This window comes from Vigna angularis, chromosome 1, assembly GCF_016808095.1.
Source record: "Vigna angularis cultivar LongXiaoDou No.4 chromosome 1, ASM1680809v1, whole genome shotgun sequence".
NCBI lineage: Eukaryota > Viridiplantae > Streptophyta > Magnoliopsida > Fabales > Fabaceae > Vigna > Vigna angularis.
In genome coordinates, this window is record NC_068970.1 from 8,588,171 (window position 1) to 8,649,118 (window position 60,948).

The 60,948-nt window shown below is 31.6% G+C and overlaps 7 protein-coding genes across 8 annotated transcripts; 5 read left to right on the forward strand and 2 right to left on the reverse strand.

Annotated features, from left to right (window-relative positions):
* The first annotated feature begins 12,549 nt into the window (after positions 1-12,549).
* LOC108336235 (flavonoid 3'-monooxygenase) lies at positions 12,550-14,501 on the forward strand. Its single transcript, XM_017572605.2, has 3 exons — positions 12,550-13,069; positions 13,226-13,669; positions 13,756-14,501. Exons 1-3 carry the CDS (start codon positions 12,626-12,628, stop codon positions 14,404-14,406), a joined length of 1,539 nt encoding a protein of 512 aa, XP_017428094.1. The 5' UTR covers positions 12,550-12,625; the 3' UTR covers positions 14,407-14,501.
* Positions 14,502-18,959: 4,458 nt separating this feature from the next.
* LOC108333966 (protein CANDIDATE G-PROTEIN COUPLED RECEPTOR 2) lies at positions 18,960-23,420 on the forward strand. The gene is made up of 6 exons (XM_017569503.1): positions 18,960-19,360; positions 20,531-20,722; positions 22,432-22,594; positions 22,805-22,907; positions 23,011-23,092; positions 23,171-23,420. The coding sequence occupies exons 1-6, from the start codon at positions 19,079-19,081 to the stop codon at positions 23,246-23,248; spliced, it is 900 nt and encodes a 299-aa protein (XP_017424992.1). The 5' UTR covers positions 18,960-19,078; the 3' UTR covers positions 23,249-23,420.
* Positions 23,421-25,149: 1,729 nt separating this feature from the next.
* Positions 25,150-28,726, forward strand: LOC108321246 (PLASMODESMATA CALLOSE-BINDING PROTEIN 3). The gene is made up of 4 exons (XM_017552945.2): positions 25,150-25,434; positions 25,851-26,087; positions 26,202-26,235; positions 28,270-28,726. The coding sequence occupies exons 1-4, from the start codon at positions 25,383-25,385 to the stop codon at positions 28,553-28,555; spliced, it is 609 nt and encodes a 202-aa protein (XP_017408434.1). The 5' UTR covers positions 25,150-25,382; the 3' UTR covers positions 28,556-28,726.
* Positions 28,727-32,703: 3,977 nt separating this feature from the next.
* On the forward strand, positions 32,704-38,211 carry LOC108326652 (histone deacetylase 5). Its single transcript, XM_017560293.2, has 14 exons — positions 32,704-32,982; positions 33,067-33,268; positions 33,669-33,815; positions 33,921-34,033; positions 34,297-34,508; positions 34,724-34,788; positions 35,089-35,259; positions 35,439-35,522; positions 35,966-36,089; positions 36,344-36,465; positions 37,122-37,315; positions 37,454-37,583; positions 37,689-37,753; positions 37,837-38,211. The coding sequence occupies exons 1-14, from the start codon at positions 32,807-32,809 to the stop codon at positions 37,997-37,999; spliced, it is 1,968 nt and encodes a 655-aa protein (XP_017415782.1). The 5' UTR covers positions 32,704-32,806; the 3' UTR covers positions 38,000-38,211.
* Positions 38,212-41,385: 3,174 nt separating this feature from the next.
* Positions 41,386-44,949, reverse strand: LOC108318762 (DNAJ protein JJJ1 homolog). The gene is made up of 3 exons (XM_017556330.2): positions 43,046-44,949; positions 41,909-41,967; positions 41,386-41,800 (listed from the first exon to the last, which is right to left on the reverse strand). Exons 1-3 carry the CDS (start codon positions 44,876-44,878, stop codon positions 41,740-41,742), a joined length of 1,953 nt encoding a protein of 650 aa, XP_017411819.1. The 5' UTR covers positions 44,879-44,949; the 3' UTR covers positions 41,386-41,739.
* A 3,536-nt stretch (positions 44,950-48,485) lies between these two features.
* On the forward strand, positions 48,486-49,702 carry LOC108323821 (uncharacterized). The gene is made up of 2 exons (XM_017556588.2): positions 48,486-49,062; positions 49,344-49,702. Exons 1-2 carry the CDS (start codon positions 48,625-48,627, stop codon positions 49,515-49,517), a joined length of 612 nt encoding a protein of 203 aa, XP_017412077.1. The 5' UTR covers positions 48,486-48,624; the 3' UTR covers positions 49,518-49,702.
* A 127-nt stretch (positions 49,703-49,829) lies between these two features.
* Positions 49,830-56,938, reverse strand: LOC108323820 (respiratory burst oxidase homolog protein A). 2 transcript variants are annotated; one of them, XM_017556587.2, is made up of 14 exons: positions 55,910-56,932; positions 55,290-55,446; positions 55,153-55,201; positions 54,833-54,946; positions 54,311-54,739; positions 53,239-53,625; positions 52,431-52,526; positions 52,139-52,254; positions 51,670-51,772; positions 51,416-51,598; positions 51,157-51,288; positions 50,899-51,027; positions 50,465-50,543; positions 49,830-50,271 (listed from the first exon to the last, which is right to left on the reverse strand). In XM_017556587.2, exons 1-14 carry the CDS (start codon positions 56,310-56,312, stop codon positions 50,162-50,164), a joined length of 2,487 nt encoding a protein of 828 aa, XP_017412076.1. In that variant the 5' UTR covers positions 56,313-56,932; the 3' UTR covers positions 49,830-50,161. The 2 variants fall into 2 exon arrangements, 1 of the variants encoding a protein (XP_017412076.1); XR_001831733.2 differs by lacking the exons at positions 49,830-50,271; positions 50,465-50,543 and having other exon boundaries at positions 51,157-51,277; positions 55,910-56,938.
* Between the last annotated feature and the right edge of the window lie 4,010 nt (positions 56,939-60,948).

Consider the following 60,948-nt stretch of genomic DNA (forward strand, 5'->3'; position numbering starts at 1 on the left):
ACGAATGTCTAATAGAAATTGTGATATGATGGTATGAGGGTATATGACATAATTATTATATGATGTTAGTATCAAAGCAATTATGTATGTTTTATAAATGATTTGTTGCATGTTAGCTCACCCTACTTGTTTGTGTTTGGGTATGTAGATGATCGTATAATTCGTTTTACGGGAGTAGATGAAGGAATGTCGTCTGATCCAATACCAGTGAAGAAAGAGATCGAAAAATAAGTTAGAAGAATTTGAATCATATTTATGAGTTTATAGTTGAAATCTAAGTTTAAAACATGTATAGACATATATCAACTAGGAATTTTTAAGTGTGAGATTACGGGATGTTACCGTAAATGTAATGTTACAATATATAAATTATGAATTATCCAGTGTGAGATATTGGGATGTTACAATAATAATAGTTATATTAAAAAAAATAAAAATAAAAATAATAATAAAATTAAAAAATAAAAAAATGAAATAATAATAATAGTAGTAATAATAATATAAAATTTGATTTAATATATTAAAATATATTAAAATATTAAAATAAATTAAATACTTATTAAATTTTAAATAGAAACAAAAATTTTAAATATGCTAACAGTTTTGTTTTATATTTAAAATTTAATAAATATTTCATTTAAATGAAAATTATATTATTATTTATTATATTTTTATATTTCAATAATTATTAAAATATAATTTATATTTTTATAATAGTTTTATTAAAATAAAAAACAATATTTAAAATCATATTTAATATATTTAAATATGTTAAATTATATTAAATTATATTAAATTAAATTAAATCATTATTATAATTAAATAAAAAACAAAATTTTAAAAAGATTTTTAATCGAATATCATATCCGTTTCATGTACTATCGGATTTCTATATCCGATTAATAAAATTTTAATTTGTTTTTTATTTAAATTTTAATAATTTTTTAATTTAATTTAATATTTTGATATAATATAATATATTCAAAAAGATTTTAAATACTATTTTTATTTTCATTATTATTACTATTAGTTTAGTCATTTTATTTTCCTTTTTTAATAAAATTATTATAAAATATAAATTATATCTTAATAAATATTAAAGTATAAAAATGTAATAAATAAATTATTACTTTTAATTAAATTAAATATTTATTAAATTTTAAATAAAAAATTATTAGCATTATATTTTACGATATCCAATAAACAAATTTTTTAAAATTTTTGTTTTTATTTAAAATTTAATAACTGTTAATTTATTGTAATATTTTAATTTAATTTAATATATTTGAATATATTAAATCAAATTTTATATTATTGTTATTATTATTATTTTTTTCTATCATTGTTACTTTTATTTTAGTTATTTGATTTTTATTTTTTTAATATAACTATTATTATAATATAAATCATATTTTAATAATTATTAAAATATAAAATTATATTAAATAATATTTAAATTTTAAATCAAATTAGAATATTATTAAGGTGGTGCAGATTGACTTTAATAAGAAAGAGAAAAAAATGAAAAGATATTTATTAAAGTGCCTTTAATAAGAGAGAAGAAAATAAAAATATATTTATTAAAAAATAAAATTTTTAGAAAAGTTGGAGGAGTAGGTTGAGATGTTAGAAGGTTAAAAATGGAATTTTTGAAGGTACATGATGAGATGTTAGAGGTGTAGGATGAAACACTCTTATCACAACTCATAATTGTGTATTGAGAGCTTCTCCATGCACCTCACTAACGTCATCCTGTATCACCCTTCTTTTTTATTTACAACTCTATCTTTCTAAGAAAGAATATTTTACTTTAAAAAAACTGACCCATTTAATGATTAAATTGAAGGAGCAGCCCTACAAATATTCACCTTAATAAATAGTAACAATTTTATTACTAGTAGTAATAGATTTTTTTATGAATGGAAAATATAATTAATAAGCTTATATAAATAAAACGTGATATGTTAATCAAAAATTTACAGTAGCTCGGATGGTAAACACATTGTAACACTTGGGACATGTGTTCAAATCTAGTATATATACATATATATATATATATATCTAACATTTTTAAGTTTTTATATTATGATTTAATATTGTTTTATTACTATTCATGTCTTGAAATTCTGTATGAATATTGTTAATGAAAAACATTGTGATACAGGGGGCAAGAGGTCCTAGTCTATGTGCTGGTTTTTGGACATAGTGTTGAGGACTAACCTAAAGTGTATTTGTAAGAAGAAGTAGAGGTAATCACAAGTGCATAACCTCCTGACCGCTCATGAACGTATCATCCAGATGAGTGTTTATGGGTAAGTGTGGTATGAAGGGGTGAGTGTCTATTGGAGATTGTGGTATAATGGGATGAGTGTCTGTGGTGTGATTGTTGTATGATGGTATGAGGGTGTCTGACATAATTATTATATGATGTTTGTTGAGTGTATCAAAGTAATTATGCATGTTTTATAAATGATTTGTTTCATGTTAACTCACCCTACTTGTTTGTGTTTGTGTTTGTGCGATGATCGTATAACTCGTTATACAGGAGCAGATAATTCAATTCAGTACCAATGAAGAAAGAGATAGAAGAATAAATTAGAAGAGTTCGACTTATATTTAAGAACGTGAAGTTGAAATCTGAGTTTTAAAAAAATGTATTAGGGTGAAATCTGTATATTATCGAGTGGTTGAATGTAGAAATGTTACAATATTTATAATATCTATTAAATGTTGAGTGGGAGAATCTGGGATGTTACACCCTACACCTCACCTCTTCCTCCCTCACTTCTCTTTGCTTTTGCCTCTCTTTGCCGTGCCGCATTTCATTTAAAGCTCATATTTTTTTTCCTCCCACACTCCTCCCTTCATCGCTCATCACCAACTTCATTTGTTTTTAAGTTCTTCTGGCGGAGTGGTCTTCACTTCATCCCTTACTATTTGATTTGGTGGTTGTGTGGCTGTGTGATGTTTAGTCAACAATGTAGATTTTCTTCTTCTTAGAGTTAACTTCTCAAAAGTGTATTTTATTTTTTTAAAATTTATAAATTATATTTCCTTATATTATTTATTATTTAGTATTTTTGATATTTATTTATAGTATTAAATTTGTTTAAAAAATGCATGTATGAAATATTATGTTAGTATATTTAATTTTTTTGGTTAATATTTTATATTTTTTTGTTAATATTTTATATTTATATATTCTGTAAATTTTATTTTTATGTTATATTTTATGATTAAATAATATTTAATATGTTTTTGGAATATCTTTTCATTTTTGATTTATTTGTTATTTTATTTTAAAGTCAAAAACTAAGAAGAGAGAAGGGGTGCATGGACAAGATGAGATTTAGGGTTGCTGGTAGTTACGAAATCATTAACTCATCGTTAATTTTTGTTTGACTTTAATAAATGAAAAACAAATGTATAAAATGGAAGGTGTAGGAGAAAAGAGGTGAGATGTAGGGAGTATTGCTCTTATGTATTTCACATAAAATTTAAAAGAATCAAATTAAATAAAACATTATTATTATTTGTAAAATTAAACGAAAATATCAAATTTATGATAAATTTGAGTACATGTAAAATTAAAAAAAATTAACGGTGAATACGATGAAAAAAAAGATATTATCTTCTATGGTGGAAAAGAAAGAAATATCATTTTAAACAATTTGTATATCAATTTCTATAATAATATGTTTTAGGTTTCTTAATATATATCGTATTGATAAAAATATAAATTAATTAAATCAACGTAGATAACTATTCCATTAAAATTTAATATTTAATTTGAAAATAGTATTTAAAAAATAGTGTTTGGAAAAAAAGTCAGAATAGTGTAAATAAATTTCACGATTACCCGATAGCAACTTTTAGAAGCGTCATAATATACGTAAATTCAGAAAGTCAGCAAATATATAAAAATACATATAATGATTTAATTTATAATATATTATTTCGAAATGTATCTATATGTCCTTTCCTCTCTCTTTTTTTTAAAAAAAAAAAATCTTTTATTTGGCAGTGGAATTTGGTTTAGGTGAATTTTTATTTTTCTGTTAAAGGGAAAATAAAGTCAGTCAAACCCTCCTTGTCATATAAAGTTGAGTGATAGCATGTATCTTGTATATTATAATGTTTTTTAAATATATAAAATGTTAAATTTAGGTAAAAATATTGCAATACTTATTTTTATGTGGGTGATAATTTCTTGAATTTTTTTTCTCAGAAAATATCAATATATACATATCTAAATAGTTTTTTTTTTCAGCAAAAAAAAAATATTTTCTATAATATATTTATAAAAATCAAAATAATATAAAACATCTATGAGCATAAAATTATTTAAATAATATAATCTATACACGCTTTAGCAAGAGATGTGAATCTTGAAAACAAAGAAATTGCATTATGCTCGATTTCCTTTTATTGTCATGTAAACTAAAATAATAACAATGTTGATTTATTTCAAGGTATTACTGTTCTTTTATTCATTTAATATCTTAAAACTCTGGTTTTAATTTGAAACATTTCCAACTTTTTATCAAATTAACTAAATCAATTTTTTATAATTTATGTACGAAAAAAAAAAGTGTTTCAACTTTAGAATTGCTTATATTGATAGTAAAGATCAGAACATTAATGTGCGCTCATACATGGTTGGTGTTATGAGTTATAATTTTTTTTAAAAGGTTGTAACCAAAACAAATTAGTAAATTGATGGGTTAAGATTTTTCTTTAATTTGTCTATTGAGTCATTCTCACTATATCCTATGATCTTTTTGGGCATGGTTATATCAATCTGTATATGTATATATGAGTGATTTTACATGGTATAATGATTTACAGTTTTTTTTTTTTTTAAATAAGGTGAAGTTAACAAATATTTTGGATTGAACTCAATTTATTGTTGAGTTTAGTTAAATTATTTTTCTTACTCATTTTGAATCTAAATCAATTTAGTTCAATTTAATTATAAGTTTGTGTATCGTACGGATCTCTGACCGTACGGTTGTCTCGCATTAACCGGATAGACGACGCTAAAAATTATGAAATAGTTAAACATTTATAGAACATCACTTAACCAAGGGGCAAAGCCGGACGAAAGAAAGTAAAAACATCAGTCATAGTCAGAAAGACTGATTTGGCTACAAGAATTAAGGTAATGAAAATTTGATATTGGACTTAGATTGGGCCACGATTAAGGCTTTGTTAATCTTAAGCCCATATCAAAAACTATAAATATAGGTTAAAGGTAAGAGGTAGGGGTTGACATTTATTACTGTTACATTAATATATCGTACGGACAATCGACTGACTTAAGCATGGGAAAACTTTTAACATGTACACCTCTGGGAAGTAGAGTGAAGCGAGACCGAGACTAAATGTTCCAATAGGAGAAATTGTGTAGGTGTTGGAGACTCGACCTCATACCCGAAACATTTTTAGAACCTTTGACAGGTATACCTCTGAATGGTAGAGTGAAAGCAGACCGAAAACCAAGACCGGACGTTCCAACAGGAGAAATTGTGTAAGTATTGAAGACTCGACCTCGTACCCAAAACAATTGATAAGGATAAAATTCATACTTCTTTATTTTGTTGCATAAATTAACGTAAAATTATATTTACTAAAAGTGTTTATTGAATAATGTTTATAAATAAGTTAACAACGTATTAAAATAAAACAAATAGTTCTAATGATAATATCTCATTATTTTTTTTTCAAGTTGGAGTATAAAGATTTTGAATTCTTAATTTACGGATAAGAGACTCAAATTATTGTGTTTTTCTTCGATATTTTTGTAAAAATTGTTTGTTAATTGTCGGTTGTTATTTCATATGAAGAATTTGATAATTAAATTTTACATATTTTATTCTTTAATGAAAATTTAAATTTTGAGTTATATATAATGATGACTAAGAAACATCGTTATTTCAAACAACTACATTGTTTATTTTATATATTCTTACTTTAAAAATAAGAGTTATAAAATCTCAAATGTGTGTTAACGATTTAAGAAAAAAGAGAGATAGAAAATTTGGAACAAAAGATTGAAAAAAACTTTAGTTTATAGTATGCCACTCTAATCAATAAGATAACGAGGAAAGTGAGGTTAAATTTTTTTTATGTTAATATTAATAAACATATGTGTGTTTTGTTAAACATTTATTTATTTTGAATTTTATATTATTTTAATTACTTTTGTTTAATTTATTTCTAATTGTTATCTTTTTTATTTGTTTATACTTATATCATTTATCTTCATAATATGTTTTTTTTACTTCATTTATTTATCTCTCGTTGCACACTAATTATGTTTCTTTGTTTAATTTAGTTATAAATACTTATTGATCTTGCTTATTTATTTTATTTAATTTATTTTTAGCTCTACATTCGTCATTTGTATTGATTTATATTTTGTTATCATATATTTTTTTATGTTTTTTATCGTATTTTTATTATTTTTTAAAGTTTTTGTTTTGATTCTTATTTTATTTTATTTGTGTGTTATTTTAAATACCAATCTAATACAATTTGAAGAAACATATATAAAATAATAAAAAATATATAAATAAATGTTTGATAAATATGGATAGAAAAAATTACTTATATGATTTATTGTTTTATTGTTCTCTTGTATTTTTTGTGGTTGTATAGACTGTGTATATATTTCCAATAAAGGAAAATGATATGTTTAGAAAGTTATCACATTTTTTAAATATTTGAAAATGTCCAAGAGTGTAGTTATTGTAATAAAACAATATTCATTTTGCAAAAGAGCAAGAGACCATTGAAAGTCAGCCAAAGAACAATTTGTAAGTGAACAACCCACCAAATATCGATCACACAAGCCTATAGTTTGAGTTTGCTATCATATCATAATAGAATACATTGCTTCAAATGTTTCTTAAAGGTACAAGGGTCGAGTGTTCATTTCAAGCAATTTCCTTCACGCCTCAACTTTTCTTCTTATTGTTTGTCTATTCCAACCGATCAGTTGTGTCAGTTAAAAATACTCTCATGTTTAAGTTAGTTCATTATCTAAATGGATTAGCAATTAATGCATTGCAAAAGTCCTAACAACCACATCTTTAACTTATTTTTATAGCTTTTTTATGGGGCTTAGGTTAGAGACAATTTAATCTCGATCGAGTTCTATTAAACCTTATTACGAACATGCTTAACTTGTTTGGATTATTAACTGAATGTGATCAGTCCCATCCCATTTTGAATAATTGGTTTGAGTAATTTAGTTAGTAAGAATATCAATTGGTTCAAAAGATGTTATCAATAGTCTTGTTGATAGGAATTGCATTGACAATAATACACTATATACTTTTTTTTCCTAAATAACTAACATCAAATGTATAGTAATATATAGGTTTAATACATCATTTGGTCCCTACTTTTAGGGGTTTGGTTCAAAGTAATCCTACCTTTTAAAAAAAGTTCAGTAAGACCCCATATTTCGTTAAAAAATGTTCAATCCGGTCCTTTCCGCTCACGCCGTTAAAAACATAACGGTGCAAATGTCATTGTGGCATCTCACAAGCACGTGGCACACGTTAATAGGTGGACTTAAATGATTTTTTATTTAATTTAAAAAAAGTTTAAATAAGTCCTTCCCACGTCATCATCATACAAATCCTAATTTCTCTCCAAGAAACCCTAGCCGCCGCACCATCCAGCGTCGTCACCGCCATCCTCGCTGGCAGCCGTCCTCTCCAACACATCACGCGCCACCACCAAAGTGTCTTCTACCTTTTGTTGCACGTCCATCACCTTCGCATTTCACCTTCGTTCTCGCGCCACCACCCAACGCGATCCCTTGCTATGCCGCGACCACCAATCTTCACCATTTTTACTCTCGCACCAGCCAAATTGCCGTCGCGCCAGCAACACTGTCGTCCAATCTCCACCACGGAATCATCCACCACTAACCACCAGCCAAATCAGCAGCTACTGCAGATCGCGAATCGCTACTCTTCTCCACCACTAACCGCGTCGCTGCTTGCCTTCACCTGCAACCACAATCAGACCTACAAGCAAACCGTGGAGACCTAGGGTTTCTCGCGTTCTCGCATAGCTTTGGTAGTGGCGTGTGATGCATTGGAGAGGACGGCTGCCGCGCGAGGATGGTGGTGACGGCGCTGGATGGTGCGACAGCTAGGGTTTATTGGAGAGAAATTAGGGTTTGTCTGGAGATGGTGATGATGATGTGGCAGGAACTTTTTTGAACTTTTTTTAAATTAAAAAATCATTTAAGTCCACATATTAACGTGTGTCACATGCTTATGAGATGCCACGGTGACATTTGCACTGTTATGTTTTTAACCGCGTGAGCAAAAAGGACTGTATTGAACATTTTTTAACGAAATATGGGGTCTTACTGAACTTTTTTAAAAGATAGGATTACTTTGAACCAAAACCCTAAAAGTAGAGACCAACTGATGTATTAAACCTAATATATACATGTATTTTTTAAATAAAATATCTGATAATACTATATTTTTATATGGTTTTTATTTTTATGAAAAATAATAAATTAATATTGGAATAGTATAAAAACATATATAAATACATTAATTTTTTTATTTTAAAATTAATAAAATTAAGTAGGAGATAATAAAACTTACTCATCCTCTCATCTCAAAATTCAATACGAGGACAATTTTTTTTGAAAAAAAATACGATTGAAAATTTAGACTAACTCCACAACGAATATATATATATATATATATATATATATATATATATATATATATATATATATATATATATATATATATATATATATAAATATATATATAACTTTTCTTAATTTTTTAAAAACAATAAATTAATCATTCTATAAAACAACAAAAATGGAAAAAGTAAAAAAAAAAAAACTCTAGAATTTATATTCTTGTTTTTAAATTAAAATAATTGAATGGAGAATACAATACAAAAAGAATAAACTCAATTGAGTAAATGTGAAAAATTTGTGCATCAAACAAGTAACATAGATAAACAACCTGCACTATGAGAATCTCACTTGAAAAATTATTATTACTATAAACATTCACTCGAACATATCAATTTGTCAAAAGTTTAGCTCAATCCGATTGTTATTGAAGTGAAAATTTCAATTTTTTTCATGATGATACAAACTAAAAAATGGAGTATCGCCCAACACCAACTAAGTGGTCCTGGACCATATGATAGTATAGCGCCTAATCTTATTAGAAAACTCAAATTTCTCATTTTAAGTTTGATTTATTTAATTTAACACTCTTTGAGTCAATACTCAATGTTTAAACATTTCAATGATCATAAATTTCATTTTTTTTAACAAGTGTATATTACCCAATTCAAACATCACAAAGACATTCTCAATAACCCATCAATCAATTTTAAGCTTTTTACAAATTCAATATATAATTATCATGATTATGCACATATTCACAAATAATACACAATTAACTTATTAATTTAACTTAAACAAACCATTCACCAACACATATTAAAAAAAATCAACATTTCACAAATTTAAAACACCAAAAATTCATACTTTTTTAGCAACAATAATTCAACATTCAAAAATCTAGGAATTAGTTTCTCCCACCTTTTTTGATGATAATATAATATATATATATATATATATATATATATATATATATATATTTCCTAAATAACTAATATCAAATGTATGATAACATATAGATGTATTTTTTAAATCAAATATTTGACAATATTATATTTTTATATGATTTTTGTTTTTATGAAAAATAATAAATGAATATTGAAACAGTATAAAACAGATATAAATATATAAATATATTAATTTTTTGTTTTAAAAATAAGTACGAGATAATAAAACTTATCTCACCCTCTCATCTCAAAAATCAATACGAGGACATTTTTTTTTTCGAAAAGAAAAACGATTAAAAATTTAGACTAACTGCACACCTATTAAATATATATATATATATATATATATATATATATATAACTTTTCTTAATTATTTATTTGAAAACAATAAATTAATCATTCTAGAAAAGAAATAGAAGATGGAGAAAGTCAAAGAAGATAAACACGCGAAGGAACACGAATAATTAAATTATGACTTTTTTTTAGTTCTGAAGACACGAAATTAATGATTCTAGATACACAAAGAAAAATATAGAAAGAATAATATTATTTTATAAGAATAATATTATATTAAATTATGAAGAAATACTTTTCAAAACTATATTTTTTTATAGGACGTAACATGACCTTCACCACACTAATTAAAAAGTAATTTCAGTGTTCTTACATCACAGGTTAATTGGACTGTAAAATGTTTAAAATTCCTCAATATAATAAATTTTGTTTTTTTATTAAAGTTTTGGTTTTATTTATTTACACAATATGTGAGTGTTTGAGAAGAGAGAACAGGAAATCCATATAAAGCATAGTGAATGAATATTAGTCAAAAGTATTTCAGATACAGGGGAACCGAAAAATAAATACAAAGAGGAAGAGGAAAAAAAAAACAGAATTAACAGAAATAATTTGTTTCTAAAACATAGTAATTGAACGGCTTTCAAATATTCACTGTTCGGTAATCTTCAGCCGTTTTGGTAGTCTTCAACCGTTCGACTATTATTCAGTTTTGTTGTCGTTCGGTAAGATCCTATCCATGGTTCGATAACAAAGAAGAAGAGATACGTGAAGATTCTATCACAATACGAATCTTGAGTTTAATTAATTCTTATTTTGTTATTTTTTTTTCAATTTTATTGTATTCTTTACATGTTATATATTCGAAGTATTTTTCTCTATTATGGATTATTAATCTTTACTTAAAATTCTACTTCTACTGCTTGCTTTTAAAAAGGGAAAAACATTTTGATTAATGGATTTGCTTTTATGTATGGTAATATAAAATTTAACTGATATTTTTTAGTGTAATAGACACCTGTCTAGATCCTACACAGTGCATTCATCCAATGGCTGAAAATAACGGCACCATCAAAATTCAATTTCCTCTCTTACGAGGTTGTGCTGCTCCTCTCTCTCTCTCTCTCTCTCTCTCTATTGATGTGTATGCAGTGTACTATTCTTTTGACGTTCTTTGACATACGAGATGCATGTATATCATGACTTTTCTAGTCAGATTCGACTCCTTCAGCTAAAACTCAATTCACAATTAAGATAAATTAGTTACTTTTGCAATGCTGTGATTACATTTTTAATTTAATTACTCTTTTTAAGTGCAGAAAAATTAAATTGTATAAGTTATTTCAGAATGAACAAAATATATAAAATATTTTTCTTATCACTTTAAGTGGAAGAAATTTATTTAATTGGATTTTTTCTTGAACTGTTTAATTTTATCTAGAATGTTTTCTATTCATGTAATGACCTTTGAGACTTATAAAACATTATTGTAACATCTATCCTATAAATTCTATTTCTTTCAAATTTAACTATAAAATTGTAACATATTTCATCTTCAAATTACTTTCCAAAAAGGAGTTTTACTATTTTTCTTCTTCTTCAATATCTTATCTGATGAACAGACTGGATTATGTATTTTGTATACATATATAAGTCTGAAGAAAATTAAAAATTAAATCTCATCACTTTCAAGCATTGAATAAATCTGCCATACTTAGGCTGATGTAACATATTTGAATACATTTAATATGTTTTGGAAAACGATTACATTTAATATGAGTAAACACCCGTTTTCATTATTGAAAATAAAACACTGTTGTAGCATCTAAATTTCTAAAATCTTTTACCATCGAGTGCTTGGATGCCACATTTTTTTTATTATACCTCTAATATATTAATCTTCTATACCAATCGAAGTATCTATTAATATATATAATGTATTATACAGTACGTGGAAAATTTTAGTTATATAAAAAATCTACAAATTAGTTAAGGCTAATTAATTGGACATATTGTGTTAAACGTTTGGCAGATTTAATCGATAAAACCCCGCACAATAATTAATAACACCAATCTAATTCTCGTGTGACGTTAGAGATAAAAGGAAATTTAGTGATACAATTAAACAAGAGTAATTAATTATTGGATAATTAGGCTTTTAAGTATATCACAGCTTACTTGGTTGATGAATACTTTTGGTACAGAAAATTTGGCGTCATTTATAAAATCTTATCTCATAATAATGGTCCTATGTTCAAAAGGATTTTTATTATGATAAATAGTAAAAACACTTGCGTATAGAAATAATAAATTTATAATCTTATTATAGATTTCTTTTTGTAAATAGTATTTTATTAAAATGATTAAATTAAAAAAAACACATAAAAAGTAAAATTAGTAAATAATTATTTATTAAAAAATTACAATTAAAAAAATGTCCAATCACAACCTTAATGGAGAATCCTTCTATGCAGCATTGGAGTCAAGTCAACACTGGCTGTTACGTAATTGTCTGACACTGAATAAAACTATTTTCCATTGAATAACACAAATAAAATAAATATTTTTTTTTATCCTTTCATTATTCAACTTTCCCAAAAAAATTCTTATAAACAAGCTGGGTTGTGCTGCTTTTGTGTGAGACACCATTGTTAAAAGCACGTTTCATACATACATACATAAACATAATCCATATCCATGTTACCTTGGCTTATAGCTTTTGCTACTGGCAGTGTAGCAGCTATCCTTATTTACCGTCTTTTCAAGCTCAAAACCGCGCATTCACCACTGCCACCAGGGCCAAGCCCATGGCCCATAGTGGGAAACTTGCCTCACATGGGCCATGCGCCACACCAAACCATTGCGGCCCTGGCCCATAAGTATGGCCCGCTCATGCACCTTCGGTTGGGGTTTGTCGACGTTGTGGTGGCGGCTTCCGCCTCCGTGGCGGAGCAGTTCTTGAAGGTTCACGATGCGAACTTTTCAAACCGGCCACGGAGCTTCGTGAACAAGTACATGAGTTATTACAAGGAAGATTTTGGGTTTGCTTCCTATGGCCCTCGGTGGCGGTTGTTGAGGAAAATAAGCTCAACTCACATTTTCTCTGGTAGGGCCATGGACGATTTTAGAGAAGTGCGTCAGGTGCGTCATTTCCATCTTCCACATTAATTTCCATTAATCATTTGACAATATTATCGTATTGTTTATCTAATTAAAATAGTTATAGATTTCGTTTCGTTAAAATTCTTGGTAAAATTTTTATTTTTGCATAAACTAACCAAAACAAAATATCTGCAGGAAGAGGTAGAAAGACTGACATGTGATTTGGCAAGTTCAGGCTCAAAAGCAGTGAAATTGGGACTGTTGTTGAACGTGTATGCCACCAACACATTGGCAAGGGTGATGATAGGACGAAGAGTTTTCAACGATGGAAACAGTGAGTGGGATCCAAAGGCAGATGAGTTTAAATCCATGGTGTTGGAGCTCATGAACTTCTTAGGAGTTTTCAATATTGGTGACTTCATTCCATTCTTGGATTGGCTAGACCTTCAAGGAGTAAAAGCCAAAGCAAAAAAACTACGCAAGGGCTTTGACGCATTTTTAACTAGCATTCTGGAGGAACATCAGGTTTCCATGAATGAGAAACACCAAAACACATACTTAACAACGTTGTTGTCACTCAAAGAAACTCCTCAAGATGGATATAATCTCTGTGAAGAGGAGATCAAAGCAATTCTTTTGGTAAGTAGATTCTCCAAAGACAACAATGACAATACCTTTTTTCACATCTTGTGCAGACAATCACATGTAGAATTGATCTTTTGCAGAACATGTTTGGAGCTGGAACAGACACCTCATCAAGCACAATTGAATGGGCAATGGCTGAAATAATTAGGAACCCAAGAATTATGGTCGAGGTGCAACAAGAAATAGACAGTGTTGTGGGTGAAAACAGACTTGTGACAGAACTTGACTTGCCCCAACTCCCTTACTTACAGGCTGTGGTGAAGGAAACATTGCGATTACACCCACCAACCCCTCTTTCTATTCCACGATTTGCTGAAAAGAGCTGTGAGATATTAGGTTACCACATTCCCAAAGGTGCAACTCTCATGGTGAATGTTTGGGCCATAGGACGTGACCCTGAGGAGTGGTCAGACCCATTGGAGTTCAAGCCCGAAAGGTTTCTCCTTGGTGGTGAGAAGGCTGATGTTGATGTTAAGGGCAACAACTTTGAGGCTATACCCTTTGGCGCTGGTCGTAGAATCTGTGCTGGTATGAGCTTAGCTCTGATGAAGGTTCAGCTGGTGACTGCTACCCTAGCCCATGCATTTGATTGGGAGTTAGAGAATGGGCTTGACCCAAAAAGTCTCAATATGGATGAAGCATATGGGCTCACCCTCCAAAGAGAAGTGCCTCTTTGTGTCCACCCTCGTCCTAGGCTCTCACGCCACTTGTATTCATCATCATCTCCATGATTTTCAACTTATCCTAACTCTTCTCACCTTTTCTCTTTCAGTGACATGGATGCAATAAATAAATGGTGGTTATATAATTGGTTACATTTTCTTTCAATTTGTCAGTGTTTTAATTGAATGTTTAAAGCAAGTTAGACAATAATGATGAATTGTGTAACTTGTTAATATTTAACTTATTAATATTTTTATTCTAAAATTAAAAAAAAATCAATAAATTTATGAAAGTAATTTTCTGTTTTAAAATCTGCTGAAGAAAAGTTGAAGAATCGAAATGTTAAAACGTGGTTACCCTGAACTTTTTATCATATATTTGCATAATAACAATTTGAAATTTGCCTATTAATTTATCAAATGAGTTTTTATTTTTACGTCTTTTATGTTTAATAAAATTTGAGAATTAAAGTGTTAAAATATAATAGGATGTTGACCATAAAAATCAAGAAATATTAGAAAGATAGCAAATATGTTACGTAACATCACCCAACAACATCTGGTTGAAAGGTATCATGAAATATATTTATTAGTATAAATATTTATATATTAAATTACAAATCTTCTTTGTCATCTTTCTTTTACCATCAAAAGTTATTCAAAATATTGAAAAACTATCATTGTATTATCATTATAACACTTTTACCTTAATATACTTGATTAAATATTTTCAAAGTAAATATTATATGATTCTTATTTTGGTATAATCTATATAACTTAACAGAATAATAATACTTTTACAGACATAAATTTTTTATATTTATTTTAAATTGTTTTTCTTATTTTTTAATAATATTTATTAGTTTTATGTAATATTATTATTGTATAATTACTTACTGAAACGAGAGATTTTCAACAAGAATTTTTACCTTTTAAATAGATCACTTTAAATTCTTATAGCATAAAATTTCTGAATATTATTATTTTATATTTTTAATTTTTAAAATTTTAAAATTACAAAAAATAATCATAAAATAAATTATTTCTAAAAAAGTAAAATTTCATTAAAAAATTTCGATATTTTTATAAATGTTTATAATTTCTTTACATAAAAATTCTTCCAGAAAATCTCAGTTGAAAATAATTCTAAAGTAGTGCAAGTCAAACTGAGAGAAGAAGCACTAAGTTCACCGACTTACTGCTTTCCTACGAGAACCGGCACTGCATTTCTCTGCATAAGATCATAAAATTCAATCTTAATTGACCTTTTCCACTCACTTACTGCCACGTTTTGCCGACGGCGATGTTCTAAATTCCAAAATTTGGTAGCATTGAACGAAAGAATGAGAAAAGAACCTTGTTTTACAGGAAAAGTATATCACAAAAGTTTTAGTTTGATTTCAACTCATGTCCTTTTCCACATATATGTCACTTCAAAACCTTAACATTATATTTTCTTATTATAACCATTGTTTCGAAAATAATTTAAAAATCTCCAACTAAAATCCCCTGTAATCCATCACCATCTTAAAATAACCTTTTTTTTTAATTTAACGTAACCTGTCAAGCATATTGACAATAACTGTGTGAAAGTAAAAATAATATATTTAAAATTTAGATATTTATATTATTGTCATTAATATAAAAGTAGTAAATAATTTGAATATTATTGTCATGTTTCAAAGGTCAAGAAATTGAATCCTTCGACTTTTCATTCACAAGTACTTTTCCTTTTATAATTTTTAAGAAATGAATCTATTTAAGAAAAAAATTTAAGAGTAAAAAAATCAGAGTCTAGTATTGGGAATGTAATTACTGAAAAAAATCAATGATATTCAAGCCACAATTAAAAATTAGTTACAAAAACATAACATAACTAATATTTTCTTTTATGTTTATAAAAAATTACTAAACAAAAAGACTTATAAGATAAAAAAATTATAAAATTAATATTTTAGTATTGAATGGAATAATAAAAAGTCTTTTTTTTTCCTTTGGAATGTAATATAACATGAAAAATAAAACAAAAATAATGAGTTTATGTTTAGTTTTTTTTTCATAAACAAGAAAAAACACGTAAAATAGCGAAAGATAAACAAAAATAATAAGTAAATCAAAAGATAAAGAAAGAAAAAGTAAAAGAATAATCTTAATAAAAAATGTATTTTTTATTATATTTAATTTTATACTTTACAATTTATTAATATTAAGTGATATACTTTATAAAAAAATAAATTTTATCTAATTTAATTTCACAAATTCTCATTATACAGGGAAGCCGTAACATCCTCTGTCTCAAACAAAAAATCTGTCCCTGAATGTAAACAATCCATAAATCTATAGTGTTAAAGTTTGTCAGAACAGTTAAGAGTTTTGTTTAAACTGCATGGGAATATAGTTTTCCACTTAAAGTTTGATTTCTTTAGATATTTAATTATAAGAACGAGTCAATAAAATAGTAAAAAAAAATTAATCTCACAAAATCATCTGAAATTGTTTTAACGCAAAATTCAATTTAGAATTAAAATAATTGTTTTTACTCCAAATCAATATACAAAAGATTTACCTAAACTTACATTAGCTAATATTTTGACACAATTTGAATAAATTAGATATACTTTTATTCTCTGAGTTTTGATCGCAAAAATTAAATTTGTAAATTCAAAACTTGAATACATATTAGTCTTTAAATTTTAAAAATGAATATATATATATATATATATATATATATATATATATATATTATTTTAATTCAGTTAATACGAATGTTTCTTTAAATATGTTTTAGGTTAATATCTGAATTATTTACATTGTTTAACATGTTATCGTTTCAATATTAATTGAAAAATACATCTGACACAAAAAAAAAACATTATTGAATTAAAATGACTATATTCATTTATTTCACAATATAAGGATTAAAATCTATCAATTATTTTAACATTAGATAAATTTCAATTTCGTGTTGAAATTCAAAAATTAAAAACATATTTAATCATGATTTAAAGAAACTAAGTAAACCAAATATATGCACTAACTCTAAAACCCAATAAGTGACAATTTTTTTGTTCTCAGTCTACTCATAACTATGAGTAATGCTCGTTTTAAAGAAGAATAACCTAAAGAAAAATTTACATCATTGGGTTAAACACAAGTGGTCCTTGACCATTTGATAGTAGTGTCCGATACTATTAGAAAACTCAAACTTCCCATTTTAAGTTTTATTTTTCTAATTTGACACTCTTTGAGTCAATTTTTAATGTTTAAACATTTCAATGATCATAAGTTTCATGTTTTTTTAGCTCAACCAATGTCATATTACTTAATTCAAATCTCACTAAGACATTCTCAACAACTCATCAATCAATTCTAAGCTTTCCACAAATTCAATACATGATAATCATGATTATGCACGTATTCACAAACAATACACAACTAACTTATCAATTTAACATCTTAGACATACTATTCATCATCGCATATTAAAAAAAATCAACATTTCACAATTTTAAAACACCAAAAATTCATGTTTTTTTAACAACAATAATTCAACATGCAAAAATCTATGAATTAGCTTTCATCACCTTGTTGTGATGGACAAATTCTACCCTTTCTCCCAAGAACTCTAACACCAAATATATTGGGAGGGTTTTAGAAACATTGAAAGAATATGGATTAGTGACCCAATTGATTCATTGGAATCATACTTAAGAGGAGATCTTCCTAAAAGATATAAAATGACACATGCAAAAAGAAAAGTGAATACTTATATACGAGAATTAAAATAGTGAATTGGAGAAAATAGATTATTGAGTGAAGCTTAGCAGTGAGAAGTAGAAGAATTTTGTTCTTTTTCAAACTTTATTGACAATGAAAAATTAGGAAGATGTGAAATATTAGACTTTAAAGATAATGAAAAACGAGTTCGAAGATGAGTGAAATTTTTAAAAAAATCACTTAAAATGATAAATTTGACAAAATAATTATTTTAACTTTAAAATTTTTTACTTAAAAAAATAAAATTAAAAAACAAATATGGATAAAAAAGGAAAAATTCTTTATATATTAGCATAGAGGAATGCAAAATTAAAATTTCTAATTACTAATTTAAACAAAACATAGTTATTATATAGCTGTGCCATCCTTTTTCTTATATACTAGCAAATACATGCTTTTATATTTATGAGTTTATTTTTTTATCATAAAAAATATCATAATAATTAATGAACTAATATTATTATTAAATTGTAAAATAATTATTTTAAAAGTAATTGCAAAAATAAATAATTGTGATAATATTATTACAAATGGTTACCTTTTGTATTAATGATTTTTTTGTTTGTAAATAATTATTTAAATTTTAAAAAACAACTATTTAAAATATAAAATCGAAAAAAGTTATGCACTAAAAAAAAATTCAAGAGAGGAATAGCTTTAATTAGTAATATAAGTATGTATGGATTTTGTTATTTTTTAACCTATTATATATGAATTTGTAACGAACAATTGTTCTTGAATTCAACTGTAATAACTTCTTATTATTATTTTTACAGGCCTAGTGCTAAATTATTAGGATATTAAAGCTGTTAAAAATGTAATAAAAAGTTGTAAATCATGATTGATATTATTACACGGAAACTTTCATCACAAGAGAAGAAAGATGGTAGTTAACTCCATCGTCAACTCAATTCCACGATCTTGTTCAAGAAAATCCACTTGAGCAGCGACCAAACAATGTCTCATGGTTCCCACAAATTCTTTTTCTTCTCAACAGATCTCAAACCCTGAAACCATGTCACTGAGTATCGAAAATGAAGCTTTGTCGCCACTTGGCAGCGATCTGAAGTACGATGGCTACGGCATCTTCCTTGTCGTTTCATCCGTCTTGTTCGCTCTGTATCTTGCGCTGCACGCCAAGAAGAACCTCAAAAGCCTTTGTCGTCGAGGCTCCTATGTTGTCGTTTCCTATTACGCCCTCCTTTGGCTCGTCACGCTTTTAAACCTCGCATGGTCTTCTCTTCAGGTACACCACATCGCATCTTTCCTTTTTTGTACATATTGTTTTGTCTTCTGCTTCGATGATGCTGATTTGAGAAGTCTCTGTGATTTACACTATCAATTAGTAAAAAAATCATGATACGCTTGATTTTAAGACCAGTATTGTTAGAATAAAAACAATAATCATACTCTGTCTGATGATTAAAATGGTTATTCCGGTGTCCATTTTCCTTTGGGTCTCACTTTTGAATACACGGCTTTATGACCCCCTTTCCAGTTCGTGGTGCATTTTTTTTATTGAATTTGTTGTGGAATGCGTATGGAACACATCCCTCGATTTTCTGGTTTGGCTATTTTATTTCTACTCCTTTAAAATTCAACAAACGGCCGTTCTCTGCAATACGAATATATGAGGGGATTTCCACATATTAATTAGTCTTTGGTGAGTGAATACTGGGAAGAGGGCCTGTGAAGTCCAACAGCATGTTAGGAAAAAAAACTAGCAATAAATGATAGCACATAGAAAAAGCACGAGACAACCAGTTTTATTTAAAGTGTTTAATTAACGAGAGTGTTTGCGAAGCTGTGATCTCAAGAGTGTGCACGAGAGTACCAACGTGCCGGTCATATAGGTGTTCATGGCTGGGGTCCAACCTCAAGGTTAGCGTTTACTTCAGAACAAAAGGAAAAATTGAAGAAGTGGAAAGTTTTATTTAAAATGTTTAATTTACTATGCTATTTACCCGTAATTCCCAATACCTATGGCTTTGAATATGTTATGGCTTCGAAATTGTGAATGAGTGTAGCATACCAATTACCAACTGGGTATTCTCCCACATACCATATATTATACATAATAGTATTGTATCATGAGGTAACTATGAATGTGACTTTCATTGCTTTTGTTACTATGTGGCTTCTGCACTGATGCTGAAGACTTGGTTCCTGCCATAGAACTTTACGAACTTTAAAAATCTGCATTTAAGTTTTTCAGCTACGGGCTCTGTTTGCTTTTGAGTCCAGTGGGTAAAAGTAATCTGTATGGGTGCAAAATCTACGGCACAGCTTTTCCATTTCTGTGTGTGCTCCTTTGTAAACTTTGACTGTGACTTTAATTTAGTCTCATTCAGTTGGCTGTAGGATTTCTACCTTCCCTTCTTTTAGCCTTTCAACTCTTTCGTTTTTGCTTAAGCAGGCATGGCAGTGCTCTCATGGAAAGGGGGTTGCATGGAATCTACTGTCATTATTTACAGCGTCTAGTATGCTGTGTCTAGAGATAAGCTTGATAGCTTTCTTACTGAATGATAACCATACGAATGGCATGGAAGCTCTTGCACATTCTTTCATTGCATCAGGAATTATTGTCTTTGTGGATACCCTTCTTAAGGTGAGTTGGATTTTCATTCACATTAGTTGTATACATGCATGTACTATCACTTAATATGTTTTGTAAAATATAAATGGATTTTTGCGACTGAACGGTGTCTCGACTTGGTTATTCTTTCTTGGTTTCATATAATGTTCCCCTTTATGAATAGCATTTACCGGTTTGTGTCTTGTTGTCAATGTAATTTTGTCTTAATCGACATCGCAATTGCAAATATAACAGCTCAATAAAGTAGTCAATTGCCGAACCATCATTCACTGATACCAGCTACATTGATCGCTACCAATAGTGCAACCTTCTTTGAAGAACTAACGGGTACCACAAACACAGCTCTTAAGAATGTTTTACAGCATGCAATATAAACAAAAATTGCCTTTGAAATGATAAGTGAACTAATTTTGGCTGTGATTTTACGTTTCTAGTACTTTTTCTTATGCTCATGGGGGACTACTTTCTGTAACAACTATTAATTAGTCTCCTTCTGCAGTGAATGTCCGTGATTCAAATTTCCAAATTCATGTTGAGTTATCCACTTCCCTTTTGAGAGTTTACTCAAAAATGTTTCTGAGGCTTTTCTTTTTGTCATACTGTTGAACTCAATTCCATCATTCTATGGAAAAAGTCATTTGTATTTTATGTAATGTCTTTAACACTAACAAAGTGGGAAAGGTGGTTGTTGTTTACTAAAAGAAGTTCATAAGCTCCCATTTTTTTACAGTATTCGTCCCTGCCAGTATTAGGCATCTATCAAATTTCTCTGATAGGAAGCTTGTGTATGGATTAATGTGGTCGCATCACCGTTTTTTACTCCCACATCCTAATTAATAGTGGTCTATCACTTCCATGTTAACTTTTGCCTTATGATCTGACAGATGTAGCTTATTCTCTCTTAATTGAATGCTCGCATGTATTATGGTATATTTTTTAAACTAATATATTTCTCTTTAATCACATGATATGTCAATGGGGTGCTTTTAACTGCGGGGAGTTCAATCTTTAATTTCAATTGGAAGCTTCCTTTTAGATCACTTGAAAACATTAGCTACGATTGTGACGCAAGATTGAGAGGGGGGATAGCATGCTATGCAACTCCTGTGGAAAAAGTTTTAGCACAATTCAAGACTGTTGCTAAAAGATGTCCTAGTGAGGGTTCAAATATGATATTTTAATAAATGAGGAAATATATTCTCGGATTGTAACCATAAGTAACTAATTATATATCTGCATAAATGTATTCAATGTAATTACATATCTTCAATACATTAAAGTACAACTGAAATTTTACTCGTTTCGCCCCTTAGATGTATGATGTATCAAATAGGAAATAGCAAATTGTTCCAGTTATATTAGGCACACCATTTTCTTGTTTTAGAAATTTACTTGTCATTTGATTTAGGTTCTATTCAATTGTGATTCTATGCTGTATCTGGTTTCTTTGAGGATGTATAATCCTTGATCTGTAACTTTGCCATTCTATTCTATATGAATTTCTATTTGCATTTTGTTTCCTAAACAAAAAATAAATATGGTGGCTTTAACCTAATGATTTTCTATTCATGTCTGTTTCTCGTTGCAAATGATACGAGGCACAGTGCCACAAGTGTTCATTGTTCTGTAGATGTTAATTACTCAAACTGCTTTTAACTGTCATCGCCTTTTATGCATTGTTTCGTGGTTTGTCTTCTGCTGATTAAGCATTTCCTTATCAGGCAATATATGTTTTTGGATTTGGGGTCCCATTGTTCAACCGCTATGTTGAAAGAGCTCATACAATCAAGTGGAGTTTATGGATAGTACACAAGTTATTGCTTGCTGCAGCTTATGGTTTCATTTTATTTGCACATTTCTCCAAATGGAGAGAGAAGCTTCCACGTGAGTATAACTTTTGACAGTGTGTTGATAGCTGCTTTGTGCACGTAGAATGGCATTCCCACTTTCCAAATGAGGAAACATAGAAGTGATATTAGTGTATCATTGAATAGAACGTCTGTTTAAATATACATTAGAGACAACTTTTTGCCAAACATACTAATTCTGTTACCAGTTATATTCCAAAAGATTTATTTTCGTTCATCTTTGCAGCAAGACCAGCTTTTTACAACTATGTTGCTGTAATGTTTGTCCTTAGTGTGATTAGCCTGTTATCTTGTGGACTAGCAGGAATTGGCATTGGACTCGGCAATTGGTAACGCTATATATTTTCTTTTCAATTAAAACTTAGAAGTGGCACTTAATTATAATCTCGATAGCCTAAACACTGAATAACAGATAATGCTTCCCATCTGCAGGTTGTATGATCTCACTGTGCTTTGTTATCACTCTTTGTATCTTCCATTTCTTTACATTACTTTCCTTGCAGATTTCTTCCAGGTAAACATTCTGTGTTATTTACTGTTTCTTTTTTGGTTTCTATAATATATGCATGAACATTCCTATTATTTGCTGCAGGAGGAGGATTTCCTTCTGGACACTGCATATTATTCCGAGATGAAAGATGCTGGATTCTTTGATGCCGACTGGGAATAATTCTTCAACAAATTATAAAAGGAACCGACAGGCATATTTTGTTTGTGCATTATTGTAAATATTAAACTCTGCTCCGTCAACATCTCGATGATATGTTGTATTGTATGATCCTGCTGCCCGTGAAATGCTTTTATAGGAACAGTGCTTTCATAATGCATCATATTTCTATTAACCAACATCCTAAGTAACGAGCTCGTTCATGAAAACCAAAATAAGCTCCAAAATCCACATAGCATTTAAATATCTTTCTGAAGAATAGGTAGTGCCTCAAGTTGTCATCAGCAACTTCATTTTGCAATTCTTAAAGACGTATTGAAAGTTCATAATTTTTGTAAAATCTGGTCAATGTCTCCATATCAAAGGCCCACATGATATACAAATAAACATAAATTGGCCTCTGCATTTTATATTTTGTCATTGCGTGGCTTTAGGTTTCGGAGAATGTTGGTTTGGATTCAAGGGTAGTAAAGAACTGTCGGGGAGTTATTTATTGACTGATTATTTTCTCCCAATGAATAAATATTTCATAAAGAATGCAAACTTGCTTTAGGTTGTTATTTTTTGTAGTTTTTATCATCTTCAATGCATTCAAGAACTACTTTTTAGCAAGACTCTCTAGTCAAAACCTTTAAATTTTTGAAATATCTTAAAATAGTGTGTATCAATAACAATATACTCCAGGGAAGGGATCATATTTCATATAGCGAACGCTGCTAATTTAAAAAGCAATCCTAGCAAAAAAGAAATATATAAATTGGTTAAAAGAAGTGCCATGTAGGAATTGGATTAATAGCTTTTTGGGGTCATTCAAAGCTAGTTTCACAGCGTTTTGGTGTTCAAAGTTAATTTAATTCTGTACCTTGTTGTGAGTCGTAGACCTCTTTGCTCTTCCACTAAACCTAACCCATGTGTCGATCGACTTGGTCCCGGCCCATACCCTAGTTCGGGTCGTGGTCTTATCCATTGGATGATGGCTCAGTGAGCCATGCTACACTTCCTCGAGACCTGAGACTTTCTCTACATAGCATTGGACGCTAGCGAAAAAAGTTAGCAAATATTTCATTTCTCGTTTAATCACTAATCACGTTCGCAAACGACATCTGTGCTGCGTAACTACTTTTTCTCACACACTATTTATTTTATTGGTTGTCTCTTTATTTTGAAAGGAAGAAAATTCTTGGACCGTTGGTGCAGCTTAGATATTCAATAAAGAGGAGAAGCAAGGGATAGTTCGGAGACCAGACTCCTGTCATTACTTCTGGCAACCCTCAAGTACAACTAGCGAAATAACATTGAATTACATGGGACCATGGTGCATCGAACATTACCATGTGATGTTTTACAATTCTAGCCTAGCCCAAAGAACCGTTAGCACTAGACGTGCAACAAAAAAAATCTTTTATTTCCATAGTTGAAATATTTATATTGTGAGGCTGAACTGAAAAAAGTTCTGCAGTGCAAATTTATTCTTTAAAAATTTCATTACTTTTTGTCAAATTGCTTCAAACTTTTCATCAATTTTGACCACTACTGTTTAATTCTTCCCGGTTATTCTACTTTAGCTGGACCTTGGCAAAAGACCAGGAAGTAAAGAAAATGTAAAAAGGAAAACTTTATTTCACCTCGTTCCTGCTCATTGGATGCCATTGTAGGATATAAATGACGAAAATTAATGGCAGAAGATAAACAGTGACACACTCCCATAGGTGCCTTCTTCAGTGACTGCTTAGGCCTCCTCACTCACTCACCCCTGTTAGGCTTTTACGAGTCCCTATGAAACTATTTCCCTCCCTTGATATAGGGTAAAGAAAAGAGGAGCGTGATTAGAAACACAACTATTATTTACATTATTTTTAACTACATTAAGTAGTAGTAGTAGTAGTGAGACTGAAATTGCAAAAGTACAAAAAGCATTCACAAGCCGACACGAAAAGAGGCCAACCATTATCCCACCGTTTACACATTACACAACTTTACCATCTCCTCTCTTCCCCTGTGTTATATTTTGTCCTCATATTCTCATCTCATCTCACACACTCTGTCACGCACCCACCATTCTCCTTCCTCTCTCTCTGCTCTACTACGTATAATCCCCTTCTCACCACACCATTGCTCTACCTCATCGTCCCCTAACATGGCTGCTCTAGCTCTTACACTGCTTCTTTTGGCTTTCACTGGCACTTCAAGTATGCTTCACACTCCTTTTTCTTCCTCTCTTCCTTCTCAACCTCAAGCTTCAAAGTTTCACTTTTTTTTCCAGTTTAAACACCCTTTCCGTATTTTAACCACTGGATCTATGTCTCTCCTTTCTATTTTCTCACAAAAATCTTCAAAGACCAAACTTTATCCTAGCTAGGGACTTGCTCAGTCATGCAAGAGTGTTCCATTTCCACATTTCTTAACACTTTTGATCTACTAAAATCTTACTTTGCTAGCGTAGATTTTTTGTTTTGACACTCCAAAATGACTCCTGTCATTTATACTTTTATTCCTCCAGACACTCATCACCAAGCATAAAAACATTTTCTCTCCTAAATCTAAACCTTTTCTTCTTCTTTCACACTCGTTGTCTATGCTCACTGATGTGTTCAAACTGTTACAGGTGCAACTTGGTGCGTTTGTAAGGATGGAGGCGACGCGATCCTGCAGAAAACATTGGACTATGCTTGTGGAGCTGGTGCTGACTGTAACCCTCTCCATCAAAACGGGCCTTGCTTCCAGCCCAACACTGTAAGGGCGCACTGCAACTACGCCGTGAATAGCTACTTCCAAAAGAAGGGTCAGGCTCAAGGGTCCTGTGAGTTTGCAGGAACAGCCACTGTTACTGCTACTGACCCCAGTAAATCCTCAATCTCTATTTTCTTTTTCTTTTCTTAGTATATTTTCCTTTCAAAAGAAACCACAGTAGCTGACCCTTTTACCTGTTTCTCCTTTTCTCCTTCTTGGTGAACAGGCACTGGCGGTTGTGCCTACCCTTCAAGTGTCAGGTATGTATTTCTTCCACTATTATGTTCTTCTTCATTCTCAAGCTCCCTATTTGTTGTTCCTTTGATTTAATACGCTTTTTTTTTTTTTACCTTTTCTGCTTTATGTTTTAACGTGGTTGTCTGATTTTGAAGGATGACGGTGTTAACGTTTGATATTGAACTTTCACTTTTTGTTTATCATAATAAAAGGGTTAGCGCACTTGCTTAGATTAGTATGGTATTTTATCTATAAAAGAGTCATTTGGGTTGCAATAGGCATATTCGCTGCGTGGTAGTGTACTAGTGTTTTTTTAAGGTTTCACACAATGCACTCTTGCCATGGGATGAGAGATTGATGAGGATATTTCGGTCCTAAATACCGTTTCAAAGACACCAATTAGGATGAATTTTTAAAATAAAGTGACATTTATTCTTAAATTAAGATCAGATTTATGTTGAAGGAAGGAATTTCATATTCGCTTTGAATGTTTTTTTACTGTTTTTTTATACTAAAGTAAAAGTACTACACACCCGTGCTCACTTTTTTATCGTAAAAAAGAGGAGAAAAGTTGAAATTCAAATATTGTCTTTTAATCAAGATAAAAGAAAATGTGAAAGTAGATAGAAAAAAAACATAAATAAAAGAAACATTACTCAGATTTTATTCAAGCAAACCCTACTTTTTGGAGTATATTTTTTTGTTAAAAATGAAAACTAAGGAGTGTAGTTGAAGGCAAAAAAAAAGATGGGAACTAAGGAAATAAATTATTGGGTACAAGCAGAATAGGGTTTATAATCTTCAATTCTGATTATATATTCCTAATTGAACGTTTGTTTTAATTTCTCCGTTCTATTAATGTCGCTTTGACATGTAGTTCTATCCAACGTGGACGAACTGCTTTTTATTCATTTGGTTTTGACATTATCGTAATTTGATAATCTGGTCTTCATCTCATTACCCATTTGTCGATTATTATAGCCGTTGAAGCGTGACATTTAACTTTTGAAGTTAAATGAAAGATGCTTCAATAATTGGGATCCGATGCTCCAGTAAAGTTTAAATCTTTTTGAAATAAAAAATCTTGGACATTATGATTATGAAATGACAAGTTTGTCCCAATTGGACGATCTTATCCTTAGCTTTTTCGCTTTAGCACTTTGGAAATAAAAGAAGCAAGGAGACAGAAATGCCCTTGTTTATGTGTATAGTAAAAAGTTAGTGGAAGACAGTGTTCGGGTGGTTAACAGTGAGCACTGAGCAGAGTGAGAGTGTTTTTGTTTCCATATTTCATGATCAAGTTTGAATTTTTGATGATGAATGATGACGGTGAAACAAACGCCACATGGACAACATCGTTTCGAGATCTGGGCCATCAAACTTTTAGAAAAGTCGACATGTTTGTTTTCTGTGTATGACCGTTCTTCCCACCCATCGCTTTCGATAGTTTAACCCTCGTCTGTTTCTTTTTTAACCTGGAAATTTGTGAAAAGCGAGCTTTTTTATTGCTCTAAACAATACCACTGACAATTTTATACCACAGTCAATTTGGATAACAGTCTTGGTACTTCCATTATTGTCTGTCAACTGAAGGGGAAAAAAGGACGATTGTTTTAAGAAGCAAATCTCACGGAAGATTTTATTCTTGAATGTTAACATTAAAAAACCATTATCGTTCATGCCGGAGTCATTATCAACTTAAAGAAAGTAGTTGGGAATTGAGAATGAGCATGAAAGGAGAATTTAATGGCCATAAAAAAACCGGTTTATTGAGGTGAAGAAAGGGTATGATTTTGAGTGTCTAGATTTGGAGTGCAAACTAATTGGTTGCTGGGATACATGTTCTGTTACCTATTTGTATGTGTATGTGTATGATTTCGTTTAGTTTTATTAACCCTTATAAATTGTAAAACTTGATTACTTATCATGTATAGACAAGATTAACCAAGATCATGAATATGTAATGGTCCTAGATCTTACTATTGTGTTTTTTTGTTTCTGTTGTTTTGAGACACAGCATGTGGGGTGAGCATTGATTCCTTTGTTTGTCTTATCAGTGCTGCAGGCACTGGTACAACTCCTGTCACAACTACACCAACCATGGGCACCACTCCCACCACTGGAACCCCATCAACCGGTACCGGTACCGGCACCGGCACTGGAACCACCACTGGTACTACTCCATACAGCACAACACCCGGAGTATTAGGAGGCATTGGCAGTGGCATGGGACCTTCAGGATCCGGCATGAATGATGAGAGTCACGGTGGCCTTAGACTAGTGCACTCTAGCTTCTTCTTCATCTCTCTCTTCTCTTCCTTCATGATCTTCTGCTGGGGCTGAGAATGTATGAGCAAAATGCTCAATGTCACTGTATTATTGTGAATGTTATTTTTCTAGGTGTTGAACTTGGGGACGTTGCATTTTGGGCTCTTGAAATATCTTTCTCCACCTTCCACTAGCTATTGGCTTTTTGATTTATTAATTATTGAATTTGGCAACACTTCACCTCTACTTTTTCTTTCTTAGCCTCCTCCTACTCTGTACCAAAAAGTACACAACGTAATCTGTGAAAGGGGTTTTCTGGTTTTTCAAAGAAGTGGAATGATATATAAGCCATGTCAATTAACCAAACAAAGCATGCTCTGTCCATTTCAATTTCAAACTTAGTTTTTGATTGACTATGGTCTTGTTGTAGTCAAACAGTGTGGTCCTTGTAATTGAAATGTTGAGCTGTATACTGCTGAAAGAGAAAGCACGACAACATATGGCAGCATTAGGGTAGTATTGAGCATGAAAAATCTATCACATGGAAAACCATTTTTGAATTGGTGTTATTTTTAAAACACAACGTATGGGCTGTTACCTGATTCACTTGATTGCTTAAATAATATGGTGTTTGTCTTCCCAATGTATTATTTATTTGTCCATTTTGTGCAAGGGTGTGTTTTTGATGGTTGTTGTGTTGTGCGTTCTGATTGTTTTTCTTGTATTCCCCACATGTCTGTTTATGGGCACATGGGTTGCTAAATTCACTTCTACCTTTCTTTTTCTTCATTCAATTTTTAATCACTTTGCCCAATCTTCCCTAGTCAGGGCACCATCCATATTGCTCACTGAATTTTCTGTCATTAACACATTCACAATGTAATATATTTAATATTCAATATTAATACACTAATTATGTTATTTTTACTTCTTTTATTCATTATTTTAACTTTCATATTTTATTTAAATAATTATATTTTACCTATTTCACCACGCACCTCCAAATTTACATATCTGCTTTTCATTTATTAAAGTCAAAAAATAATTAAAAATGACTTAATGATGTTCTAATTGCCAATCATCCTCTTAATCATCAACTTCTGTCCTGATTGTATAAACCCTAGTATGCATGCACCTTATTTATCTCTTGCAGTTTTTTCACTTGCATGAGACTAGCATTTTCAGTGTTTGATTTTTTCCTGGGTTGAGAGTTGAAAGGTTATAAAGTGTAGTGGTTGTGTTGCGTGTTGGTGGTGCTGTGGATATTGGACGAGAAGAAGGTGGTCACAAAAAGCTCGAAGAAGGTGGTCACAGAAAGCTCTTGAAGAGGTTGGTTTAATATTTAAACACCATAACCGCACTTCGAACTGTGGTTCATTGGTGGCGCACTTCAATTTTGCGGTTTCATTGTGCATTTTAAAAACCTTAACCACACTTCGAAGTGTGGTTCAATGGTGGCGCACTTCGAACTGCGGTTCACTGTATTTTTACACTTTGAACTGGTTTATGGGTGCTCGTTTTCATTTACTGTCCATAGTTTTTTTAACCTCCCTATGTATTTGAGATGCTTTATGATTAATGGATGTTCTCTGCAGAGATTATTCAATCTCCCCATTTTGTACTAAATCTTGATGTTCTGTGCATAGTTCTCCTTTTTGTTGTCCCTTGCTGCTAGTGTTATTGTGATAGAATGAATGGTTGTGGTGGGGAAATCTTTTACTTATAGAATTTGGATTTGCATTCATAATAAACTTTATCTAAGCCTCTCTAAACTGAGAGTGATATTTGAGGAGTATATGTTGATAGGATTTCAAAGTTGAGAAGGCAGGAGGGGAGCAAGGGTGATAATGACATATTTTACCATGATTTCAGTGTCGAATTGAGAGAAAATATTAACTCTTTTTTAGCATTTTGCCTTGTAAATCCTAGTTTTCTATTAGTTTCTTAAGTGGTTGCATCTTAAACTTTAATGATTCAATTTCATCACTAATCCCCATTGTTTAGTATGTTTTGGTCATTTACATCCAAGCTTGTATGCCAAATTGAAGAACCATATAAGCAAGAATGGAGGTAAAAGAGGAAGTTTTGAGAGCACAGATAAATGCTGAAGCTGAGGTGCAGCTGGGGTGCAGCTGAGCGCTAGCTCTCTGGAATGCTGCCGCTAGGGTGCAACTGGCGTGCAGCTGAGCGCCAGATCTCTAGAATGCTACCGCTGGGGTGCAGCTGAGTGGTGGCGACGCTGATGTGGCAAATTTGGTCTATTTAGGGCTGAAACGCAAGGGGATCTAGATCTTTTGCTGCCCAAACACGATTTCTCTTATTTGGAGCTCTTGGAGGCGAGCTAGGAGCTGTGGGAACAGTCCTTCTTCACCCTTGGGTCTTCTTCCTTCTTCCATTTCCACAATTGTTGTAAGCTTGAGCTTTCCATTCATGGAGGGCTAGTTTTATTGTTGTTGGGGATTGATGTAGCTACTGAACTCTTATGTAAACTACTGTGTTTTGAATGAATATATGCCTCTTTCATTGATTATTAGTGTTTAATTCTTTTTCTTAATGCTTGTTGTGAAGTTGCTACCCGTGACATGATTTTAGGGTTTGCTTGATATTGGGAAATGTTGAGTAAATCTGGACCTGGATTAAACACCTAAAGGAAATAATATATAGGGATAGAACTAGGACCTTTGGTTGTCTTAGATCTCAATTCTTAATGCGGAAATAATTGTTAGGTCTTCCAAGGGATTGAAGCCTAATAAGGAAGTCTAGGCTCTCTCTACCAAGGGATTGGGTTTGAGTAATTTAGTAGATTGACATTGGCATATTAATGAAGATGAAGTGATTTTCTATACATAAGAGTGAAGTAGGTGAAATCATACCCCCAACAATACCATTCCATATCATTTCTAATCTTTCCATTTCCAAGTGTTTGAGTATCTAAGATCACTTTTATCATTTATGTTTCATGTTTACTTTAATTGCACTAAAACCCAAATTATGAAGCATTCTTTAGTCTAAGTTAGTTGGAAAGTATACGATTGTTTGGTGACATGAGTCTTTTGGGAAACGATATCCGATCTTACCGATTTTATTACTTGAAACGATTTGATATACTTGTCAATGTCCCAACAAAGGAAGGAGCGCAAAAGAGTCTAGAAGGGGTGTAAGGTTTCAAAGTTGAGATGCGACAGAGGAAGGTTTCTCTTTGTAGTGGGTGGGTCAGCTTTTTACAAAATCAAAATATTCCCACTAACAGGGGTACAATTAGAATTAAAAAAGAATTGAGAAATGCAGGGTGAAGTTGGTGAGATGCAGGAGAAGAACTCACCTTTAAAACATTTTAAACATAATTACTTTAGAAATCGTTGATTCGTAACTAAATAATCATACAAAACTCTTTTACACTCATTCAAACAAGCGTTAAACAAAATCCATTTTGTTTTAACACTAAGGAACTCAAATGCTTGAGCTCCGAAGGATGTAAATATTTTCTATTTGTATTGAATTTTTATGCATAAAAAACTTTGTTTTAGTCGATTAACTGGCATATATTTTTACTAGTTTTGTGATTAATGGGCCCCCAGCCCAAATGTGTAAGATGGTTTTGTTTTTCAATTACTTCTTACAGCCCTGTAATTTTTACCTGCATCTCCAATGAGTGTCCAAAAGTTCAAATAAATAATCTATCAAATTGGTTAATATATAATATTTTTAAATTAAACAATCTAAACATAAATTAGGAATTTCATAATTGTTAAAATCTGAAATAAATATTCAAATCACACAATCTAAAATACATCTCTAGATCTTAAAATATATTTTTTACAGTATATAATCTAAAATTACATTCAGGATTACATATCCAAAATTAATTTTTCTATTCGATATTAATAAATCCAAAAGAACAGTGGTAAACTAGTCTCATGGATTGGTCGTTGAAGTCGTTTGAGAATTAAAAAAAAATATATAAATCGCAAGGGAAATTAGAAAAGTGTAAAAAAGTGGAGATTGGCTGTTCAAATTCTTCTGACCGGGAATATGAACGAGGGAAAGAGATAACGGGCAAACAACATCATCAGTTCAAGTTAAAGCGGCTAATGGTTTGTTTATGAAGTCAGAACATTAAATTTAAGATATAGGCTTCTTAATTTCTTTTACTAACTTAATAAATGAAAAGGTTTAAAAATAATAGAATAATTTGAAATTTGCTGAAAGAAAAGATGGTACATGAAAGCGCGCTATAAAACCTTAGAATTAGGACAGTATAAATAGTACGGGTTGTACTCAAGAAGTTGAGTAGCAGAGTCACAAACTGAAAAGTTGGGTGCAGCCATGGAGGGCAAGAAGAAGAGTAAAGAAAGCAGTGCGAGCGGTCAACAGCGTGTTGGTTTACTATACGATAGTAGGATGTGCAAACACTACTCGCCGAACGAGCCGAAGCACGTCGAGAATCCTAATCGCATTAGGTCAATTTGGAATCGACTCGAAGCCGCCGGCGTTCCTCAACGGTAACGCATGCACGTTGCTTTAGGGTTTCGCTAAATCTTTGTCTGTTATCTTTAATCTTGCTTATTTTCTTTATCGTATTGCAGATGCGTGCTTCTAGAGGCCAAGAAAGCTGAAGACAGACATGTGCGGTTAGTTCATTCCAGACATCATGTGAATCTGATTAAGAACATTAGCGCCAAGGGGTTCAAATCGCGGAGGTCTCAGCTTGCCTCCGAATTGAATTCCGTATATTTTAATGAAGGTTCATCTGAAGCTGCGTTCCTTGCTGCTGGCTCTGCTGTAGAGGTGATGCTTTCGACGATTCTTTCTTTGTATATAAAGATTTTGTGTTTTTCTTTAAATGTTAGATTTTCCTGGTTCCGTCTTAGTTTGCATAGCCTACAAGGAATTTACTGACTGGTCTTGACTGTATTTATCTCTGGCCAAGATTTCTTTAGTTAGACTGTTACAGCTTGACTGCTGTCTCTATATTATCGCTCTTTGTTTTGGTGAACATTACTGTTTTTGCCTAGTGACGGGGTGGACATAGGTTATAGTTGCAAAGATGCCTCTTTTTATGAGACAGCAGTGCTGCGACCAATACATTAACCCCCTGCAGGCCTTACGCTTAATCTGATTAATTTAAGCTTTACATCTTATTCCTAATAACTTTGTGAACTTAATTTAAGATGTTTTTGACAAGTAGGTTGTTGAAAAGGTGGCAAGTGGGGAATTGGATTCAGCTGTTGCCATTGTGAGGCCCCCAGGTCATCATGCAGAACATAATGAAGCTATGGGATTTTGTCTCTTCAACAATGTGGCAGTTGCTGCAAGATATCTCTTAGACGAAAGAGTGAGTTACATTGCACCTACTACCAATTCCAATTTTACTAAGAATTTCTAGCCTATAGTTGTCTGTTATACTTTATTGCCACCTTTATTTTTCTGTGTGAGACAGCCTGATTTAGGTGTGAAGAAAATTTTAATTGTTGATTGGGATGTCCATCATGGAAATGGTACTCAAAAAACGTTCTGGAATGACTCTCGAGTTTTATTCTTCTCCGTTCACAGGTGTGTTAATTATTTTCACATATTTTCTGGTCAGTTTTACTGGTTGTTGATCTTGTAATTGTTTCTTAGTACATCAGGGAAGGTAAAAGTTTGTTGCTCATGGTTGTGTTAGGTTATGTAATGGGCTTGACTGCTAGATCATTTACCCTTCTTTTACTAGTTTTTGGACCTCTGACGAGGACTATTGCTTTAAGGACTTCAGATGAACTTTGTATCAATTTCATAGTTTATCCTCAATCAACTAAACTTTTCTATTCATACAGGCATGACTTTGGGGCTTTTTATCCTGCTGAGCACCACGGGTTTTATACTCAGGTGGGAGAAGGAGAAGGTGCTGGATATAATATAAATGTCCCCTGGGAGCAGGGGAAATGTGGTGATCCAGATTACATTGCAGTGTGGGACCACATCTTGCTTCCTGTTGCCAAAGAATTTAATCCAGACATAGTTATAGTTTCTGCTGGATTTGATGCAGGTATGTTATTGTGACGTTTGGGTTTTTCTGTTATCTGTGTGGGAGGAGAGGGTATCACTAGTTCTTCCCATGGCTTTGGAGCATTGCTAGCTAGCATTTGTACTTGAAGTCTAGTTTACCTGTTTTGCAAGAAGGAAGTGGATTTGGGTCAGTTGATATGTTAATCTATTATTTTTAACTGTAACAAGTAATAATTATTCACTTCTTTGTCACAGCTGTCGGTGACCCTCTAGGAGGATGTCGTGTCACAGCAGTTGGTTATTCTGTTCTGTTGGAGAAGGTTACTTTAAGATTGAATTTTAGCGATCGCTTCCTTCGTACTGTTTATTGTAATGCTAGTATGTTACTTGATAGATCAAAACTGCTATATTTGAAGAAAAGTTAGCTATTAACAAAACTGAATTAAATATGTAGGCTTATAAGAATGAGTATTGATTAATTTATTTTCCATCATTATCAGCATACTATTTTTATTTATACTACCTTTTGTTTTTAATATTTTACTTCTCACTAATTTTAAATTTTTAAAAAAACGTAAAAGTTCAAATACCAGTAACAGAACTGTTTTCCTTTATTTCAGTTGATGAATTTTGCTAAAGGTAGGATTGTACTGATTTTAGAAGGGGGGTATTATCTTGATTCCATTGCAAAATCAATGCATGCTTGCTTGGAAGTTTTGCTAACTGGCAAGTCTGTTGCCGAATCCTCAAAGGACTATCCATTTGAGTCTACATGGAATGTGATTCAAGCGGTAAGAACTTGTTATACTGATGTATGTCCTTTCCCTCTTACGGATATAAAATTAACTTAATTTTCTCTCTCCTGGGCAGAGAGAGGGTGTAAGGTTATCTATTTCTTTTCTACCATACACATGGCATTTATGCATGAACTTCCTTAATTTAGTACTAAAATGGCATGCATATTTTGCAGGTTCGCGAGATGTTAAGTCCATTTTGGCCTACACTTGCACCTAAACTACCACAAGAGTTAGTCTCACAAATAGGTCCCTCTCCGGTAATGTAGTTTCCATTACTGTTTTCATGGAGTTGTCATGTGAGAATTGAGCTGAATGCTCAACTAATTTCTCTCAATGGTTCACAAAATAATCAGATGATTTGGGTCGAAAAAGGGACTTTGATGTTCTACTAATGGGTTTGGTCCCTTTATTTTGAGCACCTTTTGTTTTGTTTTCATAAAATATGTTTAGGTACATTTTAGAAAGAAAAAAATCTGAAAAATCCACTGAAAATAGAAAACAAAATAAAGAATTTTTCAGTGTTTCCGATAAAAATGAAAACATGGGGGCAGAGTTACAATTATAGCAAGGTTGGGTTTTATTTTCGAATCTTCCATTTTGTACATCTTTCTTGTGTTCATTTCTGTTTATCTATCTTGTTTTCATTCTTTTATCGGCAAGTACTCATTAAATATTTTTTCTGTTCTTTCCCCTTTGCAAGCATACTCTGATTTCAAGCTCGGACTCTGAAGATGAGGATGATAAGGGTGCACCAAGTTCAGGAAATCTTGGAGAACTTATTGAGGATGTCTTAAAACCACTTTCCAAACTGAAAGTGGATGCTGGTAACCTTGATCCTAGATGTTTTTTTTATATATAGTTGGAGAAACATATCTAAAGTATTAATATTTTTCTTTTTGCAAAATATAATGTTATCTCCTTAAGTTTGGCCGTTGATGCGTTTCATTAGACTTCTAGATTTTGGTCCTCTGAAATTTGTTTGGATCCACTGGAGTTGGTGCAATTCATTGGCAAAAGGGTGTGGTACATGACCTTTCTTCATGTATTCATTACTTGACAAGTTATGCGTTTTTTGCAGATGAGGAGATTCATGTTTCTAGTACTTGGCGATCTGCATTGTCAAATGTTTATATATGGTATGCCTCGTATGGATCAAATATGTGGAAAGCAAGATTTAATTGCTACCTAGAAGGTGGACAGGTAACACAACATTCAAGTGATATTGCTCTTTCTTTATATAGGGATTGAAACTCGGTTACAAAACTCCCAATTTATGAGGCACCCACCTATGTTTTATGAAAGTTAAAAAGTATCCCTACAGTCAAACACCAAAACAAGCATGCTATGAATATATATATATATATATATATATATATATATATATATATATATATATATATATATATATATATATATATAAACTGATAAGCAATAATACAATTTTGAATCAGATGATCATATTTATAAGTTATTCATTTCAATTTTTCCATCAGCATTTATGATATTTAAAAGTTATTCTTTTTTATTAGCTTTTGCCACTTTTTTCATAATGCTCTCAAACATTTGTCAAAGGAAGGGTAGATTAGCCGTGGAATTTTTCTTTGATTGAAAAATTATATTTTATACTTTGTTGCAGGTCATAGTATTTTTACGATAAAGAGTGAACTTCTCTTATCTGACAATATTAAATGTCGTGCTTTCTGGCTATAGGTTGATCAATAGATGTATTGATTATTCATTTTGTGAGGAATTTGAAACATTTTCATTTTTTACTTCCGTTTTTTCTTTATTCTGTAGCTTGATTTCTTTTGTTGTCTGTTATATTACTTTTTGAAGAATTTAGGACTGATTTTCAGGTGGATGGTATGGTGAAGCAGTGTTCTGGTTCAGTGAACAGAACTCTGCCAAAGGAGATCACGTGGAAGACTTTCCCTTGTGATATATTCTTTGGTCGTGATTCATCGCATTCATGGGGACTGGGAGGCGTTGCATTTCTTAATCCTGAAAAAAAGTTTGAAGGCAAGACCTACACGTGCTTGTACAAAATTTCGTAAGTAAATCTATAGTTCAAATCTGTCTCTTTCAAAGCTTTCCTGTTAGAGGTGACATTGTTGAATCATTTCCTGGGGGCTTTCTTATGTATCCAATGGAGGCCTTGACTTTAGATTCGCGTTCACATTTGTTACAGGCTAGAGCAGTTCAATGATATTTTATTTCAGGAGAACATTTTAAGCCTTGATGCGGGCTCTCCTTTAGTTGATATAACTACCTTGAATGCTATCTCTGACAAGGAGTTCAACTCCCTGGAGGTTGTCAAGGTATGTATCCCTTATCCCCGCTCATTTTTCTGATAATAATTAATGCATTTATTTTATTGTTTAGTTCCAGCGTCTGCTCATGACCTTTTTTTTAATGTTGGGCAGGGTGCTTGGTATGGTAATGTTGTCTACTTAGGAAAGGAGCAAGATATTCCTGTGATTACCATGACGTGAGTAACAAATTATAATTTGTATTTGTGCATTTGGGTAACAGTTGTTGTATTAGCATTGACATTTATGATACTTTATCCAGGTCTTCGCTTCTTGATATGGAACGTTTCAAATCTGGGAAGCTACCATTACGTGCCCCTAATAAAGCGTATGCCAACTCCTTAATTAAAGGGTTGGTAGAGGGAGAACAACTTTCGGAGGCGGAGGCCATTGCTTATATAGAAGGTGCTGCTAAATCGTTGTGATTACTTTAGGCGTAAATTTGTACAGAAAAAGTATTCCCTTATAGATATTGGATAACTCAACCCTCACATTCAGTGCTTCAAGATTCTGCATTTTATCGTATTTTCGTTCGTCAACTACCGTTTAATTTGCAACCATGCTGGTGTCTGCATTGCATGTATATTTGTTATTGTGTACTGCTTTTTATTCTAACCATATTCTAGATTAAATCTAACGACTCTAGTGTTCCAGGAAAAAGCTGGGGTCCTAAATAATCTAACTCAAAGTTAACATTGTTTAAAGCCAAAAAATTCTTTAAATGTTGAATATTGATCCTGACCCAACTGTTTTTCGAGGATTTAGTTCTGACGGTTCGTACTTTCGATTTCTCTCGAAGTAAATCAACTTTATGTATATTCTTTCTTGATAGGGCTAAAAGCGCTATTTTTTCAATTAGGGTATTGTTCTTTAACCCTTTACACATAAGAGTAATTTAATGTAGAAGTTGTTTATGTTGTGAATTGATGTTGTCCAAACATCCGTATGTGTCTTTTTGGGTTTTAGCAACAAAAACAATGCAAACAAATGTAACGTGTAGAAAAAATATCTTACCAAGTAATGTCAAAGAACTTTCAAATTTAACTAACGATAGTAGTGATTCAAATTGTAACCATCAACCTTGTATAAGTCATTTTTTGTTAGAGGTGTTTTTCATGTATTGTTACACAATTTATCATTCTTGTAAAGTACCAAATAAATTTATTTATAATTTGATTTAAATATTTTTTAGTCTTTATTTTTGTCAATTTTATTTATTGTGAGATTTAGATTTATTTTTTGTTTAATGTAACCCTTATTTTAGTAAATTATGTTCAATTTGTTTTTTATGACATCATCTAAATTAGTGGAAGATGAAATGTGTTATATGTTAATTTGTGGTTTTTTATTTTTTTAACTTTTATTAAAGTATTTTTTAATTTAAAAAATGTTGTCTACGTATCAAGTAAATGCGACTGTGTCGCATGATAATATTAGTTTTATGCGTTAATTAGTATGAGTGCGTATGTGTTGGTGTTAGTATTCAATTTCGTCTTAATTTAATTTTTATTAATTTTGTTTAATTCAGTTTTAATTTTAAAATTTAGAAGGAAAATTCTTTATCACTTTTTAAATTATATGATTTTTTTTCAATATTTTTAAAATTAAAAGAAAATTCTTCATTATTTATAAAATTAAAAGGAAAATTCCTCATTATTTTTAAAATTAGAAGAAAATTTTTTCATTATTTTTTAAACTAAAAGAAAAATTCTTTATAAGAAAAATTCTCCATTGTTTTTAAATTAGAAGGAAAATTCTAATTTATTTCTAGAATGGGAAGAAAAGTTGTTTATTATTTTTAAAATTAGAAGAAAAATTATTCATTATTTTTAATTCAACTCTAATTGTATTTTTTACATATAGAAAAATCACATAAATCTAATAATTATATTCCAATAATATAGTTAGAGTTAATTTAAAAATAAGAAAAAAATATTTAATAAAAAACTAAATTTTGATGAAAAAATAAATTTGGTTTCAATTTAGAGAAACAAAATTGAGATTGAATTAAATAAAATTAACAAACATTGAATAAAATTAACGAAAATTGAAACTAAATTAAATATAAGACATTCACACGTGACATACGACACTGACACCTAACACTGATACGGACTTAACACGTAACATTAACATTGGCTTAACACGTAATACTAACATGACCATGTGGTACAATATTAACTTGATATGTGAACAATTTTTTTTAGATTAAAAAATTTTAAAAACCACGAACTGACACGCGGTATAAATTGATCATTTTCAATTAACAATTTAAACGACGCAATGAAAAAAAAGACCAAATCAAAGATAATTTACCAAAACATCGATTATATTGTACATTGAAAAAATGAATCCCTCTCATGTTGAAGAAAGTCCATAAAAATAGAAACGAAAATAGTATTTAACTTTTATATTTTATACCTTTCCTTAGACACTTACAAGATTTGTAATTTGAAATTTGAACAAGTTACTCTCGTATCCTTTCATAACTGATTTAACAACTACTTTAAAAAGTTTTTAGAATCCATACAACTTGAGCTATTGATATGGCTTATGTCTTCATAGTGTTTGTTGCTTTGTTGTTTTTTTCAATTTGCTTCAATTATCCTTTCTTCAATTGAAGTTCTAATTCGTTCTAATTCGTTATAGGCCTTTTTTTTTATCTTCTTCACTTACACCATCCTTATAAAATATAATGTGTTGTGCCTTTTTATCTTCCGCTGATTTCATAAAACTTGACCTTCTATTGATTTCGATTAACATGTCCCTATTAGCTTTCGACTCCATAACGACTTTCCTTCTGACTGCCCACAACGTTTATAATGACTTCACTAACTTTTCATGACTCTTGCCATTCTAACGAGTGAACACAGAGTGGTATTGATATTTATAGACAAAAACTCCTATGCTTCCGGAATCTCTTTCTTTATTGTGCATTCTCCCATTGATTTCCTGCATTTGTGTCTCCTTTCAGTCTGCCTTCGATGGAAAGGATAGACATTTGCTTGCTCATGTTCCTGACTTGGAGGAAGAGTCTCGAAAAATTTGCTGCAATCACTACATTAAAGCCTATAGGGAATACATATAATCTTATTGCTTTCCCCATGATGTTGAGATGGAAGATGATATCCGTTGGGAGAAGAAAGCCCATGGTTACTTTTCTTTCTGAAGCAGGTAATGTATTGGATTCGTCGACACATTAATGGACCAAATACCTTACCTGGGATGTTCTAGTATCGGCTTTTCTTTTCAAAGACGTCAAATTCCATGCTTACCATCCTCACCTTTTTTTATCCGAAAATCCTATGGACTTTTTCCCATGCATTTTCAAAGATAATTTTTATTGTACTTTTCTTATATAACCTTTTAGAGCTTAGACAAACCTTTCTTCAAACTGTGTAAAAATTAGATAGCAATTGGTCAAATTTCAAAATCCAAAACCCAAAAGGAAAAACCTCTTTCGAGCAATATTGTCCTAGACACCTTATCGATTTCCCATCTGCTCCCTTCGGCATTGTTAAAACTTTGTCCTTCAATTTACTTTATTGAACAGGTAAATGTTTGAGTAATCGAATGGAGTGCTACTTTGGATAGGAATGAGCAAAGTAAGTATATTTTAGGACGAAAAAAGATACTTGACGACGAGAAAAGACATAAGATGTATAGGCGCGGGATGGTACAAGGCGGTTACTATTTATCACTTTACAAAATACTTGATGCGAAAATACGTAAAAGAATTGACCGTAGACACTTCATTATCTCTAAAATGCATAATTAGATCAACCTCATAATAAAGTGTTATAAGAGATTGTTAGCTGAATTCAAGATCCGTTGAGACTTCTAAACTTTGGGTGAATACCTTAAAAGATTAAAATGATCATCCACAATAAATCAAGATTTTCTTTTACTATAATCATCACACTAATTCGTGTAAACACTTCTCTGCTCGAGACATGAAACTAAAAAAATTGACATACTAAGAGATCCATGTCTCTCTCTACTATGACATAAATAACAGAATGCATTCTGCCGAAGGATTACACAAAAATTCTTAAACACTATTAAGAATTAAAGAATGGACCAATATCTTTTGCTGGTCAATATCTCCAACTGGAATTATACTCGGGGAAGCGCTTGAATTGAATACTTCCAACTGCAGTTTCCTTTATCGACCTCTTATTATTGTCGCATGCCCAGAATCGCCAAGATGTTTGTGTAATTTATTTCTGCGTAGCAAATCAAACGAAGTTATGCAACAGTTTAGTATGAGGCAAGATTTATTATTAGAACAATATGAAATTTTATTTTGATAAAGAAGAGAGGCATAAGATTACCTTGACTCAAACTCCTCTCCACACGCATCACAAGTATAACCAATGTTTTTCGATGTCACCTTATTCAAGAAACAAAATCACAATCAGTTTATGAAGCACAAAAAGCAACTTGATAGTAAGGCAAGGCCAGAAAACTTACAAAACAATAGAAAGTGCCTCTACATAAAAACTATAACACAGAATAAACATGAAAAAAATTGGAAAAGTGAACAACCCAGATTTGTCATATCAACAAACTACGACCAGGTATTGCTCGCTAATCGATCAGAACAACATGGCTAAGTGTGTGTGGTCCTTCTAAAAGTTCTGTTGGGTTGAAACATAAGAAGGGACAGGGAGCACTATGTAGTGGTGGAGGTGAATGAAGTGAAGCAGAGATAAGCAAATTCTTTATTATATAGTTAGAGCTTAGAACAGTCAAATAAAACTAATGAATTTAAGATAATTTAATCTAATTAATGTAAAACCCACTCTCATTCAACTCTCCTCGATTTTGGGGGAAGCCAAACCTGGGCGAGGAGGGAATTTGAACCCCCCCCCCCCTACTCCATTTCGCATTCTACTGTATTACGGTAACTGACGACCAATTTAACCTACCTACAAAAGCTACCTTTAAAACGTAAAAACTATCGGAAGACGAATACAGGTTTGGAGTTCAGGAAATTACTAAAACAAAAGTTAGAGTGACAGCAGTTGCAGCAACATGTCTTATGAGCTATGCAGCACAAATACTACAGATACTCAGACACTTCTTACCCAAGTAATCTTTAAAATGTAGGATATGGGAACCAGTATCTATATATTAGATTCTCATGAATTTTAAATTATATAAATTAACAATCAATATTAAGATATTCAAAATCATTTATAAACAATATAATAATTTAAACATATTGTCACATGATAAAGAATATACTCCATTTATCCAACCTTAAAAAAACTGAAAAGAGAATATAATTCATTTAAGACATTATATTTGTCATTATCAATGTTATGTTGAAGTGTGTCAAAATTATATCAAAGACAAAAAAAATGTCTTTTGAATTGAACACCACAACACACCATTTGAGAGAGGAGTCCGAACTTCACAACTTATGAGGCATGGAGAACAGAGCAGGTATATTCCGAAGTTCTTACCTTTGCTTTTCTTCCTTTGGATGAAATTTTGGCTGTGATTTTTGTGTCCTTGCCAGCTCCCTTTTTATCAGCGGGTTGGTTTGAAATCTTATTACCTCTACTAACCTGCTCATTCCCAATAATGTTATCCCCATTTTCCGTAAAATGTTGGGAAGAAGACTCCTCTCCATGAGCATTGTCATTTCCATTACCGTTTATGTTCTCATCATTGCAACTGGAAGCAGTCCCCTGAGATTCTTCCCAATTTTCCCTACCCTTCTCTTTCTTAGCTCTACGTTTCTTTCTTGTGGACTTCCGGTTGTTGTACTCCATAGGGCCAAATTCATCCTTCTCAGTTTCAATTTGAGATGGAACTATTGAAGCCTTGGATTTGTGGGTTGAAGCTCCTGGCTTTCTGTTCTTGTGGCCAGCCACCATTGCTTCAAGAACACCATTTTCATCGTTATCACCGTCTTGATTGCCACTATCATCAAGATTAACCGACCCATTGGAATCTTCCCCCTCCTTCGCAAGCGAAGCATCGGAAAACTCATCAACAACACCATTTTCATCGTTATCACAGTCTTGATTGCCACTATCATCAAGATTAACCAACCCATTGGAATCTTCCCCCTCCTTCGCATGCGAAGCATCGGAAAACTCATCACCACCGCCATCATCATCATCATCCGGTTCAACCCCGTTTCTAATTACCCCGTCTTCAACATTAAGATCATCCCGAATCCTCGCTTCCAAATCACCAACCCCATAACCACCATCACCATCCACCCCAACCCCATCTTCCTCACTTCCCAGTCCCTCCTTTCCTTCTTCCAAATCCTGCTCATCACCAATGGAATCCCTGAACTCCGCAACCCTCTCCTTATGCTTCTTGGACTGCTCATGATTTTTCCACTGCTTCTCACTCTTAAACTTCTTTCCACACAACACACAATAAAACTCCTTATCATTCTTCTTCTTCTCCTCCTCCCCCTCCTCGACCCATTCCTCTACCTCCTCATTATCAACCTTAGCCCAATCAGCCTCCTCATACGCCATGGCCCTCTCCTTCCTCTCCTTCTCCAACCTCTTCTTTGTCTCCCTCTCTTCTTCCTTCTTCCTCTCCATCTCCATATTCTTCTTCACCCTCATATCAATCACCCTCTTATCCCTCTTCTTCACAAAATCCCCCAACCTCCTCACAGTATCATTATACTCCCTTCTCGCCTTCTTCCTCGCCTTATTATTCTCCTCCTCCATAAGCCGCCGCGACTTCCGGTTCGGCCCTGCCATAACATCATACTCATCCACCCAAAAAAAGTCCATCACAGTACAAAACCCTAACCAATATCCATAAAACGCAGTGACCTGCGCGTAGGGGCTATCCAAGTTCCCCATTAGAGGAGCCTGTCGAACAGCCTCAACTCCGAGCCCCATTTTCCGCGCGAAATTGATCTCGTTGGCGTGGATTTTATCGAAAACATCCGAATAAACTTTATAAAAGCCCTTTCCGGTGTCAGAGTAGCCGGAATAGACGGTGTTGGAGAAGAAGGAGAAGAGGTCGGGGACGACCGATTTGGAGAGGGAATTAGGGTCGGAGAAGAGGATTTGGGAACGGTGGGAATCGTACCAAGCGCGTTCCTTGGGGTCGGAGAGAACTTCGTATGCGTGTTGGAGTTCCTGGAACTGCGCGGTGGCTTCCTCTTGGGAGATACCCGATTTTATGAGCTTGTCCGGGTGGCGCTGAAGGGCAAGGCGGCGGTAGGAGGAGCGAATCTCCTCGGGAGCACAGTCTTGGGGGAGATCGAGCACTTCGTAATGGCATCGCTTCGCCAGCGACGACGAAGACGCCATTGATGCTTGTTAGGGTTCCGGTTTTGTGTCTTCAGCTAAAACCAATAAAACACACCAAGTCTTCTATAGAACAGGAAAAAGTGCATCTATATATACATGTTTACGCACTTCATTTCTGTATCATTTTAGTTTAAATTTTTAAAGATACGATGATTTATCTCTTATCTTATCATACTATTTTCTTTTACGCTATATTATTTATTTTTTTGCTTTGTTTTGTATCATTAAAATGTATAACAAATAAATCTTTTTTAAATATATAAGTTATATTATGATTGTAATTTGTAGTGAACATTTTCTTAAATATAAAATTGTATTTAAATTATGATATCATGTATATCTACCTTTATGGAAGAATAACACCTAAAAATATTCTTATTAATAGAAGTATTCTAATCTTTATATAACTTTTTCTTTATTTTAATTTACACTTTTTATCTAAATTATTAAATGTGATCTATCTGTTGTAAGAATATTGAATATGATATACTACTTTTTTAAAATATTTAATATTTCCAATGCATCCTATTCCATTATTAAATTGAATATTATAAAAATTATCAAACCATTTAAAATAATAATCTAAAACTAATATAATATTTTATTTATCACATTTTTTATCTAACTAATTTAATACTAGTAAAAACACGCTGTGTATTCACTTTCATCGATCATAATAAAAAATAATAAAATTATTATTATTTTAATTATAAAATTAAATATAAATAAATTTTAAATTTTTATTATAAATAAATTTATTTTATTTTGTAAATGGTTAACTTTAAAATAATTCGAAATCGAAAAAATATTAAATTTTAAAAGATAATTACTTAAAGAATAATAAAAGATAATTTAAAAGTAAAATTGAAAATAAATGTAAAAAACAAAAAAATATTTTTATATAAGCATAGATTTTATGTATCAAGGTATATTTGAGTTTTTATCTTCGTAATATTTTATTTTTACATACATCTTATTTCTTTGTTTGTGTTTTTATATCATATTTTTCTATAATACTCAAGTTGTTATGTCTTTTGACAACGCAATTAAGTTTGTTTTCGTTAATGCCTTCTAACTTACATCATTGTTTTAATTTTGACAAAGGAGGGTAAGTGAGAACAATATATTAGATAATAAATTAATTTTTTTGGCATATAATTAAAGAAAAAAAAGTTAATGATGATAGGTTGACAAGAGTACAATTTTATACGGCCAATATACAATATTTTATTATAATTGAATAATTGAATTTATATGTTATTATTAAAAGGAGTTATAATTCGATAACAGGTAAAAAAGTTGTTGTCTTTCTTAAGAAAAAAACATTTTATTGTAGGCTAAAGTTACTTTTTTTCAGTTTTGACAATAAAATATACTTTTCAATTTGGAAATCAAAACCTAAAAAATTACTAGAGCTGTCAAAATGGGTCATAACCCGTAGGTTAATCCGGCCCACCACAGGTTTGAGCCGGATTGGATTTAAAAAAATTGTATTTTTTTTATGTGGGTCAGATTTCAACTCGACTCATTTAAATCCGGCTCATGCGGGTTGAACCCGTGGTGGACCGGGTTGGCCACCAATCCACCTACTTAATTTTATTTTATTAAAATTTAATTTTAGTTTTATAAAAAAATATTTATTATTTTATTTTTGCTTGAAAAAATTAGTTAAGTTCCTTATTTTCAAAATTAATTAAACACTCGGAGGAAAATTTGAGAGTGAAATTTGTTTAGATTTGAATTATAGAAAATTTGTAATTTTTTTTTATTGTAATTAAGTGAGACAGTAAGTCAACCCGTTTACCCACCAACCCGTAGTGGATCGGACCGAGTTACCCGTTTTGACAGCTCTAAAAATTACCCTGATATTTAGGGTTAAAATCATTATTATATTATAAATAATACATGGTTTATTATGTATCGATGCCACTATGTGTAATGTAATCTCGTATCGATGTGATATATGAATGAGTAAGGAGATAAAGACTTTTTTTTTTACTTGAGCTAATGCTTATATTACATACTTTTATAGATTAAGAAAAAAATTTATAGAAAAGTTATTATATTTTGTATTATTTTTTAATAAAATTAAATATAAAGAACTTCCATATCTCAATTAAAAATGTCAAAATAGATTGAAATAACTCTACGTTTCCCAGTTTAAATCTTGAAAATTTGCAGTATCAAAAAATCAAAGACAATATTACTCATGCTTTTTAGATTATTTTCAGTCATCCGTGATAACTCTTTAATTTTAAAATGGTAAAAGGAATAACAATTGGATCTTGAAATCTACTATGATCTTTCATCCTCCAAATCATCCAAATAATTACAGTAATGACAACCACTTTAATCACTTTAAGTAAAGGACTACAAAGATACTTCACAAACTGAACAACCAAATCCAAAGAAAAAAAATTACAAATTTTTTGAAAAGTTTCATTCAATCATGTCGACAACCATATAGCAATAGAATAACCAAAGAACAAATCAGAGAAAAATTCAACATTATTACCACACAAAAATTCAATCCTAGTGTGTGTGTTTTTTTAATCTTGAAATCAATAGGTAAACGTACATATAACAACTTTCAAATAATCAAAGTTTTAGTTGCATCCAACCAATTCAAGTTTCTCTAATCTTCACATTACATACCAAAAGATTTTTTTTTTTTTGCAACTTTTTGAAGAAGCACATCAATCATCTATAATTTAATTAGGTACATCCTCGTCATTATTAACCATTAAATGAGAAAAATCACACAAATTTACAACAAAAGAAAACAAGTTTCAGTGAATATAAGAAATTCTATCTAATTTAGATACATAAGTGTGTGAGAACACCAACAATCATTTTAAGGATTAATACAATCATCCATACCTAGTATTCTATTATATTTTATTATTTACATTCTAAATTGTTCTTTTTGTTTTTTACATTTTTTTAGAAGTTCAAGTTGTCAAATTATTTGCTTTTATATCATTTTTCATAAATAATTGATGACGATAAACTCATTAAATTAGTGTAAGATTTCAAATCCATAGAATTAGTTTAATATTGTTTTCTACTGGTTGGTTTGATCAAGGAGAATTTTTATTTTTAATGATAGTAGTGCAAAACTTTTATAATATATAGTTGTAGAGGAAATGGATGAAACATTGAATTACTTTGTTTTTAAAGTATCTCACTTAATATTTAATTATAATATATAATTGTTAGATAATGGTAATTTTGTGATAGAGTTTTACAGATAATATATCAATTATTGTGAGTGTAATTAATGTTATGGGATAGTTTAGAAATAGTACATGCATTGATTTTGGCCATATTTACTTATTGGAAACTAGAATGTGGTGTTTTTGTATTCACATCAATCGAGTGATAGATTAACACTCAAGTGGTACCTAATAATTATATATATTGTTCAATATTATTGAAGTGTTAACATAAATATAATACATCACTCTGAGAATGAGAATGAGAATGGTAGAGTTCAGATTTGCTACTAAGTTTTTATATTGTCTCTGTACCAGGTCTTCAAAATACACTAATGTTGTCATACTAAAAATATAATATATTTTAAAACATTAAAATCAATATTTATCACTGTATTCTGAATACTCGGTAGAAGAATAATACAAAAAATCTAAATTTCCATCCACGCTCTTAAACGGTTTTACCGAATTTTGTGAATAAGAAGTGTAGGATTTGGCGAAAGTTGGAGCAGAATTGGCTTCAGTGCTTACATGACCATGAATTTATGCCACAACGCATTTCCCCTCTTCAACTTCAATTCCCTTCCAAAATCCAAGTTCCCACGCGCCACCGCAAATGCTACCGGCGAAGCACCTCTGCCAACCATGTCCCAAATTCTAGAAGCGTCGCGAGCGCAGAAACTCGACCTTCACCTCAAAACTCTGGGACCCTTTTTCAGAATCACAGCACGGAGCTTGGTAACCGACGCAGAGCTCGGAAGGGCCGAGGGGTTCGTAAGATTCTGGGTAGATGGCAAAATCCTTCACTTGGACTCGATTAAACTACGGAGAGAAACACTGGGCATGGAGAAATCAATCTTTGGCCTTGGCCTGTTCATTGGAGCCGTTGCAATTCGACACGGTTATGATTCTGGCTGCAAAACAGCGCAGCTATTGGCCATCAATGACTCCGATCTTTACCATTCCAAGGTTCTCTTCTCACCAACCTTATCCAAAATGTCAAGCCTTTTACGCCTTTATTTACCAGTTTAATGATATTTTCTACTTCTTTTACACTCTTATTATTCAATTGGTATGATTTTAACTTTTTTTAATATAAAGTCACTAAATTTATTTTAAATATCGCTGTAAGAAATCTTTACATTATCGATTCGTAGGCTTTTTTCTCTTCCTTTATTGTATAACATAGGCTTTATTTCGATATGTATGGTTATGGACTGGGGGGGTTGAATTTGATGCTGTTTTCACAGTTGGTTCGATTCTACAGTAGACTTGGTTTTAAAGCAGTGTACGAGGTAACGGGGTCCTCCATTGGAGATGTTGGACACATGCTTGTGTGGGGTGGTGTTGGTACCCGCATGGATGCTAGTGTTGAAGAACTGATGGTAAAGTGGTGTACAAGATTTAAAGCGCCCCATAAATAATTATGTCACGGTTGGAGGAGCAATTGAATTACAGCAAAAATAACATAGTAAGAAATAGGTATAGCAGAAGAAAAACAAAAGATGTCGTTTTTTTGTCGATTTGATCTCTTTGTTCTCATCCTAATGAGAGATGAATCAAGAGAATATGTACAACAAGTTCTAGTTTGTTGAGAAATAGTTTGTTTGATGGTTGGTTGTATGATTACTAGTTACTCGTCACTTTAGCTCTGGGTAAAAGTTTGCTGCTTACAAATATGAGAGATTGTAATGAAAATGGGATATAGATTAATGTTACAAGTAAAGACCGGATAATTACAAACTATGGTTGTAATACTTTTTGTAAAATTTATTCATCATTTATACTTCTCCTATACGTATGGTTTACTACTTGAGGTCTATAGGAAAAACCGAAATGTAATGGATAGATACTCAACTTACAACGATGAATGAGGACTAAGGTATTTTCTTTCATTCTTCAATTGCTGAACCACTCCTTCAAGTTGGTATGTAGAAGGCACCAGAGCAGCAAATGTATTTACAGATTCTCTGGCAAAATTAAAGGAACCTGCCCGAGATTCTGAGGGTAACCCTGCTTACCTAGTCAAGGCATTGGTAGGACAGGTGTCATTCCTTCAGAAACAAGTTTAATAATTTTCCTTGTGGAAAACAAATCTAGTTGTGGTTTTGGTGGAAAATTTGGTGCACAACTTCGTCAATTCTTTTTCTAATTTAGATGGGCCACAGTAGAAAACACCTGCGCAAGAAAACCAGCATTCTTAGTTTGGAAAATAATCTAACCTCTTTGGAACAGAGTTGGGTAAAACTTTACCCTCCAAATTAAATTTCCATTTCAATGATTAAACTATACCCAAAGTTGGGAATGTACACCAAGTATGAAGTTTCAGAAAAAGAAAATTAGTAATTCTGACGAGGGATATTTTTCTCACCAATCTTAGCTCCTCCATGCTTGCGAGCCAATCTAGAAAATATGTTGAACCAATTTGGTCGAGCAAAATGTGTGTGTATCTGAAAATTTTAACAGAGAAACGGTTTTTTAGTGAAGCAATAGCAAGACAAGCCTGAATGTGACACAAATTATTCAGTTTTTGGTAGTAGATGTCAAGATTCTTCCAAACGATTTTAAGATAGAGGGTTAATAACAAGATTGTTTGAAATGACAAATTGAATAAAGTTGTCCTCATATGCCAAACTTAACATACGCGAAAAGTCAGTAACATATTCTAGCTTCAATCAGAAGGCATCAAACCTAAAGTATCTTGAGTGTTTTTCATTAAAGCCACTCCAGCAAGTTTAAAGCTTGCTTGTAATTTACAAAGTTTGGCTACATATATTGGTCAAAACTAAGGAGAAGTGCACTTACAGGAGTCCTGGAAACTATGTCAGTGCCATTCTTGGCAAGATGCAAGGCCTGAATGACACTTAGCAAAGCTGAACGAATATCTCCTTCTGGATGTACACTGGTCAGGAAATTGTGCATCTCCACAACGGACTTCAAGGTTATTAGAAAACTAGATTGGTAAGAAAATGCTCCAAGATCTTAAATTGCATCAAAGATATAGTTTCTACAGTGAGCATAATGTCAATGCCATGGCCAAAACAAAATTGCAGTTAGGCATACCTGCTTTTTGTTTGAATTTGAGATTTCCTTCATGACATCTCTAAACCAGTCAAAAGAATTTGGCTCTCTAGTGACCCAATAAAGATATGCTTTTAATGGACCCTTCGTTAAGCTGCAATTTCTGAGACCACTCTATTTTCAAATGCCCAAGTGTGCATTTGTTCAAAGAAACAGAAGCAGAGCAATTGAATTTTGGTGAAGAGATTATCATCACAGTAAGAAAATGCTTACATGAATAAACACAGATAAAAAAACTTACATGATCAATTTCTGTTGTCTGGACACCTTTAACTACATCTTTCAGGATGCTAATGAAAGGTGTGGCTCCTATTCCAAGACCAATTAGTACCAGAATGTCATACTTTACATGGTCTTGAGCAGCACAACCATAAGGGCCATCTATGTACAGTTTTGGACATCCCTGTGATCGTGATAACACTGCCTGCAGATTAAGGAGCAATTTTGAGTCCAAAGAATATAAGAAGCATACAATTTAAAATTTTTTATCTTCACCTCTTGGAATAGATCATATATTTGGTAACTCCAGTCTCCGAGTGTTCTAATGTGCACACTGAGGTAATCATCTTGTGGCCCTGAAGTCAAGGAAAATGGATGCCTGAAAATTTAGACAAAAGAAACTCAAATAGAACATCAATATTCATTGACCTACTTGAAATCACAAAACCGAAAGAATGCATTGAAATAGGATATGTTTGAACATATTTATCAGTAAACACTTTTAGGTTAGACAAATTTAAAAAAAAAATTATAAATTAAAAATAAAACTTTAGAGAAGGTTAAGTAGAGAATTTCTACAAATTAGCTAGCCTATAAGTTAATTTTATCTTATAAAAACGTTTCTTTATTTTTTTTTAATTTTTTTAGAAGTGTTTAAGGAAAAAATTGTTCACACAGTCTTAGTATTAAATAAAAACGGCACAACATCTTGAATGAAATGGTCACTTGAAGGAAATAAAAGTACCATTCAAAAGGCGAAATTTGAGGGCACTGAAGGAATATATACATGCCACTGTGGAACTTGAAACCTTCTGGTTTTTGCATTTTGAGGTACAGAACTTTCCCTGGATAGAGACTAGCCTACATGGGAAAAAAAAAAGAAAAGAGAAGGATAACATTATTATTTTCAGTGACAGAAACAATAAAAGAAATTGAATGTTTTCATATTTTCAGCTGTGTCTTAAAATTTGTTGACAGAACTTTAAGCCCACAGATTTTACAAAATTAGTTGAAAATAGAAAAAGCTGATCAAATACCTTCAAAATATCAACTTCATAAGATCCAGATCTAAAGGCTCTGAAGATCCTCTCTCCAGTGTACAATAAAACTGGGAAAACAATGTACATCCATGTCTGCACATGGAAAGATAGATGGAAATTGAATTTCTTTACCAAAGTTTGTTCTGTAATTTTTTAAATTATACAGCTTTATAAGAACTATAGCAATCCTCTAAATCACAATGTGTACAACTACGAATAAACTAGTAACCAGGAGTTCAAATAATTCAGAAGAGCTTATAATTCACACAGCACATTCTCAATGTCAAGTTTTTATATACTTTTTTTCGATAAAAATTGTTCCAAAAATAATGCACTTTGGAAAATAGAAAGAGCTAATAAATTGAAGAGCTTTATAGCAACTTTTGCTACTGTCTTAATCAAAATGGAAAACAACTAGCATATAAACTAGTCGTCGCGAGGACTTTAAATAATTCAGAAGGGCTAATAATTCAACATGCACATTGGCCGCATTATCAATGTCACATTTTTATATATATGTGTGTTCCGGTGAAACAAGAGAGAAAAGAGTTACATGCGTGTAATCTATGTTAAAAAATAGAAAGAGAAACACATGCGATAAAACACCAAGTTCGAATGATGTTTTTTTACCATTGCATGTACTGGTTTTAGATTATAAAACATCTTCATCATGTAAAACTAGATATTGTAGTTTCACAGAGAAAGACTGTTACAAAGGTAAATCACCAAAGTCAAGGCTAGAATCACGAGAAAGTAAACAGTAACAGGTAGAATAAGGAGGGGAAAAGACATGAAAAAAAGGTACCGTTTTCTCCATCAACTTGTCGGTCAGGAACAGGAACATGGAGTGAATGATGAGGAGGGCGTAGACAAGGACAAACAAATGGTGGGAATACCAAAAGGTGTTGTAGCCAGTGACACGACGGAGGGACACCGGTAACACAGGTGAGCGACGCCTTGGCCACTTTGTGGCTAGTGAAAACGCAACGCCCATTAACACCACCATGGCTATTCCACTTGTCACCTCCGTCGTGGCCAAAATTTCTGCGTACGTTGGTCGGTGGTACCCAAATCCTGCGGCAATTGTTTGCCGGAATATTGATCTGTCTGACTCGCTGATTCTTGGGAAATCACACGCAAGGTGCGTTCCTCCGTGCAATATCACTCCCACCACTATTCCTCCTGCAATGACCTGCACACGTAACCCAAAGACATTGCTTATTCACATCATTGTTATTGTCAATGGTACAAGGTGGTTTTGCTTGTATTTCTCAGAATTTTGGTAGGAATTCAATCTCAAAAGTCCGACCAATAATTAAAGATTGTCCCCTCTCTGTATACATATTTCCTCACTCGAGTATGAAAAGATTGAATATCTGCTGGTAATTCAATACACATGATCCTATAGCCCATCAAACAATAGTATTGAATAGGAACAATCTTTGATATTTTAGTCAAGTTCAACTGTTTAAGACCTTACTTTAGATAAATACAAAAACGTATACACATCCATCTTTTTGGTCTGATAATCAATACTTGAAACAATTTTTTTTACCAAAAATCCAAAGGAGTCGGTGGTCATATACATGCATCTAACAATAATATATTTTCCTATCAGTTTACCAGTGCTTCAATCTAAAATTTGTTTACCAAAAATCAGAAGGAGTTGGTGGTCGTATACATGCATTTAATTAACAACCATATATTGTCGAATCATTTGGTGAATATGACAGCTTATCTACTTATTCATATAATATTCAATGTTGTTTATCGATATTAATCAGAGTTTAATATGAATAATTTTTAGAATTACCTTAAGCCTAAAGAACTATAAACAACTTGCATGAAATGAGGGGGGAATTAGAGAAGCTGTGTACCTTGTGGAAGTTGATGTTGTCGTTAAACGGAATGACAGAGTTTATGGGACGGTGCTTGCGGAGCCATGTGATGGTGTTTCTACAAACAGGGAGAAGAACAAGAGCCATGTTGAGTTTTAAGGTCTCAGCTGCACCTTTAGCCGTGGGAAGGCAATAACCCATGACTTCAAAACCTGATCTGTGGCGATACTGAACAAATTTCCACACAAATAACCCCAAACATGCAAGGAACCAAAGTAGAACAACCCAAGCACGTCTCCAATAAGTTCTGAACAGCACTTCTGTCCTTGACATTGGTTCTTGCTCTTCAAAAAAGTCACCACTGCTAGAATGAACATTCTGTGTGCTGCCTGTTGTTGCTGATACTTGTTTCATTGGAGAGTGTGCCTTTGACAGACTTGCCTTGAATAGAGACCCCATTTGGGATATCTACAAATGATGACGAGTATTTGTATTTAGATTAATAAAATATGGAATAGGGTCAGATCAGATGGTAGTGGGGGGTTGAGGCTTGATTGGTACCTCAAGGTAGCCTTTGTTTTTCTTGTCGAGAGATTCCATGATCAGAGAAGCATAGTTCTCTGCTTCATCATGTGTCACGGATAGCTTATTTGTAGAAGCAGTTAATAAAATTGTCTGTATGAGAACAAAAATAATCATACTCACATCAAACACTTATATACTGAAATATGCAAATTATAATTATAGAAGCACATCATAGAGTTTGTAAGCGGACCAAAATCAACCCAACATGCAGAATAAGACAATTAACACATGCAAATTTAAGCAGCCTCACGCCTAGTACAGTTAATTATGAATTAAGGCATTAAATAAATTATAACCTGCTTCATATCTGTCTCGGTAATTCTTCCATCCTTGTTTCTGTTGCACCTAAATTAAAGCCAAGGAAAAATTAATGCTTGATTTCAGAATTGGGATAACAGACTTTAGCAAAGTTTTTTCTTTTTATTATTATTACATGTCAAAGAAGATTCTGATTCTTGAGTTAAAAGAATTATCCTTCATCCGAAACCAAAGATTGTACAAATCAGCTTTGGTGATTTTGTATTTCCAATTCTCGCCGCCTCTCAGTGCACAGAGTAATTCGTTGGCAAACTCTGGTGACGACTGCATCCCTATAAAGTAAGAAATAATTGAAAGTGGAAAATTAACACAATAATTGGAAGAATAAAATCAGCATTAAGTAAAAACTGGTAGGTATAGATAAGGCATCTGGTTTTATATTACTACTAAAAGGGTATTAAGCAAAAGGAGACTTAAAAAAAGAGAAATAAAGTGTTGAACATTGATCATTGAAATAAATTAAGTAGAAAGAAAAACAATAATAAAAACGAAACAAGTTGTCTTATATTCCGGCACTATAGCGTATCCGAAGAACATGGCTAAGGTGGCTAACTGCTTTGCTCCCTATGATTCTCTTGTGTTAATTGCCAGTGCCAGATGATAAACAGAAGAGACACCGAAAAGGACTTATGAATGTCCAAATGCATTAATGCATCGTGAATTATTGTATTAGTGGTCGTGAAACCAAGCGATATATTGTTACATGAACTGTTGACTTTAGTTTTCTTTTCTCACCAATGCAGAAGCCAAATTCGGACCATCTCACAACCGGTTCCGTGCTCCTTCCGGTTCGGGCCACTTGGTCGAACCGCTTCTCCACATCCTTCCACTCCATTCCACTTTGACTGGGAAAGCCATCGATGAATCCGACTCCTTGAGTTGCTTCATTTTCTACTATCAAAGAACGGGTTTGTTCTGAACTCAAGTTTGTTGTATTGTTAGGATCACCTTCATGCAGAACCTTTGACCCGGTCGGAACCGGGGACAAGGAATGAAGGACTTGGATCCAAGAAGAGGAGGTGGCGGTGGCGGTGGTGGTGGTGGTGGAGGAAGATAAGGAAGAAGAAGAAGGTGATGATTTGAAGAGAGAAATGAGGGAGCTTTCATGAGGAATTTTGGACTTTACAAGCCCATCCATTGATGGGTTGTGAAGAAAGTTGAAGCTTTGATTAATTTGTCATGGAAAGCGAAGGTTTTGTTTCCATCATATTGTAAAGAAAATGTGAATTGAGTATGTAATGCACAATGGTGGAATTAATAAAAAAAAGAAGAAAACTTTCAGGGAAAGATGGTGAGTGGTTTTCTTGAAGAGCATTGAATAGTAATTAGATTCATAAAGTTTGACCAAGGAAGGGCTAGAAGCAGGTAGCAAGAACTAATGTATATGGATTTGTTTATGTTGTTTTACAGAGAGATGTACAAGAAAAGCGGCGATTTTCTTCCCTCTCTCTCTCTTTTCGTGTACGAGGGAGTGCGGAATTTTCTTTGGAATTGAGTGGTTGAATGAGGGAAATGAAAAAAAAAGACAAGTTATTGAAAAGAATAAAGGGATCATGCGCATGGTTTGGTAGGAGTGTGTGGACTACGTTACAGAAATCGAAGTTAATAAATGGAGGTTTTGTTGGAAAATTGCCAGATTGGGAGAGAATGGAGATTAAGTAAGAGCAGGTGAAGATTGAAAACAAATCCACGCAATGGAAAGGGTGTGAGATATTGGTGCCTTTGTGTGTGTGTGTTTGTGTGTTGGTTGAAGATGGGAGGGAAAAAGAGAACATGTTTCGTTTCTAGCTAATATGTGCATCAATAACAGCTCAGAGTATTACAACGTAAGCAAGCAATAGAAAATAATACAACAATCATTAATTTTGAAAGGGATGACGTGTCTTTGCTACTTTTTTTATTATTCTTTTTCGATGTGCTTTTCATTTACACCCATCCTACCACAGAGCCACCCAGGCCTTCTTAACAAATCAGAATTTACTTATTTCTATACAATTGATTGAATTTTATTACAAAATATATATGAAGTTGCAAATTACTTCTGTAATTTATGAAAAAACCCTCTCAATGCCAATTCAGGTATAAATACTTGAAGATATAGTGACATATACTATTTAGAAAAAAAAGTACATATCAATAAATTAAAAACAAAAACATTATATTAGCACAACGTAAAATTGGATATTTAGGTTTGATTGGATTATTGTTTATAACAGATAATAAGTTCAAAAAATTTTACTAAAATAAATTCTTCCATATCTAAAAGAATTAAATATGTTTTGTTTCTTAATTTTTAATCAAAATTAGAATTAGTTCATCTTTTACCATCTAATTTAATCTTTTCACTTTAAAAATATATGAATTTAGTTTTTTTAATCAAATTTTGTTAAATTTATTTGATATTTTAAATATATTTTATGATAATATTTGAGTTGTTTATATCATTTAACATATTTTTTTCTCTAATATTAATCTAGAAATACATTTGAAATGTCAAATAAATTTGACAAAATTTGATTTTCAAAAAAAATTAAAAATCAAAAATATATTTAATTTTCAATTAAAATTTGAGTTTAAGTCTTATTAAAACTTAAAAGTGAAGAATTATGTTTACTTGTAGACTCTAAATTAAAAATTAAATGTTAAGAAAAAATATGTTCAATGTAAAGTGTTTTTATATAGTTTTATCTGTTTGAGGAATTTATGTTATTCTTTTTATACATTTATTTGTGCATATTTTTTTCAAGATAAGAGGATACAGTAAAAGTGACCTAACAAGTTGTTATTAGAAAAAGTTTGTTATCCTTTCTATATGTTTGTGTGCAATTTGGAATCATGAAACAACTAAACCCTATTTTCTTTTGAAAAAGTGGCATAAATGCGAGAGGTTAGGAAGCACAGTGCATCATTCCTAAATGATCAATATCAGCATACATCACATGCATGAGAATAATTATAATTTCTTTTGGAATATCTTCTTACAATCTTTATTAAACGAAATATAACAGTATTGTGTTAATCCACTAAATTACAAAAAAGGTGCCAACCAGATTAGGTTAAAACACCCAACTTACACTATTCTTCACAACTTAACTCATAATACAAGTGCGTTTGGTTTCACAACCCAAACAATTAAAATATAATCAAAATAAAAGTAAAAATACTAAATAAAAAATTAAACAATTCCATTAAAAATCGTGACACGGTAAAAAAAATCATAAATATTTCATTAAAAGCATTGAAAAATAAATTTTCGCCAGTCCAGTAGTAGTTCGCTTACAAAGACAAAATAAAAAATAAGTTGTTGTCTAAATAATAGTTTTAATGTGTTAAATCACGTCTGTAAAGCCAAATAAACAAATTAATATCGACTGCTTCCTAATTTAAAGAACATGTTTTTAGGTCTTGTATTATCGTAACAAGATTTAAAGTGAATTTTAGATTTTAGACTGATTAATACTAATAGATAAATTTAAAAAATCTCCAATAATTTTAAAAATATTTTAAAAAATAAGACAGGTATTAAGAAAGGTAATTTAAATTATAATTTTAGAATTTTAGGATAAGACAATCTTTAAAAAACAATTTAAATTATCTTTTTAAGATTTTATATATTTTTATATACTAAAAGCTATGTAGAACATATATAGAAGTAATTATTTAATCTGCAACTCTCCTAACTATAAAAACGGAAGTAATATAAAAGTTTGAACATTTGGTTTTCCGAAATAACATCGACTTCGAACCAGAACATTCATAAAAATTAATTCTAAACCACTTTTAATAAATTATTCCATTTTTTTTTATCAATATTGAATTGTATAGGTATATTGAAATTAATGGAACACTGTAAAGATATAATTAAGGTGAAGAGAAAAATTAATGGAATTGGTCAGCAATTTTAGAAGAGGATGATTTTGAAAAAGTTATATTGGTATTTAAAAAAAAACTGCTTTAACTAATTTTAACAATTTTCCATTTAGTTAAACTTTTAAAGATTAACGTATATAAGTTAGTTAATGTAAATATCATTATATATATGAACTAAAAATACCTTCATTGCAATTAATTAGTGGTAGTTGAGAGAAAGAAGCATGATGTAAGTGAAGAAGACGTGATGCAAGACGCATAATAATTAAGTAAGAATATATTATTGAAAAAATAAATCGACTTTAATATTTCCTCTAAAACACCTAGAGATTAGAAGATAAAATGGAAGTTTAAATTAATAGTAATTTTAAAATGGAGGAAATGTTTTATATTAAGAATAATAAAAATATATTTTAATTTAATGTTATCTTTCAAACTTTTATGCCTTGTATTTAGTGCCGTCAAAATGGGTTGAAATTCGTGAGTCGATTTGACTCATCACGAGTTTAAGCTGAGCTGGGTTGGGTTGGAAAAAAATACTTAATGCGAGCTAATTTTGACCCGGCTCACACGGGTTGAGGAGGGTCGGGTTGGCTCACCAATCCACCTATTTTTTTTAATTAAATCAAATTAATTAAATTAATTATTCAAAATCCTATTTTTTTATTGAAATCAAATTAATTAAATTAATTATTCAAAACACACAACCTTTACTTAGCAATAGAGCCTTTCGCTTTGCTATTTTTTCAAAAGTTCTCCTCTGGAAATAAAACCCTAAGATTATAGATTGGATAATATTATAGATGGAGATAAAGAAGAAAATGCTTTAAGAGAGCATAATACTGTGGATTTATCCATTCAGGACTCCAATTTAATAAATAGATAATATTATAGATTGGATAATTCAGGAATATATCATTTGTTTTATCTTGTTTTTAGACCTATCTACTGACAGTTTTATCTTGTGCTATATATTTGTTAACGGCTATATGTAGTTTCTTGATCAAACGGTTGTGTATGTCTCATTAAACTAAATTGACAAAATTTTATGCTTGATAGCTTAGAATATGTATAACAATATATTTCTTTTGTTTCATTTTCTTTTATCTCAATCGGTCAAATTATTACTGTTTCAATTTTATCGATCAAAGTAACATACTATAAGAATCTCGGAAAAAGAGGGTGAAAAAAAAGTTAATTAAGTGAGCCAATGAGCCAACCCGTTTAACCCACCAACTCGTGGTAGATCAGGTCGGGTTCGAATTTTTTTGGCTCGCTAATAAATGAGTCTGGTTGGATTGGCTCACTAAGTGACCAATCCGTGGTGAGTCGGGTCGGGTCGGGGCATGTTACCCGTTTTGACAGCTCTAGTTGCATTTATATAAGTTTTGATGATTATGTTCGTGTTGATTTTATTTTTGTGTGTTTTTTTTCGTTTGAAAATTGTAAATAATTGTAACTCCATAGTTTGTATTAATTCTATTATATAGCTACTTGGTCCGTATTACTAGTTTATTGATGCGTGTTCACACAAGAAATAATATTCTAACAAAAATTAAATTATTCACTAGGCTTATCATCATTGGTATAGACTTTTGTTCCAAACTATATCTATCCACCAAATAACATAATGTGTCATCCTAACAAACAAATTCTCTGTGTACACAACTATCTAGTAATATAATGTGTCATTCTAACAAACAAATTCTTATAGTACAAAAATTATTTGTCAAGAGTGTATGACACATCTTCAATTATAATTTGTCAATGTCTATATATCATTATCTATAATCTATAATGAGGTATAAAGAGGTTTTTCATTTTATCTTTTCTTTTTTTTAATAATGTTTTAAAATTATAATACTAAATCACAATGAAATATAGTAGTAAGAGAAACATTATTA

Bases quoted from the DNA above. Each gene is read 5' to 3' on its own strand.
- LOC108336235 (XM_017572605.2), top strand. From the start codon at position 12,626: ATGTTACCTTGGCTTATAGCTTTTGCTACTGGCAGTGTAGCAGCTATC. The intron at 13,070-13,225 runs GTGCGTCATTTC...AAATATCTGCAG, and splicing joins ATTTTAGAGAAGTGCGTCAG to GAAGAGGTAGAAAGACTGAC. The intron at 13,670-13,755 runs GTAAGTAGATTC...GATCTTTTGCAG, and splicing joins AGATCAAAGCAATTCTTTTG to AACATGTTTGGAGCTGGAAC.
- LOC108318762 (XM_017556330.2), bottom strand. From the start codon at position 44,878: ATGGCGTCTTCGTCGTCGCTGGCGAAGCGATGCCATTACGAAGTGCTC. The intron at 41,968-43,045 runs GTAAGAACTTCG...TTCTTGAATAAG, and splicing joins CCAAAGGAAGAAAAGCAAAG to GTGACATCGAAAAACATTGG. The intron at 41,801-41,908 runs GTAATCTTATGC...TTTGCTACGCAG, and splicing joins GGAGAGGAGTTTGAGTCAAG to AAATAAATTACACAAACATC.
- LOC108323821 (XM_017556588.2), top strand. From the start codon at position 48,625: ATGACCATGAATTTATGCCACAACGCATTTCCCCTCTTCAACTTCAAT. The intron at 49,063-49,343 runs GTTCTCTTCTCA...CTGTTTTCACAG, and splicing joins CCGATCTTTACCATTCCAAG to TTGGTTCGATTCTACAGTAG.
- LOC108321246 (XM_017552945.2), top strand. From the start codon at position 25,383: ATGGCTGCTCTAGCTCTTACACTGCTTCTTTTGGCTTTCACTGGCACT. The intron at 26,088-26,201 runs GTAAATCCTCAA...CTTGGTGAACAG, and splicing joins TGTTACTGCTACTGACCCCA to GCACTGGCGGTTGTGCCTAC. The intron at 26,236-28,269 runs GTATGTATTTCT...TTGTCTTATCAG, and splicing joins GCCTACCCTTCAAGTGTCAG to TGCTGCAGGCACTGGTACAA.
- LOC108323820 (XM_017556587.2), bottom strand. From the start codon at position 56,312: ATGGATGGGCTTGTAAAGTCCAAAATTCCTCATGAAAGCTCCCTCATT. The intron at 55,447-55,909 runs GTGAGAAAAGAA...CTTACTTTATAG, and splicing joins CGAATTTGGCTTCTGCATTG to GGATGCAGTCGTCACCAGAG. The intron at 51,289-51,415 runs GTAAGTTTTTTT...ATTTGAAAATAG, and splicing joins AGACAACAGAAATTGATCAT to AGTGGTCTCAGAAATTGCAG.
- LOC108333966 (XM_017569503.1), top strand. From the start codon at position 19,079: ATGGTTCCCACAAATTCTTTTTCTTCTCAACAGATCTCAAACCCTGAA. The intron at 20,723-22,431 runs GTGAGTTGGATT...TTTCCTTATCAG, and splicing joins TTGTGGATACCCTTCTTAAG to GCAATATATGTTTTTGGATT. The intron at 23,093-23,170 runs GTAAACATTCTG...TATTTGCTGCAG, and splicing joins TCCTTGCAGATTTCTTCCAG to GAGGAGGATTTCCTTCTGGA.
- LOC108326652 (XM_017560293.2), top strand. From the start codon at position 32,807: ATGGAGGGCAAGAAGAAGAGTAAAGAAAGCAGTGCGAGCGGTCAACAG. The intron at 33,269-33,668 runs GTGATGCTTTCG...TTTGACAAGTAG, and splicing joins CTGCTGGCTCTGCTGTAGAG to GTTGTTGAAAAGGTGGCAAG. The intron at 35,523-35,965 runs GTAATGTAGTTT...CCCCTTTGCAAG, and splicing joins CACAAATAGGTCCCTCTCCG to CATACTCTGATTTCAAGCTC.